At 49.7% G+C, this 60,948-nt stretch overlaps 1 protein-coding gene and 1 non-coding gene across 4 annotated transcripts; one reads left to right on the top strand and one right to left on the bottom strand.

Moving 5' to 3' along the window:
- Positions 1-1,315: 1,315 nt before the first annotated feature.
- Positions 1,316-1,422, top strand: LOC147830542 (U6 spliceosomal RNA). Its single transcript, XR_015439421.1, has one exon. It is a non-coding gene; the product is annotated as a U6 spliceosomal RNA (small nuclear RNA).
- Positions 1,423-9,008: 7,586 nt separating this feature from the next.
- On the bottom strand, positions 9,009-39,988 carry Tipe3 (TNF alpha induced protein 8 like 3). Of its 3 annotated transcripts, none has more exons than XM_087180742.1 (2): positions 39,840-39,988; positions 9,009-10,397 (listed from the first exon to the last, which is right to left on the bottom strand). In XM_087180742.1, the coding sequence occupies exon 2, from the start codon at positions 10,318-10,320 to the stop codon at positions 9,835-9,837; it is 486 nt and encodes a 161-aa protein (XP_087036868.1). In that variant the 5' UTR covers positions 10,321-10,397; positions 39,840-39,988; the 3' UTR covers positions 9,009-9,834. The 3 variants fall into 3 exon arrangements, with proteins under 3 accessions (XP_087036868.1, XP_087036858.1, XP_004835470.1); XM_087180732.1 differs by having other exon boundaries at positions 39,827-39,978; XM_004835413.3 differs by lacking the exon at positions 39,840-39,988 and adding an exon at positions 36,964-37,258.
- Between the last annotated feature and the right edge of the window lie 20,960 nt (positions 39,989-60,948).

The following is a 60,948-nucleotide window of genomic DNA, read 5'->3' as shown; positions in this document are numbered from 1 at the left end:
ATGTGTCATTTCATTGGCTTTCGTACTTTTTCTGCTCCAACATGGTTCTGGCCAATTTTAGAAGTTTCCATTGTAAGTATATGAGTATAATGCAGGAAAAAATGAAAACAGAATAAAAACAGGTCAACTTTCCTGTTTAATCCACAAATATCATTATAGAGTATGAAATTGTTTTCTGGGGGCTGAAGTAAGTAAACCTCTTTTTGGTGCTGATGGGAAGGTGAGGTTGTGGGTGTTGTTGCCAGTCTAGAGAGAAAGGATTCCTATATAAGGAATGGAGCAGGCATCTTTCAAATTGCTTTTTGTGTGGCCAGTGATGTCCATCCTTATAAATTATTTGGTGGTGTCCTAGAATACTAGAGCCAACACATTTATGCTCAGATAAACCTGTCCTGGCACTTGAGTAACAAAAAATGTTATTTTACAACTCTCAATGCCCTCTGAGGCATCTGCTAGTGTGCCATAGAAGAAAATTCTGAAACTGTTGGTTCTCATCTATAGTAGTCACCGGAAGTCCTTCAGGTGAAAATGAACAGTTTGGGTTAGTAAGGGAGTAAGTAGGAAGGTAATGTTTTACTTTGTTTTTGTTTGGCTTGCAGTGCTAGGGATCAAAACTAGGGTCTTGTGTATGATAAGCAAGTGCTTTACCACTTATCAACATCTCCAATTTCCCAGACAAAAACAAAATGTTTTGTGAGCCTGTGGAAACTGCTGTACCACTGAGCTGCGCCCTAGCCAAGGGAGGGATTGTGGAAATGGTTTAGCAGTGATTGCTCTCTCCAGTTGTTGAAACACTGCCTCAGGGATGACCTGTGATTCTCTCATCTTTCCTTGAGACTGGGATCCCCATGCCCCCAGGCTAGTTTCCAGTGACTGGGGACTGCAGGGGGACTGCCCAGGGCCTTTAGTTCCCCTGTGTGGTAGGTTGGGTGGGAGCACATGGATTTCAGCGTGAGGACGCTCAGTGTCCTACTTCCCAGAGACACAGGGAGGGCTCAGCTGCTGCCCGATTGTCCATGTCGTTTTGGTTGCTGAGTGGTAGAGTGGCTGAAAGGGGAGCTGTGTAGGGAGTCTTAGCTGCTCTGACTGCCCCAGTCTTCCTCAAAGGCTCAAAGTGGACTCTTTGATACAACTGTGTCCAGGAATGTGGAGGTGCACACAGGATGAAGAATGTCAGTGTCCGGAAGACCTGGTACTTTCTTCCTGAGACTTTGGTCACTAAAGGAGGACGATTCGCCTTTGGAGAAGTGGTATCTGCCATATAATCTGCTGTGGAAGCCAGCAGCAATAAGAGGAATGAAAAAAATATATAATGGTGCTTGCTTCGGCAGCACATGTACTAAGACTGGAACGATACAGAGAAGATTAGCATGGCCCCTGAGCAAGGATGACACGCAATTTGGGAAAGCGTTCCATATTTTTAATAATATATATGTATATAATGTACCATTTAGTCTAAAAAAAAGAAGTACCATTATCTGACCAGTTTCTCAACATTTATTTTTTAAGTGGTGGGAGCTCCAGGACCTATGACCGATACCTCTGTAAATGCTCCTGTGGGATGGAGTTTGTTCTCTCTTGTTCTGGTTTCAGAGGAAACCCAGCAGCCTTTATAAGGCTCCATTAGCGGACAACACAGTGAGAAGATAGAGTGAGGAATATTCCCAAGAAAATACATTCCACAGCCACTGCAGAGGGAGATACACTAGACAGGCAGGCAGCTTTGGAGTCTGAACACCAGGTACAGTGAGCTTATAGAACACAGGGGAACTCAAGGACCCATCCCTGAGATGAATACCCTCATTCAAATGCCACAGACTCACTGTTGCTCTAAACACAGGGACTTGAGGCCCCACAGTTTTTATGCCAGAGCAAAAGATTTGGGTCAGAAGCAAAGTTTTAAAGACTTTTTATTGAAGAGGTTCAAAGATTCCTTGGCCAGCAGCCAAGTGTGGTCTGATTTGTTCGCATTTCCTCTGGGAACTCACAGGGAAGTGAGGAGTTGGCCGGCACTGATGATGAGGGTCACCCATTCCCCCGTGGGCCTGTGCTCCACCGGCAGCTCTAAGGTGGGGGAGGAGAGCCAGGAGCCCAGGCCTGACAAAGACTGAGCTCAGGGCCTGGCCAAGCTGCAGTTCTCTCCTGGGGGAAGGCGTCCCTCCCAATACACCACCCCGCCCAGCCTGGATTAGTCTGCCTGGGAGCCAGGGTGTGAGAGGCAGCCAGGGAGAGACTGGCAGTGGAGCCTCACTGCTGCTTCCCTCTCTTAGTCACTTTTTTGTTGGTGAGAAACAACACCCAACTCCTGCCACTTAAAGGAGGAGAGGTCTGTTTTGGCTCGTGTTTACAGTCCATGGCCAGCCAGCTCCAAGGCCTGGCAGAGGAGAGCTGCTCATGGCATGGCAGACAGGAAGCTGAGAGCCAAGGGAGGAGCCAGGAGGGCAGACAAACCCTCCAGATCACAACCAGTAACCCGCCTCTTCCTGCCAGACCCCATCTCTCAACAGCAAGTCCGATATAAACCCCCACGATCCAGTCACCTCCTAAAGGTCCTGCTAAAGCGCACGAGGCTTTAGTGGGACCCCCACACAGAAGCCATAACTCCCCACCAGTGATGGTCAAAGGCCCTGCTCCAGGCCCAGAGGCATCAGCCATGTGAGCTAATGGGCCAGTGCGCCATTCAAGTTCTTGGTGATGTTTAGCCAAGAATCTTGTTATCTGCAGTTAATGCAGTTGGGAAATTTATCAACTGGATTTAACTTTTTAAAAGGAAAACAAAAAAAGAAAGTATTTTTGCTCTGGTTTGGGAGTTAGAAAAGAAGGTGTTTGTGCATTCACATACCTGTGCACACAGCATGAAGGTCCCTTCTTTTCTCGGGGGTGGGGGGTGTGGGGGGTGGGTGTCGATGTCCTTGGTAGAAAACCAGACAAAAGCCGAAAAGATATGTGATTGAGGAGTTAGAGACGGAAGGAAATGGGACTCTGGTTTTCCAGAGTTTTCCGGAGGAGTGGGGGTAGAACAGGAAAGCCTTGGCAGGGCAAGGCGACCAGGCGGGCAGGAGCCCCAAGAGTGTGGAGCAGCAGGAAAGAAACACACTCACTTCCCTCGTGAACGGTGGAGGAAGGGGCCTCCGCCACACAAAATGGAGCAGAGTGCTCTGCTGAGCTGTGGACCCTGTGCCTGGGGGGATGGAGCTGTCCTGCTCTCCTGAGCCAGCAGCTGGTCCTCCTCTCCAGAAATGCCTGTGGTCACATGAGATGTGTGAGGTCCAGGACAAGCCCTCACTTTTGCAGGGCCTTTCACGACTCTGGCAGGAGTGGCCCTGTCACCAGCAGCAGTTGTCTCACCCTGTGCTGGGGGCCTTGCAGGGGAGCACCTGGTCCCTGGAGGAGGCCTATGAGCATCCACTGAGCAGCACGATTGGAATCCCCTCCGCCATATTCTTTGTCTCTCCTCTTCATTGGCTGTAAGGTCCCCATCTGAGATGAGGCCCTGGTCTCCCAGTTTAGCAAGAACTTGGGTGGGGACACTGACATGGTTGGGTGGCCCGGATCAACCTGTAGTCGGGAACCAAATGTACTCATGCTGGGCCCTTGTTCCGGTGTCTCTGTGTCCCTGCCTCCTGCTCCCTTCCATCTGGAATCCCATCTGGTGCATCTGAACTAACGTTCAACTTTTTAGATTCTGCTTCTCCACTGGCCTAAGGAAAGGAATGTCACCTTTCTGCCCCCCTTTCTGCCAGGTCCTGGGAGCAATCCTGTTCCAAGGCACGGTTTCCAGATCATTACACGTTGCTTAGGAAGAGACCATGGAAGAACAGGGCTGAAGAGGGGCTGGCAGAAGAGGCCATTGACTCTGTGGGTGCAGACTCTGTCCTTCGTGGGGCCAAATGGGAATGTCCTGGAAATTGTATTTCCTGAGCAACATCCAGCCCTTGGCTTTAGAGGAAAAACTGCAGGCAGTTACTTGAGACAGTAATTGATTGATTGAGAGATGAGAAGTGGGGAAAATGCAGCCAGTGTGAAACTCGCAGCATCGCCAGGACAATCCCAGCCACCTCAACATTGCCCATGGTTCCTGGGGTGGATGGCTCATTGCAGCTGGGGAAGCCCGGGGCTCACTGAGCCCCCGAGGAGGATGGAAACTGGAGGAGCAGTGTGGGCTTGAGCCATGTACCCAGGGGACCGCTTGGACACAGAGGGACAGGCAGACAGACTTCAGAGCCAGAAAAAGCAGGATGTAGAAACAATTCTGGGGGACTTGCATTCTCTGAGAACCACAGAATTTGAGATGCAAAGAATTTCAGTCCTCTGTCCTGGGCTCAGCAAACTTCACTGTTTAAAGCTCACCAGGAGTTTTTAACTGGGCAGATTCCCAAGCTGTACCTCAGAAATCTGATTGGGGTGGGGGATGGGACTGAGGCCTCTGCACTTTCAACAGAACTGTGCCCCCTGCCCAAGAATTCTGATGCAGGTGGTTCGAGGGCCACACTGAGGTCCTCTGCCCTATGCGATGCCCGAATCCCCAGCACCCTCAGCCACTGCTCCTGCCTTGGCGCTGCCTGGTGGGGCTGTGGGAAGGTGAGGCCGGTGCAGCCAGCCCTGGCAGCCGGGCCCACCCTGCAGCAGCCCGTCCTCTGTCTTCTGTGGACTGCTGAGGCTGGACCCGGACACAGCGGCACACTGACTCTTGGTCACTCGGGACCGCGACCTGCGTGCTCCAAATTTCTAGACCATACAGCAAATCCAAGATGAAGAAATTCTCATTTGTACTTTGTTGGGGGAAAAACCAAGTTTATATTGCTGACCAGGTCCGAAGGGTAGGGGGTGGTGGCTAAGGTATCAGGTTCTGAGGTGATGAAAAGGTTGAAAAATTGGTTATGGTTGTACATGCCTATGAATACATCAAAACTACTAAATTCTGTAAAGAGGTGAATTATATGTCACGTGAATCATATCTCAGTAAAGTTACTAAAGACAAAAAGTCTGAGATATCTGTAACAAAGTTCATGTATTGGGAGAATGGCTTCCTTAATATATTTTATTTATTTATTTATTATTTAGGTACCAGGGATTGAATTTAGGACCTTACACTTGTGAGGCAGGTGCCAGAACTACCGAGCTAAATCCCCGGCCCCTATTTATTGGTTTTTTTGAGACAGGATCTTACTGGGCAGTTCAGGCTGACCTTGAACTCATGGTGATCCTCCTGCCTCAGCCTTCAGAGTATTGGGATCACAGGCGTGTGCCACCATGCCCAACTCTCTCTCAATATATTTTTTTAATGGTTCTGATGGTATCCTAAAATAGTGGACCCTCAAGTTACAACTGGCCTGAGATACGAACATCTTGGGTTAGGTGAATGGAAGATTAATCTGCCTCTTGTTATCCATAGTGTTTACTGAGGTGAGCATACAGATCTCAGCTGTATTGATTTACAACCAACTTGAGTTACAACCAGCCCTCGGGAACTGATTGAGTTCGTAAGTCAAGAGTCCACTGTACTTGACTCAAATCAGTCACAACTTACACATGACTTTGCTTAGCATCTGCTCTGCTCTGAGACAGATGCTTGGATCCAGTGTGATCTCAGTTTGAACTGGGTCTCAGAAGAGGGCCCAACACTGGGCCCCTGGGGGCTTCCAGACCCCATCATTTGGTTCTCTGGTCTTCTTGATTTTACTCTGCATTTTTTGCTTTATGGCTTTTCTCCTTTAAAATCCATGAACTTAGCTCTCCATTCAAAGTTTCTGAAGAAGACTATTGAAAAGCCATTTGTCAGCCTTTTTGGAAATGACTGCTTCATTGGCTGATGAATCGGATTCTCTTCTGAAAGTCCACAGTGCAGAAGTGCCCAGCGCGGCTCTCCTTGGTGCTCAGGGCCTGCTGCTCTGAGTGTGGAGGGAGCCAGGATCACTGCCTGAGGATGCCCCACAGCTCTTCCTCCCTGGTGACTTGGAGTGGAGCGAGAAAGCACCCCTTCCCCTGCACAACCTCATTGCTGCGGGGCCTTCACACTTCCTCTGTGCCAGCTCTGGCTTCGACCCAGGCCCTCTGAGCTGAGAGCCAAACCCCAGACTCCCTGTGCTCGGCACAGGTCCAGAAGGCTCAGCAGTCAGCTAAGCGGAGCTCCTGGGTGGGCTGCAGGACCCTCCTCCGCAAGATCTGTGCTGCTCGGCCAGGAGGGCCATAGGACGGGCAAGATTGGAGGGAGGCCGAGCTGTGCTGCTCTGCTGCCCTTCCCTCTCCTGGGATGGGAGGGGTTTGGATGCCAGCACCTCCGAGGGCCATGTGCCTCTCTCCAGGGACAAGCTCCTGGGATTCGGGACCCACACAAGCTCTCCGGAGGCCTGGGCCTTGGCAGCAGAGGAGGCTGCGTTGGCACTGAGCGTGGCAGGCACAGCTGACCTTTCTTTGCAGGTCTCCTCTCTTCCCTTCTGTGGGAGACAGTCCCTGCTCTGTCCAGTGGTGAACACTCTTTGAGATTTAGCCTGAGGACTTCCAGGGCAGGTCGGTCAGTTGTGTGATTTGATTTGTAGCTGGTAGTTTTTCTCAGTCAGTTTTCTTCCAAGGGGCAGATGGAAGATGGAAGCCCATGGGCACAAACAGCAGAGCCCGCTCTGTCCCCTAGGCTCCTGCAGGTGAGTCCCATCGAGGGCTAGGGGACACCCACCCTTCACTCACCGCAGCTGTGCCTCTCGGAACTTAGCAGCCACCGACCCCACGCCCTGACAGCAGACCTGCCAGGGACACCTGGCAGTCACATTGTGACATTCTGTTCTGTCACGTGAGGTGCTCAGTTAGCATGAGTGACATAAACACATAGAGAAACACAGAGCTGAAAACAGATGGCACCACTTGGCTCTAAGGTCATCCCTGCATGATTCAGAACACACTTATGTTGGGTTTAACTTTTAAAAAGTTGTCCAAATGAAACAAAAATTAAAAACTCCTTTAGAACAAAAGGCCTCTGATTGTCTCCCAGCCCCAGAACTATAGGGATCTGAAGATGCTATTTTGAGAAGCAAGAGGCTGAGGCCAGGCCTGGCTTGGGCTGTGGCTGTAGTCACAAGTCAGACTGCACAGGGGAGCCTGCTGACCGCCATGCTTGGTTGGGATGGTCTCAGTGACCCTCTTCCTCAAGGCCACAGCATCCTGGGACATTGTTGGACAGCTCTGGATAACTCGATACCTTCACAGCCCAAGCGGGCTGATCTAGAATTTTCACTGATTGCTTGTGCTCTTGACTTCTGAGATCATACTGAATTTTTAAAAATCCCTGAAGACACTAGGGTAGAGGATACAGAGCCCACATTTTAGTTCCTTTCTTTTTAAATCTAAATGCACTCATGCGCATCGGAGCAGCTGATGAACATACTGATTTGTTCCTGAAAAATATACAGATGAGGGAGAAGGGGGTTTGGAGAAATCTTCTCATTTTGATCTGTCACTGAGAAGAGACCTGGAGTCTCTAAGGGATCAGGACTCATGCAAACATGGAGGGTGAGTGACAGGGACACATGGACAGCTGAAGATGCAATGACATTTCCTGAGGTGCTGCTCCTGCCACGCCCACTCTGAAACAACAAGTGACTGGCTGAGCCATGCACTGCTCTGACCCTACGTGGGACTCCATGAAGCGATCTTGCATTGTTGCTTCTTCTGAAATTGGTTTCCTTTGCCATCATTCTTGCAAAAATGTTAGCCTTTGCCATGGGCAACACCTCAATGCAGATATTCTAACTGTGCTTTGGGGTTCTCAATATTGGAAAATTTTGCAGAGTCCTGAGCACAGACTCTGTGCATGTACAGAGGGAAGACCAGGGTTCTGGAAGTGCCCGTTGGCCTCTTCGGCTGGAGTCCTGGAGACAAACTAGTGTGACTACTGTGAGTCCCTCTTTGGTGCCAAGATTGGTATGTAAATATTGAAATCTGTAGGCCTTTCAGATGCCAGACTACAGTCGGGAGTCACTTGGCTTTAGGCGCCAGTAATGTGTTTGAAATGTGCACACTGGATCCGTTTTGGCCCTGTGCTTTTAGAGGAGTGGGGGTTACTTGTGCCTGGGCAGCCCAGCCCACTCTGGCAGTTGATGACAAGCTTTGGGGTTAGCCCACTGGCTCCCTCAGTTGGGGAGGCCGAGGCAGTCCACACCGCAGGGCTTGCTGAGAGCTGCTGGTGGGAATGCTGGTCTTTCCCTGGGCAGCATCCTCAGAGGCGCGGGCTTCAAAACCCACCTCGGCCTCACTCTGAGTCTGCGGCGTGCAGGCCTGCACAGAGCAGAGGCCTGCACCTTCCCTCGGAGCTCTGCCTCCTGCCCACTCGTCTCCGTGGGCAGAGTACAGCTCCTCCTGTCCTCTCGTGCCTGGGCTCTCTGCACAGTTCTTCCTCATTTCCTGAAGGAGAAACGAGCCCACTCTAGGACTCTGCCTGTGACCATCGGCTGGCGGGCGAGGGGAGGAGGGAGCCCGCTGCCCACAGCTCCCCTGGCGCTGCCCAACAGCCAGGATCGCCCGGGCAGGGGGCGCCGACTTCGTCCAGGCCCTAGCCTGAGGGGACTCGGCCTCGCCTGCCTCGATGGAGAAAGGGGCAGTGCTAAGTCCCGCGATCGATCCGCTTTCTCCTTCCTCCGGGCGCACCTGCGCCCTGGGCTGAAGGCCTGCCCTGCACAAAGCGTCGGCGTGCTGGGGATGTGGGTCCCAGGCGGAAGGCCGCTCAAGGCGGACGCCCTGGCCCCGGGGTTGCGCGCGGGCCGCATGGCGCCCCCGCGTGGTCCTCAGAGACCAGAAGCCGGACTCAGGCACTGGGCTGCGCTGTCAGGGCGGAGCCCGCTGCCCTCCCGGGGTTCGGGCCACGACAGCTGGAAATCTGCCCTGCGCCACGCTCTCCGGCGCCTGCCTGGGTCTGGGTGTGGACCCTTGCTCTCTACTTTCTTCTTCCGGTCAGTACTGTATTCCCAGCACTGAATCTAAGTCCAAGGAATTTTTAAGAATTATGACTCTAAGACCTCTTGTTTGAAGGGTGGTTTTGTTTTATTAACGAACCAGAGAAGACACCACAAAACGACTGTGAAAGGCCAAGAAGGATGAATGGGGACTCAGCTGCCTGCCTGTCCCGAGCTGCTGGGTCGGTGGCCCCGGAGGGGTGCACGGTTCTCCGTGCTTGGGGTGAGGGCCAGCCAGGAAACTGTCCCCACCCCTGTGGAAAGTGTCCCACCCCGGCGTCGTACACCCGCACTCTGAGACCCAAACCCAACTCTTGAACAGCATGTTTCAATTTGCAAGTGTATTTCACACCCTTGATTCCATCTTATTTTGAAGCCACCCGTCCGATTCTGTGGTTCTTTTCTTCCATGCTGTTCATAGTGGAGATCTAGGTTGATCCCTCTAGCAGATAGAAAACATCAAGACCTTCCATGCCAGCTTTCGAAGGAGTGGACAATCACCTCCTTCCATCCTCACAGGGCCCTGTGAGGCAGGCGGCCGCTGTGGGGAGGGGGCCAGGACACAGGGGCAGAGGCGGGACAGGCGCAGCTGTAACTGGGTCACTCTCCTCGGACTCCCTCCAGGCCTCTTTCCACTCTGAGATGCCCCGAGCTCACCTCGAGGAGCAAACAGCTTCTGCTTTGAACAGGCTTTCGAGCATGGTGATTGGAAGCCCAGAACTCCACAGTGGGAGCGGGGTGGACGCACCTGAGCTCAGTTAGGCGTCAGCATCACAGGATGTGTGGGACAGACACGGACATCGACGACAGGGTTCTGCTGTTGTTTTGATTCTCACTTGGACCAGGCTGGAGGACGGGACTTTAAAGAAGCAGAGTTCAGGGGGACGACGACTCAGAGGATCTTCTCATCTAGCAATTTGTTGATGCCTTCACAAATCCTCTTGAGGCTGGGCCTGCAGTCTCCGTCCAGACGATAGAGGGTGGAGAGGAACTCCAGGTTGGCGAAGTGGCTGAAGACGTGGTCGATGCGTCCGTGGGTCCGAGGCGTGAGGTGTCGCCGCACCAGTCCGTGCACCAGGTCCTGGCACTCGTGCAGCAGCGTGGCGAGCACGTTCCTGTCGAAGGTGTACTCCACCTCATAGAAGCTCACCACCGTCATGGCGGTCTGGTTCAGCTTCTTCCGGAACTTCTCCACCAGGGTCACCTCTTCCTGATTGAACTGGTTGTTCCGGTAGAGGATTCCGATTTTTATGGCCACCTTGATCAAGTCCTTCATGATCTTGTGGGCCTCCTTCTTGTTGTGGGTGTACTCTTTGGTGACTTTGTAGAGCTCATCGAAGATCTCGCTGCTGGTGTCATCGATCAGCATGTTGGCCATGGTTTTGCTGGCTATTTTGCTCAGGACCTTCTTCTGAGCTTGCAGGGCAAGGCTCTTTGAACTAAACACATCAGGACCTACAGTGAGGAAGACAGATGTACAGGACCATGAGCGCTGTTAGCTATGTCTCCCCGGATAAAACACATTAAACTGGACTTCATTCTTGCTGCAAAGCCCCATGTCTCTGCATCACGAGATTCCCTAACTAAACCTGCAAGCACGGGGACGCCACTGCCCCATGTGCGGGCCTGCTCACCCTCTGGCTTCTCCTCTTCTGCAGGAAGAGCTCTCTGGGCCCAGGCCAAACCTCACTGTTCTGGACCCCCTTGTACCTATGGCCTTCCTGACTCTACCAGCTCACAGATAGTCCAGGCAGCTGCTGTCACCACAGAAACCAGTTTGGACAGGGATGCAGCCCCAGTGTCAACCCCTTTCCGGGGAGATGAGACATGGGGAATTGATCATGGAAGACTTTTTGACTTGAGTCTCAGAACCCATACTTCACTGTGTCTAAGATGTGGTTTCTGTTTTGGAGACCTGGGAGGTTGGAGCCATGAATCCTGGGCAGCTGTTGTGCTATGGTTGTCATTACCTGTATGCACGTCAGTTTATACATCAGTCTGAGAAACGTGAGAGAAATAGTCTGCCTCACTAATGCTTTTGATGGCAGAGATGGTGGTAACGTGTAGGAAATACAGACATTGAAAACTGAAGGTCAAAAATGCTTCAGACAAGTAGAATTCTTTTTTGTTTTGTTTTGGTCTTTTGAGACAGGGTCTTGCTATGTAGCACACAGTCTTGAACTTTCAGTGTTTCTCCTGCCTCAGCCTCCTGAGTGCTCAGATTACAGGTATGTGACACCACACCTGGCTCCAGACAAGTACTATTCTGAATGTGAAAAGGCTTAGGAAAACCACAGCTAAGTTATTTTGCTGTTATTTTCCCTTTATAAATAATAATGAGAGCAATATATAAATATATATTTTAAAACCCACAACAACTCTGTCTAAATAAGTCTAACAAAGCTATTTCAGAAAATATAGGTAAAAATGATAAATATAACCAGGTCTGTTGTGCACACCTGCAAACCCAGAACTCTGGGAGGGGGAAGCAGGAAGATCCTAAGTTTGAGCCCAGCCTGGCCAACTTAGTGAGACCCTGTCTCAAAGTAAAAAGTGAAAAAGACTGGAAATGTAGCTTAGTGCAAAGGCCCTGGTTATAACCCCAGTATAATAAAATAAAAAAGATATCATTTATAATCTGCCAGCATTTTTTTCTTTTTAAAGAGCACGTGAAAAGCTTTCTTACTATTTTTTTCCCCATTAAGTTTATTGGTACATTTTAGATATAAAATACAGTTACATTCATCATTGGGCTCTTGTACCTTTACATGAGTATCTTGGTTCTTATTTTTTTCCTCTTCCCCTGCCCTCCCTTCACCCCCTCCACCCTTCCCTATTTGCAAAGACTTTGTTTCCATTTTTTTCCTTTTCTCGTATTTTTTCTTTTCCCTTTTTCCCTTTCCCCTACCCCTCCCACTTCCCCTGCTCCTTTAGACCTTTCTACCTATTACACAATATCAATTATACATTTTTAAAATTACAATATCAAGATCTAGGAGACAGTACCACAGATTTTACAGAATTTAAAAGGATATAGAAAGCATATTTCAAAAATCTTTTTTGAAATAAATTTGACAACTTCTAAGAAGTACCTTGGAAGACAAATTAATGAAACTAACTCTGGAGGAAATATGAAATTTGAATAGCACCTATTAAAGTATATTCCTAGCTTGAAAACCTACCTATAAGACAACAGCAGGCTCATATACATTTTAACTGATAAATTATATCAAACAAAGCAGAAAAAAGAAGGAACACTTCTCCCCTCATTTTAGGAACTCAACATTGTGCTAATCCTAAAACTGGATAAAGATAATAGAAGAAAATAGTATGAACATAGATAGAAATTTGTTTAACAAAACAAACTATTGGAAGTCAGATCTGGCAGTATGTAGAAAGTGGTTTTATTATAGGGATGGCAGTGTTGGTTCAGCATTGGAAGATCCACCCCCAAAAGTCATCATTTTAACAGAGGAAAGGAAAAAGCCATATGATCCTGTCACTAGTTGGAGAAAAAGTAGTGGACTAAATTCTACAGCTGTTCATGGTAAAAACTATCAGGAGACTAGAAGTAGAACAGAACCTTCTCAACAGATTAAAGACATGTACTCCATACTTCCAGTGAGAACACCTTATATGAATGGAGAAGATACAATGCTTTCTCCTTAAGGTGGGGAACAAGGGCAGATATGCCTACTCTTCATCTGTCCACTAAACTTTGAAACCTAGGCCCAACCAAAATAGTCTGGCGATAAAATGACACAATTAGGATAGGATTGGTAAGGTAGAAATAAAATCTTTATACGTAGATGAAATGATCATCTACAGAGAAAATACTAAGAAATCTCTAGGAGCCCCTAGAACTTGTATTTGAATTTAAGCTTTCTTACTATTGATAGTCTTAGATTTGATGAAATCCCCTTTGAGATCACCAAGTGGCCAGAGCTGGCATTTAAAATGAAGCCCACTGGCCACCATCACTTGAGTGTGTTTTATCCTGATCCTCCCAGGGAGACTCAAGTGGCCTGAGGACAGAGGCAGGGTCCCCCATAGCACCCAGCTCAGCTCAGGGTGCAGGGATGGATAGGTGTCCACCATCTGCTGAGTAAAACACCAGAGAAAATCAAAGCATTCAGCCACACGTATGCTAAGAGAGACTAATACCCTCTGAGAATGGGTCCTGGCCTGGCAGCCTCTTGGCAGAGAGGATAAATGTCAGGCAGAATGGGAAACAAATGGGGCTCCAGACTCTTCCCCACTCAAGACAGCTCCAGTTTCCTGGTTCATGGTTTCTGGAGTTGGAGACAAATGCTCATCCTGCCTACTGTGGTCCTCCACTGTGTCACCAGACTTTGTGTGAATCACCTTTGCTTTAAAAAAAAAAATTGAATTTGTCCCCCAGAGCCAAATATTTACAGGCACGGAGGATGTTCAAAAGAGTGTGCTGTGTGCTTTGGAGTCATTTCCACAGGAACGTCAAGACTTGAGGGATGGCCTTGTCATGGGAACTTGTGTTTGCTGCCTCGGGCGGTTATGCCAGAGGGACAAGGGGACCATGAGGATCTGCCATGGAATATCATCAGAAGATGAGCCCTGCTTTGTAGTCACAGTTCCTACAGACAGCCTGAACAGGTCTTTTTAAAGGTCTCTAGGGCCGGGGATGTATCTCAGTGTGAAAGCCCCGAGGGCAATCCCCAGTACCTCCCCAACTGCCTCAAATTTCTGAAAAATGATGTATCTCCTTGCATACTTTTAAAACTTGATATGGAGTACATTCCAGTTTAAATAATTAGAAAAGATATAATTTCTAGATATTGTAAATAACTGACATTTTCATATTAACCTGTTAAGGGATTTATTTATTTATTTATTTATTTTTGAACTTGGGTCCTTGCACTTTCGAGGCAGGCGCTGGAACCACTGAGCCAAATCCCCAGCCTGTTAAGGGATTTAAAAAAATGTGCTCAATGTAATTCAAGTGCCATTGTGATATAACACCTGCTGTTGTCCATATAAAAATGGCAGGAGCAGGGTTATCTTAAAAATTGGCAACATTATGTTGCTCTTTTTTCTCCTTGAAATGGTATCTGTATTCGGCTTTACCCACAGAATTTTCACTTCATATATGCTCTTACACTTGAAAACATGTGGTCAGCCCATCATAATTATCTACAACCAGAGGATGCACATAAATAGAAACAAATTAAAATATGATCCTAGTGACCATATATCTCCAAGGACTAAACATTTTCTTCTGGAGTGAGTTATCATTTTAATTACTTTGGTATGACATAAAATATCAAAATTTTAATGAATACTTATCAAACCTAAAAAGCAGAGCTGTATTGGAAATGCCACGCTAGAGGAGGCTGGGAAGAGTGGGTCACAGTGCTCTGATCAGAAGCATGGCTCTTGCTCTGAGTGTCTCTGGTCCCCTTGTTTGACCCAGGAGGTTCAGCACCCAGGGCAACATGGCACATTTCTGTTCTTCAGGCCCAGGACACAGCCCTGAGCCTGGAAGGCAGAGAGTTCCCTGCCCTGACCTCACAAGTCTTCCCAGGGAGTTGTGTAAAGTCCGTGTACAGAGTAGGTGCTGGGCCCAGGAGGGGTCTGCATCTATAAATCAGCTCCCTGCAAACTCCCCTCCTCTGCACATCTTGTAGAACATCTCTGGACTTTCAGAGGAGTGTTCACCAGGTCGAATCCTGCTCTTCATTTTTAAAATTCTTATCAGTATTTGCAGTACATAATGATTCCTGATGTGGAGTTGCTGCATGCACATCACACATCTTCATTCCTTTTGTCATCCTCTTTCCCTCCCCTCCTTCCATCTCTGATCCCCTGTCTATTGGAGAAAGATCTGTCTCCCTACTTCCTATTATCTATGTTTTATTTTGCTCTTTATTTAATTTTGGATTTCTCAGAGGAGAAACCATGTGATATTTAAGCTTATGTGTCTGATCTATTTCATTTAACATTGTGATCTCAAGGTGCATCCATTTACCTATAAATGACTCAAGCTTATCTTCTTCTTTTTTTTTTTTTGTACCGGGGATGGAACTCAGGTCCTTGTACTGCACAGCAGGCTCCGGAACCACTGAACTAAATCCCCGGCCCAAACTTATCTTCTTTACAGTAGAATAGTGCTCCATTGTGTGTAGATAACTACTTGTTCTTTAGCCATTCATCTGCTGATGGACATAGAGGCTGCTGCTAAGATTGAATCCTGCTCTTCTACATCAGTAGCAGCAATCCATGGAATTAAGAAGTTGTTATGGGTTAGATCTACAATGTCACCCAGAGGTTTCATGTGTTCAGAGGTAGGGCTTTTGGAAGGTGATTGAATCATGGGGCACTGTACTCAACAGTGGGCTAATCCATGCATGAGTTTATGGCTGAATGTGCTGTCAGGAGGTGTGGGGCCTGGCTGAAAGAGGTGGGTCACTGGAGGGGGGGGTGTTTGGAGGGTGCATCTCTCTCCCTGGCTCTCCCTTTCTCTCTACTTCCTGGCTGCCATGGTATGAGCAGCCTCCCCTCGCCCCCTAGGCCCTTCCATCCTGCTGTTTCTGCCTTTGAGCCAGCCAACCATGGACTGGATCCCCCAAACTGTGAGCCTGCCTCTTAGAACTTGTGGCTTCTTGTTAGGTGTTGTGTCTCAGCAATGAGAAAGCTGACTAATACATTCCTTGGGAAGAAGAAAAAGGTTCCTTGATTAAACAAGTTTGAAAAACACTGGCTATTAAGCAAAGTGAAATGAATTATTCTCTGTGAGACTTGAAAGACATTTCTATGCTACGATAAGGTGTTTTATTGACACCCAGAGAGGGGTGGGTGTGATAGGCAGAGTATGGGTTCCTCCAAAGATGTCCACATCCGTGTGTTGTGAACATCTGGGCATCTACTGTGTGTGGCCAAAGACGTGTTGTAAATGTGACTGAGTGAAGGCTCTGGGTGGGGGTTATTCTGACTACCCAGGGGGCTGGGCAATCACAGAGCTGTTAGAAGTGAAGGAGGGAGGCAGGAGAGACAGCCAAGGTCAGGGTTTCACAGCTGCTGGCCCTGCAGTTGGAGGAAGAGGAAGGCCGGGGCCTCTGGAAGCTAGAAGAGGTGAGAGAAGGGACTCCCTGACAGGCTCTGGAAAGTTCCTGCTAACACCTTGGCTTTGGCCTTCTAAATCAACCCATTTCAGGTGTCGATCTCCAGAAATATAAGATGGCAAATTAGTGTTTTCATCCACTGAACTGTGGTAAATTGTTACAGCAGCACTAGGAAATGAACTGAGGTGAGCAGAACATCATATAGCATTCCCTAAAGGGAAGACACTTGTAGCATTCTGTTTAGTTCACCACTTCCCTCACTTACTGGATGGACACACACACACACACACACACACACACACACACACACACACACACAGAGGCACACACGGTGCAATCAAAGAACACGAAGTAAATTTTAAAAATTATTATAGTAAAAGAGACATTTCTATTAATTTCCCCCAAATGCCCTCCCTCACTTTGAACACGTTTATCCTCTCTCCTCAGTGCCTTTACTTGCTCTGTCATGGCTGCCTCAATGTCCTGAATTGATTCAGAACATTTTCCTTCCCTGGTCATTTTGACTTTGGGGAAGAGCCAGGAGTCACACGGTGCCAGATCTGGTGACTAAGGTGGATGAGGACACAGTGTCATGCTTTTACGAGCTGCCTTTCTGTTGGATGGCACTGGGCAGCAGCAGTCACTGGATTTATGATCACACCTCATAAAGACACTCAGGAAAGAGGACTCCAGAACTGCTTCAGAAAGTGGCCAGAATGATGGGATGAGTGTGCTAAAAATGAGGGGGAGGGTTTTGAGGGGGATTCATGGCAATGTGTTTTTACTATAAAATTTTTAAAAAATTTAAGCATGCACCATACAAGTATCATGTTGTGCAGTATGCATTATGGGAAATGGTGGGAAGGTTTAAAAGAAGTCAAATCAATACAGTCCGGTCAACAAATCACACTCAGTTCCTAGATGTCTGTGGGGAGCAGTGGGGGAGGGACCTGGCTCCCACCCACACAGTGTCAACAAGTGATTTGAGGGTCTGCTGGCCGTGCCCTGGGGAGCAGTGCCACTCAGATCTTCCCTATGTGGAGGCCTTGGCCTTGCTTCCAACCCTCTGCTGCAGCCTTGTGCAGGACCGTGTCGCTGACCTCTCAGGAAGCGATGCTGCAGGCTGGGAGAGGAGCATGAGCCAAGTTTTGGGAGCTCAGGTTGGGGGAGTGGGTGGTATTTGGGGAGCAAGCCTAACTAGCGGCCACAGCTTGTTGTGGGGGAAACCAGCATGCCCAGAAGGGGCTCAGGGAAACCTCTCTCATGCCCGTATTCCCACTTTGGAGATGCTCTCGTAACCATGTTTGAACAAAACCTCCCATTCTCCAGCCAAGAAAGGTAAGGGGTTACTTATGCTGTCTCAGAATCACTGAGAACAGAGAGAAAACCAGGACCCTGCGGCTTATCCCATAGCTCATCTCGCGGGCACAATGAGGGGAGGCTGCTGAAGCTGCGACCTTCCTTCCTGCAGAAAGCACAGCAGGTTTCCTGAGACCAAATGGAGCAGAGGGAACATGGAGGGGGCGCCCAGGGCATGAGCACCTTTAGGACAGTTAGAAAGAAAGGCAAAGGACCAGAACCAGCCTGGGAGAATGGCAGTGAACCAGTTTGGGGAGAGAAAGCAACAGACTGTCCAAGCGGGCCCTTCACTGTGTGGAAACGTGCGGGCCGGTCTGAGCTACTGCTGTTATACACGAGGTCGAGCCAGAGTGCAAGTGATGTTTTCCTGTCTCTAGGAAACACTCAGCTCTCCCAGATGGTGAAATGCCAGGCTGCTGATGACAAACAGCAGGAAGATCTTACCAAGCTGGGTGAGTGGGCAGAAAAGAGCCAGATGAGCCTGGTAAGAGGAGCATGGTGAGAACAAGGCGATGCATTCGAGGGACATGAAGCAAAGGCTTATTGTAATGGCACAGGCCCTGAGCGCCAGCATCACCCAGGAAGGGGGTGGGGAGGGGACAGCCACCCTCTCTTCGCACTCCCAGGACTTTGCGGCATCTCAGGGAGTGCATAGGAAGCCCGACCACGAGCACAGAGAGCTGCATCAGAATAATACACGTGGGAATGGCTTGTAGCAGCACATCACAGTTTGTCACTTCACTTCCAGAGACACCTTAAGATGACAGTGGCAAAAAGCTCGAAAGTATTAAGCAGGAGTTGAAAGGGGCCGTAGCATCCAGACAAAAACAATCTGCAGTGCTTTGTGAGCATCATCTATTAAGGGAGGGGACACAGGGTACAAGGGAAGGCCAAGGCCAGGGGCGGCGAGAGCCCAGGTGGGGACACTCATGGCTCTGCACGTGTTTGGCACCCACATTTCACTGGGTGGGCTGGGGCCTTCGGGCCTGAGACCAAGCAGCTCACAGGCTGTGGACGAGAAGCTTCATGAGGAGTAACCGGCCTTCTGCTCAGCCGCTCACGTATGCAGAGAAGACGCCTGGGCTGGCCTCCTCCCTCAAGGTCTGATGACTGAGCAGGCCAGGGCCAGGACGCAGTGATGGCCTCTGCCCTCCCTTCCCACTTCCTTCTCTCTTCTCCGAGTGACTGGCAGGGAAGAGGCTCTGGAGGGAAGCCAACCAAGACAGTGAGGAGACACCACCTCCTCTACTACTTAGTTCCTGATTGCCCGGAAGTAGCTGTAGGGACTGATGACTAAGAACCTTAAGTAGTGTTTAGAAAGTAATCCTAATAGTTGCGGCTTCCAGAAAGACTGAGTTATTGCATCTTCGGTGAAGTCAAACTAGGAAACATTTTCCTTCCCTGGTGAAAAAAAAATTTTTTTTTCATACTCCTGGAATATTAGAGAAGGGAGCTGGAGGAAGTAGAATGACATGAAGTTGTCCCTTCAAATCAGGAACGAGCAAAACCCTGGATCTTCCCTTCCCCTTGGAGAAGTTATCAAAGCATAGAAGCTTCTGGAAGATGACTTTTGTTGATCCAACTCCTTCACACCTGTGTTGGATGGCATTTTTGAGGGTGAAGAAAGACATTTAGCGTTACCATAAAGGGTGCTCACAGTAAAACTGGGATGACCCAGGAGGGTCAGGGAGCGGATGGAGTTTTCTGACTGAGCGTTAAGCTGACACAGCCTTGAGTCTGTCTTTGAGTCTGGCCTTTCCCTACCATTGCAAAGGAGCTGGATCCTCTGGGGGGAATGAGGAAAGTCTTTTAGAAAGATCCCCATGCAAGAAGCAAGCTTTTTGTCCCATGAGGGGGGTCAGTGTGATTTAAAGGACAGCAGCCTCTACCAGGCAGCACTGGAGGAATGCACAAAATCAAAATATTAGAACCTCTCTTTAGCTTCCTTTTCTGTAATGAGCTAATTTAAACTTTACTAATTTCCAGCACACAGCCCGACCTTGGTCCCCATGTTGGTGGCAGGGCCCCTGAGGGCAGGAAGGGGCTCAGTGTACCCTTGCTGGCTGCTCCTTCAGTTCTCATTTATTCTGGGATATGTTCATATGCACTTGGTTAAACAGATTCACCAATTACAGTACTTAGTTCTAACTAAACTAGTGCTTGCAAAGAATACATGATTTCCAAAGATTTCTGCAAGAAACAAAGCCGAGGACTGAAGCCAATGCACTAATCGCACAGACACCTGCAGGGCTGACAACTGTGCTCCCCAGAAAGAGCTTCTCCTCAGCCAGGCTGTGAGCTCAAAGAACTGACCCAACCAGATGGATCTGATCACAAGGGGTCATGAACATTTTGAAAGTTTTAGGAAGATGGTTTAAATTGTGCATTTCCACCCCTTTTCTTGTTGCTCGAGGTGGACATTCCCCCAGGGTGGTGGGAGGTCAGGCAGTTGAACACACGGTGGCTTTGGTCTTCAGCTGGTCCCTGGGTGGCTGGAGAGTAACGACAAGAGCGCCAGTGGCTGTCCAGGGAGAGGGATGAGCAAGAAGCACGCTTAGGGCTTCTGTTAGCTCAGAGACCAGGCAGGCGCGGACCTGAAACCGCCACCCCCTGAGAGTGTGCTGGAGGAGAGGCCGGTGTGGGGAAGATGAGTCAGTCCTGAGCTCTTGGTGCCCGGCCTGCCTTTCGGGACATCTCCTCCCTCCCTTATCTGACCAGGGCTTCCGTTCTCCCATGCCAACCCTGTCCCTTTCCAGTAAGAACAGAGATAAGATGGGCTTCCTGAAGCAATTAATGGATTAGGGACTCCGAAGGAGAACCAGGCTCTCCCTTCAAAATGCAGTTACCTCCTCTGCCACTCAACGAGGATTCTCTGTTCGCTTTTGAGTCACACTGAGTCCTTCCTGAGATTCTCTATTCCCTTTCTCCCTCCCCACTAAGAGAATGAATGGTATAAAAATTAGGGTAGAAAGCAGGGCATAGTGGAGCACATCCATAATCCCGGACTCTGGGAGGCCGAGGCAGGGGGATTGCAGGTTGGAATCTAGCCTGGGCAACTTAGTGACTTAGCGAGACAGGGTCTCGCAATAAAAAATAAAAAGAGCTGGGGATGCAGCTCAGTGTGAGGGCTCTAAGTTCAAACCCCAGCAGCGCACATGGTAGGACGGTGAAGGCAGGTTGCGGTACAGGGGGGAAGAAGGGAGAACATTACCGCAGACACCTCATCTCAGGCAGGGGTGTGCATGAGCCAGTCCTCACCGGCTTTGCCCATGACGGCTCCTTGCTCCGGGTGCCCCTGAAGCCCTGCTTTGGCTCAGGCCTGTAGCATCCAGGGTTTGGCTTTGCCCATGGTGGCTGCTCAGTCCCGGGGCAGGAGGGGGGGACCCTTGTGATTTTCAGGACCAGGCTTGGTGGAGTTTCAGCTGTGTTGGACATTTAGGTGCCAAGCATTTTTTAGGGGGAATTGTATCTATTCCATCAAATACAGTATTGATTTCATTTTTCCTACTGACTTTACAGCCAGCTTGGACAAGTGAATGAGTGTTTGGTAAATGGTGCTGACCAGAGCTGAGTGAGGCACAGACTTGTGAGGTCCCCGGTGGTAGGGGTGGGGGTGACTGATTTCCAAGCCAACAGGTTGATTTTGGAGACCGAGAGGTATTTTTGTCTCACTGCTGCAGAAGACCAACCCTGACTAAAGACAGGGTCTACTTGCACAATTCCCTTAAACAAGGACCCACGCCTTGCAGCTCACGAATAACCAGTGTCTCCCCGACTGCTAAATCAAACTCAGGAGTAACAATAACAAGCCCCTCACTGAGGTGCTCCGCGCGCAGTGAGCACTAATGTTCAGGGGTGGGGAGCCAGATCCTGCAGCCGGCCCCACAGTCCCGCGCTTCACCCGTCACAGAACTGCTGTGCCCATACGTGGTGACAAACTTCTTGAATTACTGCCCATTTTAAAAATGGAGGTGGAACCAGTTTTGTTTCCCTCAGAAGAATCTGTGTGTTAAAAACCACCAAGCATCTCAAACATATAGACAAAACAGAAGATGCCGTAATATAACGCACACCAGCCACTGCCCAGAAGGAACTGTTCTTAATATTTTGCTCACGAGGACAGAGGGAGGGAAAACTCTCTGTTTTCAACTCCCTCTCTTCTGCTCCTGCCCCTTCAGATTGAGTCGCTCTCTGGAAGATGCTGTCTGTTCATCCCGTCCCTGTTTTCACTCGTATGCTTCAGTGGATGAGGACAAATGCACCAACATTAAATGCTAAGACTTTAAGCACCTAGCAGGTGTCAGCCACTCTGCACAAACCCTTCTGCGAGTCTTTATCCAACACTACTCTCCTGATGACCTGTTTCTGTGGATGCATCTTATTCCGCATTTCCTGGGGAGGGGCACTGAAGTTCCTCCCACTCTGCGCGCGCGCGCGCGCGCGCACACACACACACACACACACACACACACACACCCCCCAGCCTCCCAGACTCCGCACCTGGAATCCGCCACCTGCAGCAGGGGCTGCCAAGGGCTGGCGGGAGACTGCGCTCATTTTCACTCCCAGCAGCAGCAGCAAATGGGCTCCCAGGGCTCCCCTTCTTCACCCACACTTCAGAGAGCCCCACTGTTAATTTTTGCCAACTGGATAGGTACAAAGCAGTGTCTGGCTTTAAGGAGCAATCCCTCGGCTGCTAGTGTGATTCAATATGTTCTCTGCTGGGTGCTGAGGTTTTCTCTTCTGTGAGTTGTGCCTTCATATAATGTAGTTATCTTCCCAATCAGCTTCTATATCTTTTCCTTGCTAACTGGTAGGGATTTTTATATATTATGGGTTCTCATCCTCTGCTGATCCCATAAGTACTGGCTATCTCCTCCCCCAATAAGTAGCAGCACTTTCCCCCCTCCCTATTTTTAATTTTTTTTTGAGACAGGGTTTCATTATGTAGTTCAGGCTGGCCTTGAACTCACAGCAATCCTCCTGCCTCAGCCTCTGGAGTAGCATCACCTTTTAAATTTATTATGGCATCTTTAGTCACACAGAAGGTTTAAATGTTAACATAGTCACATTTATCAATCTTTCCCTTGATGGCTGGGAGTTTCTTTCTCATTTTAAAAATTCTTTTCCTGGGGGCTGGGGATTTAGCTCAGTGGTTCCATCACCTGCCTCGAAAGCGCAAGGTTCAGTTGGATCCCTGGTACCAAAAAAAAAAAAAAATTCCTTTCCTGCCATAAGGTAATAAGAGAGTCTCACATATTTTCCAGAAGTTTTAAGGTTTTACTTTTCACATGTAGGTCTTTAATCCATCTGGAAGGTATTTGTACACATTGTATAAGGTTGAAAATCTTTCTCCTCAGTTTATCCTTTTTATTGAACAGTTTATCCTTTTGCTACTGCTGTTAGTCATTCCCCCCTTATTCATATCAAGTTCCCATATTTCATGGGTCTGTTTCTGAGTTTTTATTTCATTCTACTGGTCTATTGGTCTACTCAGTACCAAAACCATATAGCCATAGATACCAATACTTAGAAGTCATGAGGGACCAAAGGGAAGCTCCCTCCCTTTATTCTGCTTAGAATTTGCCATGACTACTTATTCTTGCCATTCCTGTTTCACATTAGAGTCACTTTATCAAATGCCATCAATACCCTATGTTAATCTGAGGTAAACGTATGTGGATATGGAACCTTCATAGCCATAACATGACATCGTCTCTCCATCTAGCCCGATCTTCTTCCATGAAACTCTTGCATATTTCCCACCAGATTTCCTTTAAGGTACCTTGTAGTTTTGGTTGCTATGGCTGGCATAATTTTCTATTCCAGTTACTAAATGGCTCTTCATGATGCACAGAAACCCAACTGGTTCCTGCTATTGAGAAATTGTGCTGAGCTCTGCTGGGAGTCCTACTAGATTAAATGAGGCATCATTTGGATTTTTTTACGTACACAACCCAAAAATGGCTGTACAAAATGACTTTTCTCCTGTTTCTTTTTCTCTCTTTATGACAATGTTGGACAGTGACAGTGCTATTTGATACCCCAGTCTTGTTCCTAACTTTAATAGGACTGCTCTAAAATTTCCCCACCAAGTATGATGCCTGCAATGGGCCTTTGATGGCTACCATTTATTAAGTTAAAGAATTCTGTTCCTACTTTGCTAAGTTCCTTCGCTTTTAAGTCCACTCTCGGTAGACTTCAAGCTGTTTCCAGCTTATGCCGCGGAGAGACTGGTGGTGGAGAGCCCAGCTCCACACACCTATGTGGGGAGGGTGTCAGGCTTCCCTCCTCATCCCCCTCCCAAAGCACGCAGTGGCAGGGGACCGAGACAGGATCCCAGACTCACACTCCCTGGCTCTGTCCACCCCACCCAAGTCCCCACCAGAGCGTGCTTGTCCAGAGTCTATCAGGGGACATGTTGAAACTGGAAGCCAAAATGTGGCTCAGCTCTCTCCAAGGCTGGCCGAAGAAAGTCACAGGTGAGAGCCACACAGTCAGAAGCTGCCAGCCTGGAACTGAGGCCAGCCCAGGCAGAGGTGGCACCGAAGACAGAAGCCAGTTGCAGCCAGGGCCCCTCCTGCTGTGAGCTTGGCCAACCTCCCCCTTCTCCCCAGGGCAGGGGTCATCTTCTTCCTCACCACACTGTCTTGGCTGAGGCTTGGCACCCGGGGCTGAGTTATGGGGATGCTATCTGCTCTGGAGCCACACTGGGCGGAGGCGTGTTACTCACCACGGGCAGACTGGATCCGATAGCTCAGCGGCCCTCCAATTCCCTCCATGCTGCCTGCCTGGCCCTGGAATGGCAGCAGCACCTGGGAGCCAGATGCATCACCCCCTGCACCCCAGGCTTCCACTCCATGGCAGCAGGGCTCAGCCCTCCCCATCCGCACCCCTTGGCACCCTCAGCTATCTTAACTCCATCTCTCCGGGTGACTCTCTCTGCTGGCAGCTGCAAGCTGTCCTCTGCTACCGCAGGCACCCAGCAACCCAGGTTCAGGCTGCCAGTCTGCTGACAAGTTCTCTGGTAGGACGCCATGCTCAGAGCCATGGTGCCAACAGGATAATATTTGAAATTAGTAAACAGACCAATGCAATAAAAATGCCAGTCTTTGGGATACTTCAACTGTGGGAATAAAGATACAGAATCTAATGTTAAAAAGCAGTCTATAAAATGGATCAACTCCAGCCTCCACTGGAAAATAAATAAATAAAATGTGGCCTAAGGCAATAGGGACTTAGGCCTAAAGGAGTCTCTTGAAGAAGCTGTATTAGATTAATCATCGTTAGCATAAATCATCAGCTTACTAAACAGAAAAGGGAAAAAGAAAAGAAAAGACAGCTGTTATCTGTACTAGGGAGGTCGGAACACATGAGGAGGAAGAAACCAGAAGGTACTTCCGGATGGCCTGGGGTTTTGCAGACGGTGCTACATTTTGCTCAGTGTTCTACTTAATTTTTAAAAATGAAACATGAATTTTGTACAATGACATTTTGAGATTTCAGTCAGATTGAATATGGAACAGCAGGAAGGGGCACAGGTTGTGCCTCGCTTCTGAGATCCCTTACATATCTGCTGTGGTAAGATTGCTTTCCTCCGCGGATTTGAGTCAGGCCACGTATTGGGAACCTGCTGGTGTCACAGTCGACATCTGGGCTGCGGACTGACAGTGTAGACAGTGCAGATGGAGGTGGCAGGCGGGATGCCCAGTGAGGTCCTGAGCTCCTCAGGGACTCCTACTCAACAGACGCCAGTGGTAGAGGTCACCCAGGAGAAAAGGCCAACTAGCTGGGTCGGCCTGGCCTTCAGAGCTCACTCAGAAATGCGGCTTTCTTGGAAGCCTTCCTTTGTAACTAAATTCTCCTGAACTTGTGTCTATGGCAGTAAAGGGTCAGAATAAGCTGCTTTTACCTCATGGTAATATGAGCAACACACCAAAAGGTTTCTCGGCTTTCTGGCCAGGTCACCAGGTGCGGCCACACAGACAGCCCCTGCAAAGTCGGGATGCCAGGATGCAGCTGTGGATGCAGAAAAGTGGGTCCTGACTCCAGCCACCGAACCAGCAGCAGGGAGTGAGGGAGACATCAGGCTCCAATCCCATGCGTGTCCTCAGTGTGCTCTCTGCACCTGGCTCCCCTGGCAGTCCCAGGAGACCCGATGCCCTGCCCACTTGGTACTGCTGATGTGGGACAGGGACTCAGCAATAAACTGAAACCTCGAGAAGGAAACGCTCACTGGTTGGCACAGGAAGTGGCTGCTTGTCCTTCCCTGGCTTCCATGCCCGACTTGATGGGAACTCCTGTCACCAATACCACACAGGATCTGTACTTCTTATTTGATCGTTTAATACATTTTACTGTATAGTTCACTATTTTGGGTTTCATTTTATTTTGGATTAACAGGTAGATTGTACACATTAATGGGGTTCAGTGTGATATCTCAATACACACATGCAGCAGGCACTGATCAAATCCAGCTCCTTCATAGCCCTCCATAACCTCTAGTGATCATTATTCTACATTCAGGTCAACTTTTTAAAATTTCCATGTTTGAGAGAGGACATGTGCTGCATGTCTCTGTGTCTGGCCGATTTCACATAGCACAGTGCCCCTCAGCCCCACACATATCGCTGCAAATGACAGGGATTCGTTCTTGATGGCCAACACTCCATTGAGTATATATTTTCTTCATCTTTTCCTTTCCCGATGGGCACCTGGGATGGATGATTCCATATCTTGACCATTGTGAACAGTGGTGCAATAAACATAGATGTGCAGCTGTCTCTTTTGTATGTTTATTTCATTTCTCTTAGAAATAGATGGGATGGCTGGATTATATTGCAGTTCTAGCTTTTTGAGGAGCTGCTAAATGTTCTCTCCATAGTGGGTGTACTAATTTTCATTCCTACCAAGATGAAGAGTTCCTTCTGCTCTTCATCCTTGCTGGCATTTGTTATTTCTGTTGTTTTTGTAATAGCCATTCTAACTGGGATGATATGGTATCTCACGGTAGTTTTGATTTGCATTTCCTGGATGGGTGAGCACTTGTCATATATTTGTTGTATTTGTCAGCCAACCAAATGGTCTTTTAGTTGTCCCCGTGGAGTGTTTGGAAACACAGGAAGGCATTTTCAGTTGTCACAGTGTGAGTGGGGGGCTCTGCAGGCTGTTGGTAGGTCTGGAGGGAAAATACACAACTCAGAACAAAGACCACCAACAGCACCCCTGTGAGACACACACCTGTAGTCCTGGGCTGAGCTGGTCTCCAGTAGCATGAGCCTGTATAGTTTAGGTCAAGAATGTCCCCCAAAGCCTCATGTGTTCAGAAGTGGCTTTTTAAGGTGACTGGATCCTGGGGACACTGTACTCACCAGTGGATTCACCTATTGATGAGTCTGTAGCTAAATGTGCTGTTAGGAGGTGGGCCTTTGGACACTGTAGGGTGTCTCTCCCTCCACAGCACCTTCCTTCCCTCTCTGCTTCATGGCTGCCATGAGACAAGCAGCTGTCCCCTGCCAGGCTCTTCTGCCATACTGTTTCTTCCCTGGAGCCAGTTGACCATGGGCCGAACTCACTGGAAACTGTGAGCCAAAATCAACCTCTCCTCCTTCAGGTTGCAGGGCTGGGCATTTTGTCCTAGTGGCAGGAAGTAACTCCTTCAGTCTCTGCTTTCCTTGCTCCAGCTCTTCTCTGGCACCTTCTCTGCAAGTGGCAGATACCACCCCCTCCCCACATGCTGGTCCCTTCTCAGCATGCGCCTGCCCCTGACTGCTTGTCTGACCTCTTCAGCAGGAGCCCCACACCCCTCACCCCCCACATGTCCCCAACTCCACTGGTCGTTTCCCGCCCCGTGAAGGCCTCTCCTGGCCTCACACCCACACAGGAACCTGGGGCCACCCTCGTCTTCTTCCTCTCCTTTGCCTCCCACATCTAATGGGCATCAGACTGTCCGTTAGCTCCCTAACTATCTTCCAAGGCATCTGCCTGCCTCTGCCTCACACGGGTGCCATTTCCCACCTGAATGCTGTCCTCCCTTTGCCACACCAAGCGCAGGTTCTCTAGTAGGAATCTCACCAGCTTCTGGGAGCCTTCAGACAAAGCCAGGGCTAGAGTGTGGCACAGGCCAGGCCACGGAGCTGAGCCCTCGCCCGCTCCATCTCTGAGCTCTCGGCCTCCAGCTGAGGCTGTCCTCTGTCCTGCTCCCTTCTGTAGCTCTGCACACTCCGGCCCCTCCCAGCCCAATTCCAGCTCAGGCTTCCTAAGCCACCTGAAGGGCTTTTTGCTTTGTTTTTGTTTTTTTCAGACGGAGTCTCCTTATGTAGCCCAGGCTGACCTCCAACATACAGGAATCCTCCTGCCTCAGCCTCCCATTCCTGGGATTACCATGCCCGGCCCAGAGGACTGGTGACCACTGAGCAATTTCCCCCTGTGATCCTGGGCCCTCCAACATACTCTGGCCACAAGTCCTGGAGGGCAGGAGTCAGCATTCATTCATTCATTCATTCATTCGTGACAGTGATGACAATCTGCTTCCTCCAGTTGGGGCCTTGAGGCCCCATCCTGTGCTCCTTTCCCAGGGACAGGGACAGGTTGCCAAACAGGCTGAGCAGCCACTTTTCAGGGGGATTTTGGGAAGTAATACGGGCACATTATTTTAAAAGTCAAATCGCTGTACAAGGCTTATGACAAAACACAGAGCAGAGCCTGGCTGTGCCGGTACAAAATATGTGAAGCCGTTTGCGCTGTTTCAATGAGTAATCTCCTCCCTATACTTAAGCCACACGCTCATCCCATCAGCTCTTGATTTTATGCACTTTCCTTTCTGACTATGGAGGTGAGGCGATCTAGCGTGTCTCACAGTGAGCGTATCTACTTGTGCACTGGCTAGGTGCTCTGACGGGCCTCGACTCCACATCAGAATCAGGCACCATCAGGAGGCACTGGCCAGCAGGTTGGGTCTCCTCCCTGAACTGCTAGAGAACCAGAACACTGGCCACCGACTTAGTCCCTCTTTGACCTTGGCCAGTCTCATGGAGTTATGACAATTTGACAGAGACATTTCGTTTGTTTGTTTTTTGCAGGATGGTGGATCGAATCCAGGGCCTTCACAGACATGCCCAGCCCCTTCCTTTTTAGACAGGGTCTCACTAAGTCGCTAAGTTGCCCAGGCTGGACTCGAACTTGGGATCCTCCTGCCTCAGCCCCCAGAGCGCTGGGATTGCATGTGTGTGCCCCATTCCCCACTAGAGATATTTTCATGTAGAGCTTTTTCCCTTTTCTCTTTGAGGTACTGATGCTTGAGCCCAGGGCTTCTTGCGTGCCAGGCAATTGGTGTCCACCAGGCCTCATCCCCAGCCTGGTGGACGTCTGGAAACAGACTCGTAGCTGGCCCCGGGCCTTGGCCCACTGGGGTCCTGGGGGAGCAGCCCAGGCACTGGCTGCACTTGTTGGCCATGGGACCTGCTGTTTGCCACCTTTAGCACAACGTCTACTTTCTCCAACGCGCACTCCGATAAGGAGCTAAGGAGGGAACTGCTTTTCACTTGGGAACTGAGGGATTTTTATTAAGGGCTTTTAAAAGTGAGGGGAGGAGTTTTCTGGAAGGGTAAATATGTATAGCCTATTATAATTTTATATATGCAAAGGGATAATGAAATGAATGATTTTCTAATTTTATTCGTATTTCTTTAAAATTTTTTAGGAGTCCATGTTTGCTGTATATAATGATTACATTCATCATGGGGAGTGGGTGCATGTACTTAGGATTCAACATAAGCCAAAAATGTAAAAATAAATGAAATCCTGGCTGATGGGAACACCTATCACCAAGGGTGACTGAGGATAATTTAACATGGGTTAAAAATCCTGAGAAATATGTCTCCGTCGGGGGTACTTCTTTTCCTATCCTCTGTAGGCAGGCACTGGGGTTCAGTGGGGAGACAGGAACACTGATTCCCAGCTCCAAAATGTACAAGAAATCTTCGAGTAATCTCTGCTTAATTCCTCCAGAAATGGGTAGACATTATACTTAAAATCACACAAGTCCTCAATAAAGAATTATTATTTTTAAATTTCTAAATTTTTTTTTTTGGTACGGGGGATTGAACTCAGGACCTTGTGCTTGCAAGGCAGGTGCACTGCCACTGAGCTAATTCCCCAGCCCAATAAAGAATTATTATTATTATTATTATGTTTTGGTACCAGGGATCGAACTCTGGTCCTTGTGCTTGCGAGGCAGACCGCAGAACCACTGAGCTAAATCCCCGGCCCTAAAGAATTATTTCTGGAATGATGGATGAATGTTGGAGGTAGAGGACCTAAAAGCTGCTAATTGTGTTTTAACAAACTTTTTAATGTTCTTATTTTTTTCCTCATATTTTTACGCCAAATTTTACTCTTTATTTTTTTCCTTCCTTTTTTATGTTTGTGATACACAGTAACTAGAATCACTGTGGGGAGTGAGTACATGTACAACTAATTTAAAAAGCAGCACAAAGTCGAAGGATGTATAGGAAAATGAGAATGAAAGGTGCTCAGGTACAGGAGGGGAGTCCAGGATGGAGGAGGGCTGTGCATGCATTTACACACACACACACACACACACACACACACACGTGCGCGCGCAGGTTGAGGGCAGAGACCAGGTGTCCTGCCAGGGGCCCATGAGGCTCCAGTGCCCCGGGCCAGCCTGGCCTCCAGCCTGTGGCTTCTCTGCCCCTGCTATCTACGCTTCTCGATGTTCATGGGCCCAGAGCAAGGGGACCCCAAGTGCTGAGCAGGAAGAAGCCCTGTGAGGGCGGGGGCGAGGAACTGGGTGCTGCTGGGGGGAGGCAGGCATCTGGGAGAGACTTCTGCAGAGGCTGCTGGGCCACGTCCTGGTGTTCCTCTTACTTCACAGTGCTGGGGACAGAATCCAGCGCACATAGTGCGGAGCCACTGAGCTGCACCACCAGCCCCTCTGAGCCGCTTTTAAAAGAACATTTCTTTCTTTTCTTCCTACTTTCCCTTTCCTTCTCTTCCTTCCTATTTTTTCTTTTTTTTTTGAGACAAGGTCTCACTATGTAATTCGGGCTGGCCTCAAACTCACAGTGATCCTCCTGCCTCAGTCCCTTAGTGGTAGGATTACAGGCATGCGTCACCAAGCCCAGCCTTAAAAGAAAATTTCCTGCTGAAAGTTATATGCATTTATGGAGGAAAAATCTAGAACAGTACAAAGGAAGAAATTAAATCTACCAGTAAGCTCACCAAGTAGGATAGTTTATTTTGTTTGAGCATCAGAGAAAAAAATCTTAAGTGGGCATGAGAGGGAGATTTCTCATCCACTTCATATACAAAGGGGTGGGTGTACAAGAGAGTGTGTGTGTGTGTGTACACATACATTTATACATACACATACACCCTAAACCAAAACTGCGATCGAAGATTACTAAGCCTTCTTTGAAAGCATCATTGTGTAAACATTTCCGTATATCATGAAATGCTGTTCAAATTAATTTTTCTTAACAGCTGAATAACACAGTAATACTGTGGTTCAGGAACACTTGTGTTTTCAAACAATTCAGTTCGCGAACAGTCGTTAGGCAAAATTTTGCATCCACTCATGAACTCCACATTTAGTGAAGAACTTGGCCCCAGGGAAACATCTTCCTGGGAACCATGGAACAAATCAGGTCAGGAACCGGGATAACGCTGTATTCCATTGTGCGAAAATGTCCTTCTGCATTTAATCTTCCAGAAATGGTCAGCTAAATGTTGAGGTTATTTATTTCGGTTGGATATTGAGTTTTTCTCTCTCTTCCCACCAGTACCCTGTGGTGCAGTTTTAAACAGTGAAAATGTGCTGCTCACTGCAACTGGGATAACTGAATCTTCTGGAATTTGTTTCTTCATTGTAAATGGGATCCACAACACCTGCTTCATCATGTCTCATCCTGCCATGAGCTCGTGTGTGAAGGATATTTCGTTGTTCTTAGGAGTTCACTTCAAGTGATCTGGTGGCTGTCCAGCAGGGCTGGGAGAAGGCAGGGCCTGGATGTGGGTGTGCAGGGTCCCTGGACAGGACTGGGAGAGGCCCAGGCCCGGTGGACTAGGCACCCATGGGGCCCGTGGAGATCTCTAGCTTTGTGCTGTGAGAATGAGTGGCCTTTTCCAAAAGGAAGTGCTTTGTCAGAAAAGAGCCAGGCCCGGGGCTCCACCCTGGGGCACACAGGAAGGAGTAAGGTGTTAATGAGGGACACAGGAATAGCAGCTGAGGAAGGGGACAAGGGAATCAGGAGTCTATACAGGCAGAGAAGTCGGATGTTTTTAAGAAGGAGGGCTAAGGAAATCCAGGTTGTTTCCCCATACACTCCTCTGGATTCTCTAAAAGGATAATCTCAGCTCTGCCTGCCTCATTCCATGATGCTGAGAATCATTATCATGATTGGGAATTACAAAGTTAAATCATAAAGATAGAGAGGCCTTACACTGATGAGCTGATTTCCCAGTTTCCTTACAATAAAAACAAAATCAATCTGAAGAAAAATAAAACATAATTGGAGAACTGAGGGCATAAATTATTTCTGGGTGCTAGGATCTATTAAGAGCTCAGAGTAAATTAACCTTTGCTGTCGTCAGTGGGCACCGTAAAGCCTGCTGGATGCCCCTGGAGTTTTGTTAAAACTCAAGGTCTGAGGGCCCCTGGCCTGGCCCTGGGGCAGGGAAGGCTGCTGGGCCCAGGCGGGCGAGGCTGTGGCCAAGGTGCCCAGGATGGAGGAACCAAAAGAGGAAAGGAGAGGAGGGGGCAGAGGGCCAAGAACACAGCAGAAGGTGCAGCCTGAAAACAAGCAGGGACCTTTTGACATCTCAGTACCTGGAATAACTGATTTTTTTTTTTTTTAGCTTAAGTATTTTACTTGTTTGCAACTGAGCTTGTTAACACTATATAATGAAAATGTACAAAGAATAATGTTGCCGTTTTGGGTTAGATTTAAGTAGAAAACACTCATTAATAAGGAATCTTCGAATGTGAATATTCCAGAAATTTCTCTAAGCCATTTGATCAGAATATTTTGTCTGTATTACCTTAGTTTGAAAGGTATTGGCAGACATTTGAATTTAACTCAGAATCTTTTGAAATAAGCCATAATTTAAAAACTATTCTATATTCAAACTGAAACAATTTTAATAGAACTTTCCTTGGAATAACTGATTTTCAACCAGTTACATCTGTTTTGGGAAAAGGCTGGAGGAGAACAGATCCAGCCCCTCTTCTGGTTCTGACACTGTCTGGCAGTGTGGACGGATGCTTTAGCACCCTGGGGTCAGCATTTCAGACGAGGGACCCCTGTCTCCTTGCAGCGTCTCTCTCCTCGAGTGAACCCTCCTATCTTTTCAGTCGCCCAGGACGCTTCCCTCTGGAGAACCCCTCTGTGCTCCGATTAGTCCAGTCTCCTTTGGCTCCTGTTTTCAGGGTCCCGCACGTTATTTCCGGCAGTCAGAAATAACGTTCCTAAGAGCAGCAACCGAGTCAGTGCTGGAAACCCACGCCCAGTCCCCTGGCTCTGCACCTAGAGCCAAACCCCCTTCTTCCTGCTCGCTGTGGGCAGATGCAGTTGGCCCCTCCCAAGCTCTTCTGAACCTCAGTTGCAATGTAGCGGTCTTGGGGGGTCCCTTAGGAGGCGGGGGGTCGTGGGACACCCTAATGCACCCTCCCAGTACTGGAGGAATGCCACGTGAGCGGGTGGGTATGCGTGGGCTGCCCCTCCTGCTCGTCTCTCCCCCACACGGCTGCCTGCGCTTCCACGCCACCACAGAGCCCCAGATGTTGGCCTTCCCAGCCTCTAGAACTGTGCCCCAAAGAAACACCTTTGTTTTATAAATAAACCAGTTTCAGGTATTCGGCGACAGCAACAGGGAATGGACTAAGATACTTCCACACCATCTTCAGAGGCCCGTTCTGGGCCCAGGCCACCCAGCAGCAGTTTTTCAGCCCCCACTGGGTCCCCTCGGAGCTCCAAAGCCCTAAGTAACCGAGGTGGGCCAGTGGGTGGCGCTTTGGCACAGACGTGGGGAGCAGGGGCCGGGCGAGGGTGCAAAGCCACTGGTGGCGTGCGCGGATCTATAAGGGGGATCCCTGGGCGAGCACCCGCCGCGTGCCACTGGCAAGCCTTGCGGCCCTGAGTCGGTCTCTGAACCCCCGTGCCTCTGTTTTCTGCTCCGGAAAATGGGGCTCTTTATAGACATAGCCCAGAGCTGGCGTCGAGGGTTAAACACCACAGAAGTAGTTAAGTGAGCCCCTAAGACACTGCACATGTAAACATGTGAAACGTCACTGCGATTTTACATTTGGTACCAGCTCTCTGGGGTGGGACTCTGGCCGGCAAAAGTCACCCCCATGGTTTCTCTTCTTGTTTGCCACAATTCTTAAAATCCGTTTCTCTTGTTCTTCACCTGATCCCAGCCTTTCTCCCTCACTTCCTCAATCTTATCCCAGGAAACCAAGGAAATAGCTGCTGCAGATGGACCCATCAGCTTCCCTCCTCTTTTTGTTTTGTTTTGAGACAAGGCTTGATATGTAGTCCAGGCTCACCAACTTGCTATGTAGCCCAGGCTGGCCCCAAACTCAGGATCCTCCTGGCTCAGCCTCTGGAGTGCTGGGATTACAGATGTGTGCCACCACGCCTGGTTATCTCCCTCCTCCATTCTGTTCTTCTTTGTTTACCTCACCAGCAGAGCCCAAGGGCCCCAAATCAGGAACATGGGACATACGTGTTCACCAGCATCAGCACTTTTCAGCATTTCCTGCCTGCTTCTACTATAAAAATATAAACTGGAGCCACACATGGTAGTGCAGATCTGTAATTCCAGCACACTGGGAGGCTGAGGCTGGAGAGCTGCAATTTAGAGTGCAACTTAGCAAGATCCTGTCTCAAAATAAAAATAAGGGGGGCCGGGGATTTAGCTCAGTGGTTTCATTGCCTGCTGCGCAAGCGTAAGGACTGGAGTTTGATCCCTGGTACCAAAAAAAAAAAAAAAAAAGGGTAGGGATATAGCCTCAATATAAAGGCCCTGGGTTCAAACCCCAATACTCAAGTAAAAAAAATAAATAAATACAAGGGGGCCTCCGCATACCTAAATATTGCTAAATGCTTCCTGTCAGAACAACAGCCATTCACAGAAAGCGTATTTTACTTCTGAAACAGAACCTAGCAGCCAGGGCTGTCCTGTGGTTTCTCCACAGTTTACAGCAGTATTGGACACCATCAAAGTGTCTCCTTTTCCCCTGGAGTACTAAATTACAGAATCCTGGTTTCTATTAGGGTGTGTCCAGTACTCTCCGTGCTGCCAAGCCTTCCAGTTTTATAGTCTGCATACTGGTGAATTTTCCGTGCACAGGCTCAGCTCAAATTTATCCCCAGGAAATGGTGCTTGGGAAACCCAATATGAACGTGAAGATTGTTCTAAAGTAGCACAGAATGTGTGCCATGCAGTTGCCCAAAAAGAACATTTCTAATGTGAAAAAAATGCATTTTTATGCCTTAATATGGGGGTAGGGGAGGGTATTCACTCCGCTTACTTTTTTTGAGGGAGTTGTTAGAGGAAAGTTATTTTATAAATTGTACTTCTCTATCCTTTTCTTTCTTTCCTTCTTTTCTTTTCCCTCCCTCCCTCCTTTCTTTCTTGTGTCTGGTGCTGAGGGGCTTGAACCCAGGGCCTCATACATGCCTGGCAAGTGCTCTACCACTGAGCTGTACCTCCAGCCCTATCTTTTTATTTCTACACTTACAGACTATAGCCCAAACACCCACCTACACAGGCATTTTGCATAAAGATTTGGAAGCCGAAAGACTGAAAAACAAAACAAAATTATTTATGTAGTGTCTTTATAGAGATTTACAAGTGGATTCGAATGGGAGCCAATGGCAACCGGCGGGAAAGGAACCCGTTAGAGAAAAGTGTTAACAGAAAGTGTGACTACAGTTTGGCTGACAAATGAAAGCACAGGGTTTTTTTTGTTTTTAAAGAAAAAGAACATGGGGAAGACAACTTCATATGTACCTGCTCACACACACTGTCTCCTTCTGAAGGCTTCGCCCGAGAACTGCAAGCCACCTCACACTGCTACTGCCGCGCTGCCCGATCTTACAGATTCAGTTCGGGTGGGAGTTTTCCTCTCCCCAACATGGCTACAAACACCTAAATCCATTTCTACTGAGTGCCTTTCTGGACGCAGGTCAACTGTTGTCCCCTTATCTGTTGGGATGGAGTCTTTGGTCAAGAAAGGCTTCTTTAACCTGGCAGTCTCCACTTTCCCATTTAAAATTCTTTAGCTACCCTCTGCGCTCTGCCAGGAGGCAGACATGGTTGCTGTCCCTGTGTAGGCCCTTTGTGGTGGCTGCTACCACATGGCTTCGGGAAGGAAGGAAGGGCTTCCTCCAGGGGCGAGCAGCCACTCATCTGAGGCCTGCGCCAGCAGCTGCTTGCTCACCATGCCCTCGCTGTACTTGGAGCATCCGAAGGGGCACACCCATTCTGAGTGCCCCGTGGGCTTGGCCAGGCGGTGGCTGGGTCGCCCTGCAGCTCAGCTTCTCCTTCTGCCTGGTGCAGTGCCTTTGTGTCCCTCTCCTTCCTTGGGTACTGGTCCAAGAGAAGTCCTAAGCAAACCTTGTGGGCGCTGACTGCCACCTCAGAGTCTGCCTCCAGGGGACCCAACCTGTGACAGCACCTACTACGCAGTGGAGTGAGCCTGCCTCAGCCCCCCTGGGCCTGCCCTTGGGGACGGGGGTGACACAGACTGGAGAGACCCAGACTGGCCCTCAGGGAGATGACAACAGCCCAGCCCTGGAATAACCATCCAATACAAGTGGTAATGTCCGTGCCAAGGGAGAATGTGTGGAGAGGGACCACCCAGGCTGGAAGTGTAGCAGGGAGGTCAGCTCCTGCTGCCGTGACCGAGGGTCCGTGCCCTTCCTCCCCCACAATGTAGAGCCTGGAGGACAGAATGGGCTGCGTTCTCGCCTCTCTTTCCATTTCCACAATTCCTGACCATGCCTAGGGCAGTGGGAGAAATCCTCAAATGCAATGTGCTGCGGAAGGAAAGCTTTGGCGGTTCAGCTCTAGAGGGGGAGTTTCCGGCTGCCAAGCTTCGGTGCCAAGGGCTCCCGGGGCCCCTCCAGGTGTGCGCTCATCCCCCACGCCCAGGAAAACCTTGGAGAAGCACCAGACGCGCTCCGGGCTGTCAACACCGCTGCGGTGTGGCGTGGCTGAGGCAGACAGTGCACGTGTCAACAACAGGAACCAGAAGTGGGAAGGTGACTTCTAGCCAGGTGGCGCCTCACCCCCAGGCAGGCTCCGCCCTCGCCCGGGCCGTCCACCAGCATCAATCTGTCTGCAAGGATTACTCAACAGCCCATCCCTGGGAACCAGCAGCCCTAACTCACAACCCCTCAAAGCCCGCGCACCCGCAGCCCACTAAGAGGAAAAGACCCTGAACCAGAACATCGCTGCCAAGGACGCTCCTGAGGGCCAGCACTGTGTGGCCTCTCTCCTCGGCCTCCTGGGCATCTTCCCTCGGCCGCACTCACCCAACTCCACATGCCGCTGTCTCCTTCCGCTCTCCTTCTCCTCCCCTTGCTTTCTGCAATCTGCCACCAGCTTCTGGTGTTGATTTCTCTGAAATGCCATTCGTACCTTCCCTCTTCTGCCTCAGCGCTACCACCCTCTGGGGTCCCCGGCATGCTCCATCGCTGCCTGGGGAAGCATCAGAAAACCTAGTGCTCCCCTGGGTGTGTCCATCCTGCACAACCATCCTGGGGGCTCCCCAAGTTTTTAAGACCTTCTTGACCTTGGCTCCCCTACACTCACCGTGTTCTGTTTCCCAGGACACCCCCACCCCCCCCACCCCCGTGCCTTTGCCCAACCCAGGTCTGATTCTGAACTCACCCTCCTCGTGACCACTTATTGACTCTACCCGCTTCTCGTCCCTTTGTCTACACGGGGAGCCGAGGACTCGGGACAGGAAGGGCAGAGTTAGAGGTCTGCCACCTCTCCAGTTCTGCTCTCCTGGGGTCCCCTGGCACACACAGACCATGGGGTGGAAATCCTGTTCTGCGGCCCCTCCCCAGGCTCAGCTCCGGGATGCCCATCATCTCAACTACCCGACCCTCGCCCTGCCAGACGCTTGCTTGCCCTCAGCTGGGGAGGCTGTGCTGGGTGTCCCAAGCCAGGAGGCAAATGCTGACATCGTTCGCTCTCCTGTTGCTCCTTAGGACAGGCCCTCAATCACTCTCGAGTTAAAATGCCAAGCTCCAGGATTTCTGGGAGATGGATGGATCGAGGGTTTGCCAAAGGGAAGCTTCCCAAGTTGGGTCTCTGGAATGAGTCCAGGGTTCCACAAGCCCCGCCTCTTAGCTAATCGAAGAGAGAACCAGAAGATGATGGAGAGACCAGGGGGCTGCAGGAAGGAGTCACAGAAGCCTCACCCCGTGCTTCCTAGAACACAAAACCATGCACATCGGCCCAGACCCCATCACTAGCTGCTGCCCCGCAGCCCTCCTCTACTGCAGGGTTCTGTGAGATATGCGCTTTGCGGAGGGGAGATCTCAGGATGAAGGAGGTGCGGTAAGAAGTGAGCGGTCCGTGAGAGGGCCCCGCCTTCTGCAGAGAGCTGACAGGGCAGAAGGGCAAAGGAGGAAGGCAGCCCCTCTGGGAGGAGGAACCTGTCCCAGGTGCAGGTGGGCAGGAGGGGAGTAAGGTATTCTGGGCTCTATACTGTTCTCCTGCGGCCCCACCCTTCCCCGAGGCCGGAAAACGAGAAAGGTGTGGAAACTCCTCGCCATACACAGCGCACTCCACTCCCACTGAGGAGAAGATTAAAAACAGGTCCCTGCGGGAATCACGAAGGTGCTAACAATGGCAGTGACACTGTCTCACACAGGCTCAGCGCTTCCTATTTGACAAAGCCCTGGGTCTGTTATTTAGTATTCTCACAAATAATCTGAGCTAATGATAGCTAAAACAACAATTCCCATGTATTGAATTTTGACTAAATTCACTTTTCACGTGCTATTTCACCCTCATAAGCCCCCGTAGTACTACCTCCACCCCGTTTTACAGGGAAACTGAGGTTGGGGATGTTAATTCCCTTGTCCATCAGGTGGAGACTGAAGCTAAGGTCTTTCCAATCCCAGAGTTCGGTCTCTTAAAATAGAAAGGCCCAACTCCTGGCTTTTGCTTAGCTTTAGAGACAGCGGATCTGGCATCGCAGCTTCCCACCAGGTAGGGGCGTGCAGCACACATGTGTTCACAATCACTCTGGGCCTGCCCCAGTCACAGACCTGTTCACCTGAGAGATACAGAGGCCAGGTTCCTGCAGGGACACAGGTCAACCCCTCCGCTAACACACCTGTCACTTGATCTGCACCTGAATGACCAAGAGATTCCATTTGACAGGAGGCCAGAAGCCCGGTGGAGACGGGCAGGGCAGCCCGTTCTGCAGAACAGGACTAACACACCAGGCGAGACCAAATTCCTCCAGCAGAGCAGCAGGACATTCGCTAGAATAACTGCTCCATTCGCAGGATTCAAGCACGGAAGAAGCAGAGGCTGTAGGTGCAAAGCAACGTGAGTGCTCGGGAGGGCGGGCTGCCCGCCGCTGTTGGGGCGCGGTGGTCTCCGCTCCCCACCCGAGGGGTTCTCGGGGTTCCCTGGCAGGCTGATGGGGAGAAGACGCCCCTTTCCTGCCGGCGGCGGCAGGGAGACTGAGGGTGGGGTGGAGAAGCAGGGCAGGGGAGCAGCTTGGTCCCGCCTTAGGGGACCATGAACCCTGGCCAGTGGGCTCCGAGTCTGAATACACAGACGCCCCTCAGATGCTAGGCCCCGAACTCCGGGTCTCGGCCACCTGCGCGGCAAACCCACTCCACGCAGGTCCCAGGCTGGAGGCGGGGAGGCTGGGCCCCTCGCACCTACGCCCACGCGCGGCGAGTGGCCCGGCTCGGCGGAGCCCCGCACTGTGGCCCTTGCCGCCCCAGCCCTGCTCTCCCCACGCGGAGCGGGGGACACGCAGGGCTCCCCCGCCCGGTGCCCCAGGCCCCTGGACTCGGTGCCGCTGTCCCGCGGTCCCGGGTGCGCGACCCGAACCCGAATGCAGGTGGCGGCGACGGGCCAAGGCCACCCGCGGGTGGGGTGGGGGTGGGTGGCATCCTCGGTGGACAGCGGCCGCCGGGGCAGGAGGGTGCCCTCTCCTCCAGCTCCCGGGACGATCGCGCCCGCAGAGCCGCCAGGGCCTCTGCGCCCCGGATCCCCGCTCCCGCGCGGAAAGTTCTCCCGGGGCGGACAGCGCCGCGGTCTGCAGCAGCGAGGCCTCCCCGCCCCCACGCCCGCGCCCGGCAGCCCGAGCCGCGCGCCGTCCTGCCTCGGCCTCCCCCCCCCCCCCCGAGCTCCCCGTACCCGCGGCGCTCACGGGCTCGCCCTCGCTCTGCTCCCCGGAGTCCGAGTCCATGCTGCGCCGCCCGCCGTCCGTGCCTGCGCGCCGGCTTGGGCAGTGCGCGGGCCGGGCAACCGGGCGGGCGGCGGCGGCGGCCGGCGCCAGGGGGCGGCTCGCGCGGCGGGGAAGGAGGGAGGAGGAAGGAGGCAGGCGCCGGGGGTTAAGTACCGGGCGGCGCCGCTCCCGCCCCCCTGCGCTCTGCCCCGCCCGGAGGTTGTGCGGCCCCCGGGCCGCCCGGGCCCTGCGCGGCGGCGTGGCCAAGTTCTCTGGACTTCGGTGCAAGGGGAGGTCCTGAGAGTGCAGAGTTCTGGGCGCCCGGTAGAGTCCCGGGCGCCCTGAGCGTGCGTCCTCTCGGGGTACCGGGGTCGAGGGGCGGGGAAAGCCTTGACCCCACGCAGAGTCGCGGGAGCAAACAGGTCCTGCGGGGTGGGGGTGGGGGTGGCGCCTGGCCGGGAGCCAGGAAGGGCGCGCTGCTTCGGCCTCCTGGAGGCACGGGCGGGGCGGGTTCCAACCGGGGATCCCGCCCGGGCTCGCCCTGTTGATCAGGCTCGACTGGCAGGAATTACTTTTATTCTTATTGTTGTTTATTCTTCTTGTTATTATTCGGTGCTGGGGGTTGAATGGGGGTCTTCACACTGAGCTCCATCCCCAGCCCTTAGTTTTTATCTTGAGATGCGGTCTAAGTCACTAAATTGCCCAGGCGGTATGACCCTCCTGCCTCATCCTTCCAGGATGCTGGGATTAAGGTGTGCCCGCCTAGCAGTTGCTTTTGAAACCTTTCGTGGTGCTAAGCATCCTCAGTAGGCCCCTCCCACTTTTTAATTTCGTTCTTTCTTTTGACCTTTTTGTGAGACAGGGTCTCATTATGTTGCCCAGGCTGGGCTCAAACTCACCGCGCGATTCTCCTACCTCGGCCTCCCTAGCTCTGGGATTGCAGGCGTGTGCCTCAAACAAACTCCAGCGTTTGTAAGTGTATTTACCAATTGCTTTATATTTGCTAATTAAGAGACCAAACAGCTGGGGTGGAGAGGATGAGTGGGCAGTCTTTGTTCAATCTCTGTCCTCAGAGCGCAGGTTTTGTCTCCCTGGGTGACAGGCAGCAAGCAGAGATTTCAAACTACTGACCTGAGCAAGAGCAAGAAGAAATCAGGAAGAGAAATCACAGAAAGGCTTCAGTTTCACCCCAGTGCTTCCTGTCTCTACTGTACACTGGGTACAACCATGAATGAGTGATGAATTTAGGTGGAACCATTTGAAAACGCTTTGTGGAAGTCAAAAATGGTTGACTGGTGACAGTTTTGTAGAATCCGACCCGCTGGGAGGCCCATTTCATGGATGTGAGCCTCGGAGAGTCGGTAGCTGCCCTGACCTCAGGGCCAGGCTGGCCTCAGGGTTGTGACTGGTGGGTCCAGCTTCAGGACTGAGTCTCAGCTTCCCATCTCCCCTCGTTAGAGGAGGTGTGGGCTTGAGGGGTGCACGTGCAACCCCATTGTGTGTTTTCAGTTTCTGGATGGCCACATTCAGGGACGTCAGTGACAGAAGTTGGAGTGGGATGCAAGGCCCCAACAGCCCTGCCCGGTGTGTGCCGTGGGTGGCAGTGTCTTCACAGGGTGCCCGAGAAGGAGGAGTTGAAGTGAGGAAGCCTGGAAACTATTACTTCATGCCTGGCACACAGTTGATCTTTGATAACCAGAAAAAACATGCATTCTTTGATCTGAAGGATCCTGTGTAGAAAAACAAAGTACGTTAACATTGCTTTTTAAATGAAAAGAAAAAATAATGGCAGAAATTGGATACAAGTTCATACTCAGAAAACAAATAGCTGGGATCACATTAAAAGTTCACTGAAGGGCCAGGGATTTAGCTCAGTGGTGCTGCCGCCTGCCCCCAAAAGTGCAAGGACCTGAGTTCGAACCCCGGTACCAAAAAAAAAGTTCACTGCAGTTGCTTTGCTGATCTACTGAAGAACAAGGACAATCATCTCACGGCCCATTGTGCTGGTTGGAAAAGCTTCCCCTAAAGTTTCAGGAGCAGGAACGTGACACCTTCTCCGTGGTCTCCGGCCTCCTTCCCTTGCCCTTGGTGGGAGCCTTTTTTATTTTTATTTTATTTTGGGTAGTGTTCAGTGGGCAGGTGGTCTGGGTTGTGCGTGTGGGGTTTACAGACACATTTACCTGCAGCCATTACACAGGGCAGCGCTTGTACATGGAAAGTGGTCAGCAGCAAGCATCAGGCCTGGGAAGTGTGTTCAGGATGCCTGTTGGCCGTCAGGCTGGGGACTGTACTGAACTCCAAGTTATTTTGGTCCCTGGGTCAGCGCTTGTGGGGTGAGGAGGAGGAAGAACTGATCAGAATGCCCCGAAATGTCTGCACATTTTTGGGTAAGATGTTCCTGTGTTCACACTCATGCTATATTTCTGCAAAAAGAGGCGGACGCAGAAATGAAAGATTGGATGTGGAATTAAACAATGGAGAGGAGCGATCCAAACTAAATGTCTCCATTCCAATTTCCCTTGATGTACAATCTGTTGTCGTGGGACAACAAGACAAAAGGAAACAGCTGCTGGCAGGCATGCCTGTTTCATGAGAGTGTTGGCGGAGCACACCGTGTGGAAAATTCTTTGGGAGAGAAGGAAGTCCTTATAGCAGTGCCCCAGTGGCCCTTACCCCAGAGCAGAGTGAACCTGGCAGCACAAAGCCCCTTTGCAAGCCCATGCTGCTATTTTTCTTGGGGGAGGAAAAAAAAGCTCTTAGAAAAGTAAGAGGGGAATGGGCCTGTGGAGTTCCTCTGGGTATTTTTAGGAGAATGGCATCACTTTGCAGACTTGAATCTGGAGTCTGAGGCTGATCGGCCACCTTCTTCAATGTTTCCACTACATCTTTTCAGCCTGGCAGCTCTTCAAACTCACAGGTTTCTAACGCTCATTGGTCATTTCCTAACTTCAGCAAACAGAATCATTGGCTTTTTAAGGAAATCGCTTTTCTGGTGGGAAATGCATATCTATTTGTAAGGTGTCAAGAAACAGATAATAAAATAGATCCATTTCTGCTAACACAATCAGGCCACTTTAATCTGAGCTGGTGTGATGACTCATCTGCCTGTCTCCTCTTGCGGGCTGGAAAGGGAGCCGTCTGCAAACCTTCAGCTGCAGCCCAGAAAGGGAGACAGGGCTGCCTCACATGAGAGGGCTACAGCAGCTGGGAGAGCCCTCGGTTCTGCAGCTTTCCTTTCCTTCCGTGGCTGCAGTGGCCCACAGCCCCGGGGAGGAGAGGCTGGCCAGCCTGGCCTGCCTTTTGATAGCTTATCTCAAGGAGACTGTGGTCCCAGGCAGCTTCAGCCCATAGCCTAGGTAGTCTTCACGGGGCTGCAGGCTTCAGGCTGCCTTCAACCCACTCGTGGGAGCAGCCTCGAGTAAAGGGTTTTTCCTATTTCTTGCTCACTAACAAAAAGAGCCGTTTATTATTCCCCACTTTATTTCAAAAGCAATGTGATTTCTGTAGGAAAATTGGAAAATACATATAAGCAAAAAAGAGGAAAGTAAAAAATCAGTTCATAGTTCCACCAGTTGTAATTGTTGTCCACAGAGTTTTGGAAAATTTCCCTCATTGTGTGGACAGCATGCTGCTTCTGTAACTTGCTTTCTTTTTCTTACCATTGTGCCATGAATGTCATTCCATCTACCCTTTGACAGCGGGATTTAAAAAGATGCATGCTTGTCTATTGGATGGGTGGGCCATACGGTATTTAAGCCATCTGTTGTTGGGCCTTTGGGTTGTTTCCACTTTTCTGCTGTAATAGCATCAGCAAATGTCCTCATGCCTAAATCATTGTACGCATCATTAGTCAATGTCTGTGAACCATCAGCAGCCTCCTTCATCACCTTGGGAGAGAGAAGGGAAAAAATTTCAGGTAACAAAATGATTGCTGTGTACTTTGAGGTTGTTCAGAATTTCCACGGAGAGGATCCTGTCTGGGCAGAGGCCGGGTGGTTGGAATTCACTTTTATTATGCACTGAGTGGGAAGTGTCCTTGCACACTGCCTTTGTGGACCTGTCCTCTGTGCAGTCCCACTGAGTCCGCATGTCTCCCAGGAGGCAGAGGGTGGGTGAGGCTGGTACTGGGTTCTCCTGGGTTCTTAACTAATGCACTGCCTTCAGAACTTAGTAGCTAATGCAGTTAGAGTGACTCTAAAGCACTGATTCCAGGGAGGAGGGAAACCAAGGAAGAAGGAAAGAGAAGAAAACACCATGGGCCCAGCTTCCTGGGGATCTTTGTGGGCTAGAGCAGCACAGCACCAGGATCAGGGCTGAGCCCTGCTCTGGGAGTCTCTCTGGTGGTGGGCAGCGATCCCTGTGGGAGCTGCACGGGGTGGCCACGCAGCCAGTTCGGACTTGCTGTTCCATGAGCCCGCAAAGCTCCTTTGTGGGCACCTGGCATGACTGTTTTAGCTGTGCCCACTGCCGGTCCATCTCCCTGGATCCTCAAGTAGCTCTGTGGCATGGGAGGTCAATATTGTTCCCATGGAGAGAGGACAGGAAGACAGGGCAGGGCTAGGGGCAATGGTGACTCAGTTTTCAAATGGAAGAAAGGTATGGATTCCAGAAATAACCAATTGCTAGCATTTTGTCGCTCTCCAGCAAAAGTCTGGGATAAAGAGTTTCATCAACTTTTAAAAAAGAAAACAGTCATCACTGGCAACCAACAGGGGTTTGTTACCATGTTCTGCTAAATAACCATGTTACTTTTCTTTAAACAGGTTGTTCTAGATCAGAATAATTCTGCTCAACTTCAGTGGAGCAAGTGTTAGCTGAGAGCCCTCCACCCTTCTGGTGCAGAGGGAAGGCGACACATAGGCCCTCTGTGTTGTGGTTGAAATAAAGGATTTAACGAAGTCTTGCACAATTCCCTGCTGCAAGGTGGACCTGGAGCTGGCTGAGCGGTCTCACCATGACTTCCGGTCCCAAGTGCATAGCAGGAGGTCTGCAGTGGAGTGGGATGGAGCTCTGCCCCGGCTGTAGTCTATTCTACCCCTTCCCCTCAACACAAACCCAGCAGTGATTTAGTAGAAGAAAATCAGATAGTTCCGCTTAGCAGTTACATAGCTCACCTTGCTAGGGTGGTTTAGAGAAGACTCAGAAAGTTGTGGAAAAGTTGCATGGGTCCTAGACAACCATGAGACTCACAAGAATTAACAGCTGTGAGAGGCAGGAATGGTCCTGCTGGGTTGGAGGTGGAAGCATGGACACTCAGGGTCTTGGGAACACCATGTGTGGTATTCGAAGGCAGCACACGGGGAGCTCCCAGACGGGACAGCCAGGGGATGGAAGAGATCTGGAAACCATTCTGAATGCAGAAGTCATAACATCAGGCTGGGGAAGGAAAAGCAAGGGTGACTGGATGAATATTCTCAGATGCATGCAGACTGAGGTTCCTCGCTGCTTCAGGACTAATGCGCAGAGGATGGGTATCTCGAGGCATCCCAGCCTGTCAGTCCTCAGGTTAATGACCCTAGAGGCTGTGTTTGCCTGGCTCCAGTGCCAGCTGCTTTCTGGCTGGATCCAGCCAATCAGAGGCACTGGCTGAAGCCTTGGGGGCCGAGGAAGGAACAGCAACCCTTCCCAGGTCCTCTACGCCTGAATTTTGCACCTCTGTGAGGAGCTGTGTGTCCTCCGTGGCTCTGTCTCCCATCCAGTGGCTGCGGCCCTGGGCTCCGGTAGAGAACATCTCCTCTTTTCTGTCCCTCCAGCCCAGAGTGGCAGTGGTTTCCTGCTGTTGCTGACGTTCAGGTCGCCTTACTGACTTGTTCAGCTTCTCTGCTCCCCGAGGACCTGTGTAGCCAGTCCCCTGCATGGCACCCCCTCCTTTGAAACAGATACCAGAAAGCTTTCCTGCTTGCACTGCATGTACAGAGACAAAGGGAAAAGAAAGAGTTTTTCGTGATTACAGCTGGGTGGTCATGGGCAGGGATATTGTATGAAGCTGGAGTTCAGGATCTTTAGGATTCCTTTGGAAGTTGGGGCACAGAAAGGGAAATGATGTATTCAAGTCCTGGAAGTGGCAGAGCTGGAACTAGAACTTAAGGTTCGTGATCTCCAGAGCAGCACTTTTTTTTTTTGTACCAGGGATTGAGCTTGGGACCTCGAGCTTTCGAGGCAGGCACGGGAACCACTGAGCTAAATCCCCAGCCCTTTTTCTCCTTTTAACTGGTGCATATTAGTGATACAGAATAGAAAGACTCATTTTGATCTCTTATTACAGGTGTAGAGCATATTTTGATTATTTTTCTTTATTACTCTACTCTCCCCTTTCTTCCCTTCTCCCTGGCCTCCTTTTCTGACCCTAAAAGTCTACCTCCCAGGCCAGTGCTCTCTTCACTTCACATTGGCTCTTTCCTCCTGCATTTATCTGTTTTCTGTTTTCCTTTTTGGTGGTGGGGATAGGACCCAGGGCCTTGCACACGCTTGGCAAGCGCTCCGCACTGAGCTACACCCCAGTCCTTTTTAAATTTTATTTTTAATTTTGAGACAGGGTCTTGCAAAGTTGCCCAGGCTGGTTTCAAATTTGTGGTCCTTCTGCCCCAGCCCTCTGAGTAGCTGGGATTACAGGTGTGTGACACTAGGCCTGGCTTCCTGCGGATGTCTTTATTAAACATCCTCCCATGGGTTATGTTAATCATCCTGCTGATCTCTGAAAAGAAAACCAAGTCTCCTAAAATTTTTTTCTTTTGATCTCTTATAATTATATGACAACCCAGTTCAATAATGCTTACTTGCTAATTATTTTACAGAGCAAATATTGCTCGCCAAGTGTTGAGTGGAACCTTTTATTCTTCCCTTCAAAACATTTTCTACTTAGAAAAGCTAAATACATGTTCCAATCTGGAAAGTTCCATTTATGCAAGCCTCTGATTTCATAACGTCTGTGTTGAATGGAGGGCTGGCAAAGGGAGAAGGTATGTTCAAGGTCATCTAGTTTAACCCCATCACTTTTGATAGGAAGAAACGGATACAGGAAGGAGGAATGGCTTTTTCAAAGTTTGGGGCAAACGGGGACTAGAACCCAGGTGTCCACCCAGGTTTAGCTAGCCCATTGCATCCCGTTCTCTTTGGTGGCTCTTCTCTCCTGCCTTACATCCTTTTCATTTGAATTCTGCATATTCTATCTCTCCAGTACTGATCTTTTCCCTCTTTCATGCTAGTGAAAACCTCTACCTGGAATGAATTATCAGCAGCAAGACCTCTTTGCAATTTTTCCACCTCATCAATGATCAGTCCCCTCCCCAGTCCACGCCTCTCCTCCCCTCCCTTTCCTGTCTTTCCTGGGTTTCCAAACTTTCCATTCCTCTCTCCTGTCTAGCCAACACTTTCATTCCTACGTCTTCCCTGGCATTGTTCTTTAATCCCTCCCTCCCTTCTGGGTGAAAGCCAGTCTTCCTGGTTGAAGCCATCAACACTTCTAAGGGTGGGATCTTCCTAGCCCTGGATCCGACTGCTGCTTGCCATAAACTTTAGATCACTCTCTGAGGAAAGGCAAAAGTTAATGTCATCTCTTAGCAGGACCCTTGGGCCTATGTCTATTATTTCCTGGCCTCTAGAGTGTGGAGGTGAGCATGTTAACACCTCAAGCTCTGCTTCGGAGATGGGAAACCCTCCCATGGTTTCCCATCAAATTTATTTTAATTAAAGCCATTAACACACATCATCCAGTGGGAGTTTCCAGAGTTTCAACAACTTTCTCTTGGGCTGTTGGTATCAATTTTAGCTGGCTTGTAGATCTTGCCAAATTTGAGTTATCTAGGCATTCACAAGTGGTTAGATTTATTGAAGCTTTTTCAAAATAACATCATTTCAATGTAATATTTGAGTCACGGTGACCTTGTTCCAGTGAACTCACCCTCCCCCCAACAGACATGTCGACACCATATTTCCAGTTGGCTCAATAGTTCTCTTCTGTCCTTCCAAATTCTGCTAACTTTCTTCCAGGGTGGATTTTGTCTCAGGCACATAATTGTCAAGAGCCCAAGAACTCAGTTCTTCCTTCACATTCCTTTAATTTCTCTTGGTGAAGCTCAGTACCAGGATCAAATGCTGAGGTTCTGTCTCAGAAAACAAGTGTGTGGGACACCTGCAGTCTTCCCCAGTGACAGTGCTTCAGGAGTTACAGGTGGGAGAGAGGGCCAGGAAAGAGGGCAGCCGCAGAAGCCAGGGACGCACCAGTTCCTTAGTCTTCCTCTCCTCTCACGGAGCTGGGGGTGCTCAGCACAACGTAGACTCTGAGCTTCAAACAATCCATCTTCTGAAGTCTCCATTGTCACCCGACAAACCTCCGGTTTCCTAGGCTCATAGTGTTTAAATCAGGTCCCTTATTTTTATCTTATTTCTACATTGGTATCCAAAATTCTATCAAATTCTAATGCTGTTTCTTCCATTAGTCTCTTAATTTTACCCTTTCCTTTTCATATCCACAGCCTGCCTCCTCCTAGCTCTTTATCTGTGTGTGTATGTGTGTGTGTGTGTATGTGTATAACTAGTTGTGTGGGGGTCTCACCATGCTAGTTTTAAACTCCTGGGCTCAAGTGATCCTCCCGTCTCAGCCTCCTGCGTAACAGGGACCACAGGTGCCTGCTGTGGTATCTGGCTTTTATCTGAGTCTTGGTAACTATGACATCATCCTTTCTGGTTCTCTCCACTTTTGCAGTCTTGCCCGAATCCAGGGACACCAAACCGAGCTCGGGCTTCTGCAGCTGTTACCCTTTTTGATCCGTGAGCCTTTCTGTACTGTCCTGCTTTGCTCCCACCAGAACAAGGGCTCTGCCTAGATGCAGTGGTGGGTGTGCCATGAACTAACCCTGTCCCACATCCACACTGTTTCCTCTCTCTCTGCTCCCCAGCCTGTCCTGGCCTACACTTAGTTTCTCAGGGCCTCTGCTTGCTGTGGCCTGTCCTGGGTGTGCTCTCCTCACACTACCTCCTCCCAACTTGGGGCTGTCTCCTCCCTGCCAGCCAGGATGCCCTGCTGGGGTGGCTGCAGGTCTGGACTCTGGCTTGGCCTTGGGCCCCTCTGATTCCCGTGGAACTTCTGGCCAGCTTGCTCCTGTGGCCTGGACCTATCTGCCCGCTTGGCTCTGTCTCTGGAACACTAAGTGTTGGGCAATTTCCGCCATGTCAGAGTGGAGACACCTGGGGTTTTGTTCTGGCTGTTGGTGATTTGATGTAAGTCAAGGCTGCCTGTGGAGCTCTGAGGGGCCCCTCCGTGTCCACCCCAAGCCTTCCCTGCCAGCTCCCGAGCCAGTGACAGACTGTGGGACTTCTCCACTTCCCCCCGGGGGATGAGGAATAGATGGGTCTTTTCTGCCACCCGACACCCTGCATGTCCAGGGTCCCTTTTGGTGCCCCAAAGACCCACCATGCCAGTGGGCTGGGATTTTGCCTCAGTTTCCCTATTTGCACTCAGGTGTCTCTCTTGAAACAGAAACGCTAGTCTACACACAAACTTTCTCTGGAATCTGTCCATGTGTCATTACTTGAAGTAACAGGAACAAGTCCTGTTCTCTCCAGAGAGTTGATCTAACACAATCTGCCATTTTGTGTACTCTTCCTCTGTTTCAAAAATTAATCTGATTGGATCTTTTGATCCCCTCTCCAGTTTTCAAGAATTTAGTCAAGAACCAGAGAGAAATCAGAAAGCAAAAAGCCCCTGAACTATTTGAAAATGTTCTCATTGCCTGGCTTTCTTGCTTTAAGGGCAGAGGGGCGGGTGATGCCCTGGAGCCAGTGTAGGGGCTCTGTCCACAACTACCCAGCCTTGGACCCACCTTCCCCTGATCCTCAGGGCTCCCTTACTACCGCAAACCCCACAGGTTCTGACAGTGCCAGGGAGCTGAAGAGCAGCCCGCAGAGGAGGAAGGGCAAGATTTGGAGATCGAGCTGTGTCCCTGCCCCTTTCATGGGACAGCTCTGACAGAGGTCGTCGGCAGCCGCTCATGATGCACCCGGATGGGCTGTCCCCTCTTCTTGTCTCTCTACAACCCCCTGGACCTCCCGGGCCACCTCCCAGGCACAGCGCTTGCTCTGGAATCTTGTCTCTGGGTCTGCTTCTCACAAACCTATCTTAATACCTGTGGCAGAAACAAAAAGCCTGGGAGGAGAGAAAAGAAGAACTCTGAAACCGCAGAGATGGGAACGAACAGGTTTTAGGGCCCTGGAGTGTGTTTCCAGGGACCACTGAGACATGAGGGTCATGCCAAGGTTTCTGTACACACTGAGGCTACGAGAGCCACCTGGGTGCAGCATGCTCTTGCTAAGAGGCCTGGGGAATAAGTTCACATTTTAGAGAGTTTTCTACTTGAAAGAGTGAAGACAGATTGTGAGGCTTCAAGGAATACTTCTGTAGCTCTCTTGGAACCTGAGCTTCCTGAATGCCCCTTTCCCTGATAGCAAGGATTTACAGTGGAGCCAAACTCATTGCTTTCAAGCTTCAAAGCTCCTGGTTCCAAAGGAGTTTGGTTTTTTGAGATTCTTGTTCTTCCTAGTCTTTGATTTCCTGCCTTCCTATTCCCTGTTTGCATAATGGAGTTCTTTTTTTAAAGTCTGCCTTCCCATGAGAGCCTGCTTCCCCTCCCCGGGCATCTCAATGATCCTTCTGCACCATCACCTCATTCCCGGGGTGGGGGAGCAGCTCTGCACTCAGAATCCCAAGGACCAGTACACTGAGAGTTCCACTTCTGTTTTGTTTCCTATCCAAATTGATTATTTTTTTCAGTTTTCATCCAGATGTTTGATAGCATGTAAACACAGCTTGAAAGTGTTCCTGAACTGCTTACAGATGTATGCCAGTACCACTCTCTCCAAATTATATATAATGATGCTCTGAATCTATTTATATCTGGTTCAGTCTCTGGCTTGAATTTAGCTGTAAGACTAAGATGGAAAGAAAGTGAAAACTTCACATGTATGGGCCATTTGTCTACTTGATTGAAGACTGTGGATATTTGGAAATTCTCAGGGATTGACGCCATTTTTACTGAATGCTGGTGTCTGTAACCATGGTGTTATAGCTGGATATTTATGTGATGATATTAAAAATGGGATCTTAGGAAGTAATTAGGGTGGGATAATGTTATGAGAGTAGGGTTCTTTGTTCTTTTTTTTTTTTTTTTTTTTAGATGAGGTCTCACTATGTTGCCTAGCCTAGTTTCAAACTCCTGGGCTCAAGCAATCTCCTGCTTCAGCCTCCCGAGTGGCTGGGAATTATAGTCTTGTGCCACCACACTTGGCTCTTATGATGCCCCCTATAAGAACAGACACACAAGAGCCTCTTTCTCTCCTCTCTCTCTCTCTGCACTAAGAAAAGATCAGGTCAGGTCAGGTCAGTGAGAAGGTGGTCATCTGCTTCAAAACTGACCTCCTGAGTTTGGACTTCTAGCCTTCAGAATGCGAGAAAATCAATTTCTGTTGCCTAGGTCACCAGTCGCTGGTATTTGTTATGGCAGCCCGAGCAGACTGGTACACGTGAGGCCCCAGACTAGATCCACTGAGCTTACTGTCACTGTGCCTTTCGAAGCTGCTGTGTACCCATTTAAACCAAGCCAAGAACTCTTCACCTCATGTTTGGCACCAGGAAGACACCCTGTAAGCCCCTTATATTTGCTAAGTTTTTATCAAAAGTTTGGTTGCATGATACTTTTATGGGGGTTGTATAAAGGTTGTTGTTGCAGATCGTCTTTCCCAAGATGGCCGCAGCAGTATGGCCGGTCCATGTGTGTCTCTACAGTGTGAACTTGACATGCCTCCCAGAGAGAGGAGGAGCCATGTCCTTGCTCCTTGAATCTGGGGAGGCTGTGACTTGCTGAAAAGAATTTCATGTATCTCCTGAGGTTGGGCCAGGAAAGGCTGAGGAGCTTCTGTCTGGCCCTCTGGGATGCTCAGCTTTGGCGACCTGATCCATTGTGTAGGAATTCTGACCACTCTGAGCCACCATGAGGTGAGACTGCTGCGGCCCTGTGTGAGGGCTCGGGTCTCAGCCAACTGCACAGCCACCACAGACACGTGCATGGAGAAGCCTCGGGATTCCCACTCTCACACTTCCCCTGGGTGAGCCCTGTACCACCTCTGTCATCCAAACTCCTAGCCCACTAAATGGTAAGCAAAATGAAATAGTTTTAAGCTACTAGTTTTTGGGGTAATTTGTTATTCACTTATGATAATAATTGGAACAAATATACATTCCTCCTGTGAATAAATCTCACCCTGATCAAAGAGACAAGCAGAATTCCACCTTGCTTGGATCTTTTTTAAGCAACCCTTAGGTGTGGCATACTGGTTTGCAGTAACAGATAGAGATCTTGCCGAAAAGTCTGGACAAAGTACAGGAAAAATGGTTTCTGTGAAGGAATCCATACCTTGCAAGCACTGTGATTTTTATTTTCTGGTACTAGAGATTGAACACAAGGCTTTCTCACTGAACTGTATCCTTAGCGTTTTCTATTTATTATTTTGAGACAGGGTCAGGCTGGACTTGAATTTCCAATCCTCTTGCCTCAGCCTCCCAGAGTGCTGGGATCATAGGCGTGCTCCACCAGGTACAGCTAAGCACTATAAATTTTGTCATTGTCAGCTTTCCCTCTTTGCTTTGGCTTTCAGGAAACTTGGGACCAATTTGTGACAAACTGGCAGTAATATCTTATCCCTTTGTATCTGGCTATATTTATTTTTGTAAGGCTCCTCAAATGGTTTTGAAGCAAGGTGGGATATAAATGAGTTGATAGGGAAATTGATGTGTCTTAAATCACTAATGTTTGAGAATAGTATTAGACTGAGCTATTCCAACATATAGCTTTGTTATAACTAAAACCCAAACAGCCCTTATATCTTTTAAAACAAAAATGTAAGAAGCTAAGAGGGGCAGTCTAGATTGGAAGTTAAATGAAATGGTAAGGACTATGAGTGAGATAATATAATATTGTTTAGTAAGCAAAACAGTGAGGCACTTAGGAAAAGTAAAATTTACTGGGCACATGCTATCTCCTGAGCATAGATTTTCAAGGTCCCTTATGTACACAATTTCAGTAAATTTCATCTAATCCTGGTGAAACAATTCCAGGGCCTTGTTATGGTGTTTGCTGGAGGCACAGGCCACATGGCATTCATGTGAATCCCTCAGGTGCACCTCCCTTCTGGGGATGGGGATCTGAGGTACCGGCCACTGCCCAGGAGAGATTCTGTGTCCCGAGCTGCATCGGCACAGAAGGTGCAGCCCCAGGAGAGGGACAGGGACTATCCTGCCAGGGTCAGCCCCTGCGATTGCCATGGTGCCCCATTTTCCCCTAGAAATCCTTGATCCCATTAGGGACTCCCTGGAGAACCTCCCAGCTCCGAGGAGGCTTCTGTCACTCTGCAGGCTGAGAGCCCGCTTGTTTCTGGGCATTTCAGTGGGACCAAAGGGTCATTGATACTGGGCACAGAGAGGCACCTGCCAGCCCCCCTGCCCCCCATGGATGGGAACTGGAGAATGTGTTCTTCATATGGAAATGATTCCTCTTGGTGGATTCAGGCATGAACAGATCAGCCAAGTCCTGTGACCATGGGCTTTGGGGTGGGACGTGGACATTGTCCAATTTTGTGTCATGAATCCTTCTCTGTAGTGACGCCCTGCTTACTGGATCTTGGGAGAGGAAGGGATCTTAAGCACCAGAGAGGAGAAATCCCAACTGGTGGGCAACAACTCCATTCAAAGCCCATCCACAAGACAGCATTTATCTGTGCTAGGAGTCTCAAGTCTCTCTAACCAGCGAATCTGTATCAATGACCCTTTGGTTCCCATTGAAATTAGCCTTATATGTAGGTATGAAGCTACTCAAGGCTGGGGTTTGGGTGAGCTGAATGGCTCAACACCCCTGCCCCCAGCCCTGGCGCCTGAAGTTCCGGGGTCAGTAGTTCACCCCAGCGTACCCAAGTCCCCTGATGAAAACACACCAGCTTGGTCGCTGGAAGCAGGTATGGGAGCCCGAGGGTGAGCTTCTGCTTGCTCTCAACTCAGTTCCCAGCCACTCATCTGTACGACCTTTGAGAGGGCCTGGCTCAGGCCTGGCAAATTCTGGACCCATGTAGGATGTTACTGTCCAGAGCCTACTGACAGATGGGCTTTGACAGCTCATGTGCTCATTCCTTTATTCATTGACCTATCAGCTATTGATTGGATGGATGACTCTGTGCCAGGTGCCAGGTGCCAGGTGTTGGGCCAGCCTCTGCCTTCAGGAGGTGTGTGTTGTAGGGAGGAAGCAGAGAGTGATGAACTCACGGATAACGTACAGCAGGCGCCATGGTGACAAGTACTGCAAAGAAAATAATGGGGCTGCACAGTGATGGGTGGGGGAAGACTCATGTGACAGGGACATGCTGTTGGCCGAGGTGAAAACTGCACAGAGAGCTATAAGCTGTGTGGGGCTGCATGGGCCTGGAGAGGGAACAGCCGGGGCAGGGGGAGTCTGCCTGGAGTGTAGGGGCACGCAGGACTCCGGCTGGGTATGGGATGGCGGCGTGGCAGGAAGTCCAAGGGGCAGAGCAGGTAAGAGCAGGTCCTCCCAGTGCCCCAGTGGAGTAAGCCCCAGTACATGGGGGCTTGCCCCACTGCAGCCTTGCTCCCCAGGGCGAGGGTAGCTCCTTCAGGGGGTGCAGGCACTTGGAGGAGGACTGGCAGCCACTGCCAACTCCCTTACGACCCAAAGCCCTTGCTGCCTTGCTGCTCACAGGCAGCATCCCTGCACTGCTCATGTATCCTTCTGCTGTTCCCACCCCCCTTCTTCCAAACCCAGGTGACAGCAGGAACCTTACGGATGGCTTCCCTCAGCCCAGCCCTTCCCTGAACCAGCTTCCGAGGCGCCCTCTTCCCCAGCCATCCTCCCACCCATTCCCAAGCTTGGGCCTGTTTGAGTGGACTTGCCAAAGGAGCTGAGAGAGGACAAACACCTCCTCCCCACCCTGGGTAATCTCGCCTGCCCTTCAGAAGCCCTTCGAGTGCTTATATGTGCCAGGCACTGTGCTTTACATGGATCAAGATGTCATTGAATCTTCCCATCTCCCAGCAAGATAGGTACTACTGCATTTTGCCCCTATTTTGCAGATGAGAACATGGAATCAGAAAAAGCTGTCTCTGACCCTGTCATTTGCCCAAGATCACAGAGCTGGTAAGAAGTCTTGGTTGAAATGCAAATGTGTCTTTCTCCTGAGTGCCTCTGTCTGCAAAAGAGGTGCTGAACTGAGAACTGTGACAAGGACAGCTCTGGGGCTCCAGGTAGCAACAGGGAATCAATCTGCATCTCACTTGGCTTGTGTCCCCAGCAGGAACGAAGATCTCAGATTGCTCTCACCATGCCTGGAGGGTACTGCTCCTCGCTCTCCTGGAGGAGCCCGATCCCAGTGAGAAGAGAGCCTGCACTATAGTGTGTCCCCCTGTGTCCCGATGTCCCCTCTCCTGGCCTTAATCCCTGGCCTCACTCCCTGGCCTCTTACATCAAACATTCACTGAGTTCCTACTGGGTACTGAGGACTGGGGACACAGAGCTAATTATGTACAGGGTGATGCAAGACAAGTACCCTCAAGACTGCTGGCAGGCAGAACACAGGCCTGTTCTTGCTTAGCTATGTGATAAGCAAAGTGAAAGTAAGCAGTCAATGTTATTTCAACAAGATGAGCCTGCAACGAAAATGGAAGTGATTTAAAAATTTTTCATGTAACATTCAAGCAATGAATTATTTTTCAGTAAATTACTGTTTGAAAAATTTTCCACATTTACTTCAAGAGATTTCCAGTAGATCCGGAAGCTCTTGTGCACTTCTTGTGGTTCAGTGTCCCTCCTTCTCCAGATGTAAACTCAGAGGGAAAGTGAATGCCCATTTCCAGAAGTAATGACAGAAACAGAGAACTGTATACAATTTCCTTGGCTTCAGAAAGCATAATTTGCTTTCTGCCGCTGTTTTGCCTGGGGCTCCCCATGTCCTCAGCGAAGGCTGGCGAGACTGGTGACAGGCCGGGTCAGGCAGGGCCCACTAGATGTTGCCGGGGTTCATTCCCTCCAGTGGCACCTGGGGGAACCAGTGAGAGGTGGCAGATAGGGTGACTTGGAAGGTGCCCAAATGCCCTCCCAGCCTCCACCAACCCCAATAGCCTGCCATGGTGCCTAAAATTCTACCACCCGGACTCTGCTGATGCTTTCAGTTTTTGGGGGGATGATAATAATGCATTGGATCTGTTTCTGCAAATGTCCTCTTGTACCAAAGCCCCAGAGGTGTTTATGCAGTTCAGGTGTGAATTGGGGCTCCCCTCTCCTTATGCTCTAGGTGCAGTCCTCTGGACACTCACAGCCTGAGGAAGCCCTGGGGTATGACAGCTTTGTGGTCCCCTCGGCGTCTGGTTACCTAATCCCACTTCCTCTCACAGCCACCCTGATGCAGGGCTCAGCAACAGCCTGGTTTCCGCTGGGCGCCACCATTCCAAGTGTTTGGGAGCTGTGCAGACTCTCTGCAGATTTTGTGGGATGTCAGGTGGTGCACTTGCCTCTCACTCAGACTCACTCTTTGCCTTCTGACTTCTCACACTGACTCTCCCAGGGCTCCCAACTCTTCCCCCTCGCTTGCTTCATGTGCCTGGAGCTGCCTGGTCTCAGTGAATCCATTTTCCTCCTCCCTCAGCACCTGCTGCTCATCTGTAGCTGGGACCTGTCATCCTTGATTCCTCTTCCCTTTCTGTGTCCCATGTCTAGATGCCAAGTTTTGTCTATCCCGAATACCGCATTTCTCCAGCTGGATAAAGAATTTCAACATGGGGGCTCAGGGAGTATTCTGGTGGTGGAAGGGGCTCAGGCTTACTTCCCAGCAGGCGCATAGCCAATGCATTGTTCTAAGTTTCACGTTGTTTATTTGGGGTGACTTTTGGAGCCAAATTGATGGAGACATGGGAACCAGTGAACATTCCCCACCTCCTCCACCACCACGTCACCTCTCTCAGTCCCCATGGCCCCTGTGGCAGCCTCTCCCAGGGAAGTGCCATGACTGTGTGGCCTTCCACTTGGACCCCTGGCCTTTCTAGTCATTTCTGAAAGTAGAATCCAATCATGCTATTCCTCAGCCTCAGTGGTTCTTGTCCACCAGATGGAGACCCACATCTTTTACATGGCAGGAGAGCCCACACAGTCAGGCCCTGCATCACGTGCATTGCTGCTGCCTCCTGTCCATCAGCTGCATAGACCTGTGTTCGATGCCTTGGTCACCCATAGTGTTCACATAGGCTGTTCCCTCTGCCTGCAGTGTTCCACGTCCCCCTTGTGTGGTGAAACCCTTGCATCTCAGCCTATCTGCCCAGCTAGCTGTTACCTCCTCTGGGCTCTGTCCCTGATGTCCCAGGCTACCTTATAGGGTACTGCTGTGAGATTACTTTACTGTAGCTGATAATAGCCCCAGATTGAGGGCATCCCTTCCTCCCAGTATGGGCGGCCCTGGTGACTTGAAGGCCATTTTGCCCACTGCTGTGTCCTCCATATATGGCATGAGGCTGGCACATCATAGGTGCTCAGTAAACATGTGCGGAATGAATGAGTGAATGAGCAAGATGTTGTATCCAGGGATGTATCCATGTGGAAACAGACATTGGGGTGTCTCATCTGGAAAAGAGGTGACAGGTGAGGGTGGGGAGGCTGTGCATGGTCCTTACCTCTAGTTGCTATGAGGGATCGTTGGGAGATTAGAAAAGAGGTGGGTAAAGCACTGAAGAGCACTTCTCAACCCTGTCCTTTCTGTATCCATCTCCCTCTCTTCTCCCCCTAGCATCTGGCTTGAGTTAGAGGTGGCAGGGTTCAGAGACTGGGTTTCTGTCCCTGGGGTGGAGACCTTGCTGACAGTGTTCTGAAATGGCAGGGGACCCTTGTGACAGTGACAGCCCTTAGTCACACAATGCTGAAAGGGTACCATGCACCAGAAGGGGTAGGCGGGGATGGATACCAGATGTCCTTCAGATTTCCTTCCCTCCCCAAGAAGCTCTGATTTTGTCATCTTTTTAAAAAATTTTCTTTTGTTGCCTTGATTTAAAATAGGTATAGAAATGCTGCACATTCAAATATGAGAGGAATCTTAGGAAAATTACGTTACTAGGAAACCAAAATGGTTTGGCATTCTGTCAAGAGGAATTTCTATTCTGCCACCATATACTGTTCCTGAGATCCTGCCAAACCGCATTTGTTATCCATGGCTGTCTTCTTTGAGCTGGATTCTCTCCAAAAACGATCAAGGCACAACATCTCTGAACACCAAAAACTACTTGTTGGCCATTGTCTTCCCTGCGGGTATTGAGGTATCAGAGTATTCGAGTTAATAAACATGTTTCTTATTCTAAGCAAGAATGCGGACTTATTCTGAACATTTTGGGCTCTGTCAATAAAATGCACACAATGTCCAGGTCCAAGTTTCTCAGCCTTGGCACTGTGAGACTATGGGCTGATGGTTCTTTGTTGTGGGGGGCCGCCCTGAGCTCTGTGGATGCTTTAGAAGCGCCTTTGGCCGCTGTCCGCTAGATCCCAGTAGCTCCTCCCCAGTTGTAACAGCCAAAAATTTCTCTAGATATTGCCAGATAGTCACAGCGGAGCAAAAGCAACCCTGTAGAGAACTATTGGTCTACAGAAAAAGACTGGAAGTAAGGGAGTCATCTAGATTTTCTGTGTCTAAGTAACCAACCAAATTGCACCTGAAACCCAGTTTTCTGACCTCATCCCTGGATTTAGGAGGCAGGACTTGGATGTGATTAAGATCAAGACCAGGGAGCCAAGTGAGCAGCTCAAGTCCTGGGCCTCCTGTCCACAAGTTATTTGGCTCTGTAAGCTTTGGTTTCTCCACCTGTAAAATGTAATACTGTGCTGGGTGGCCAAAAGGATTAAGTGAGATAATTTTTTTTTTTTTGGTACCAGGGATCAAACTCGGGACCTTGCGCTTGCGAGGCAGACAGCAGCACAACTGAGCTAAATCCCTGGCCCTAGATAATGTTTTTAAAGTGCTCATCCTTGTATCCAACCAATAGGTAAAATCTATGTGATCTATGTGACCTATTGTTATTTATGACAAAAATTCTCCAGGCTGAAAAAGATATTTTATTCTTTGGCAAATAACTTAAAAACTTTCAGCCTTAGTGTGTTACACTATGGAAACCAGTATGGAGATTTCTCAAAAAAAATTAAAAATAGAAATTCCATTTGACCCAGCTATTCCCCTTTTAGGTGTCTTCCTAAAAGAGTAAAAATCATCATATTACAGTAATATGTTATTGTTCATATTTATAGTAGAACAATTCACATTAGTTAAATTATGGAATTTATAATGGGCCTATATGCCCATCAACAGATGAGTGGATCAAGAAAATGTGGTACATACACATAATGGAGTACTACTCAATCATAGAGAAGAATAAATTTGAGACATTTGTAGGGACATGGATGGATCTTGAGACCATAATACTAAGTGAAATATATCAGACACAGAAGGGTAAATATCACATGGCTTCTCTCATATGAGAGATTCAAAATATAAATAACTTAAAAAGCAAAATAAAAAAGAGATGGTTGGAAACAGGAAAGTAGACTCTGTGGAGACGGGAAGGGAAACTGGGGAGGGAAAGAGAAGTGTTGAGAGGGAATAAAAATGATTGAGATATGTGTATGCACCAATTCTACAAGATGAATGTAATTACTATGTATTGCAAATATATACTAAAATGATAGAAAATTATTTAAAAATATAGGCTACACTGCTGTAACCAACAGTTCTGAAGTTTAAGGGGTTGAATGCAAAAACCGTTATTTTCCACTCCACAGTGGTCAAGCCCAGGTGTTCCGAGCAGGGGTGTTCTGGGTCCTTCAGCTCCAAGCAAGGACTTGGGGACCCAGACTCCTTCCATCTTGTGGCTCTGCCCACTCTAGGATCTTTCCTAAAGCATGGCTGTTTTGCAAAAATTGAGAGAATTCCAAGGTCAAATCAATGTGATGAACTGTACATTTACACATTCTGTCCTGGAGAGTCGAGTGTGATTGGCCTCTGACTGATGAGTGTCTGCAGTAAAGAAACCTGTTAGGCTTTGAGTAAGCCAGCGTCTGTCAATGGTTGAACTTCTGTGGACTCCTTAACAATGCTGCCCTAGCAGCTATGACCATCTCACAGGACAAGCGTCCCATGGGAAATGTGAATGTTGGGTTTGGGCAAAGGAATGACATGGTCATGCTCATGTTTCAGGAAGTGAGACTATGGCTGTGTAGTTTGTAAAGCTGAGGGATTGTACTGAGGTGACTTCTGTCATAATCTAAGCAAGCGGAAGGAGCAGGGGCAGTCAGGAAGGAGACAAGGGATTTGACCATAAATTATACAATTTCTATTTGTTGATTATACTTCAATAAAGCTGGATCAAAAAATCCAACCAACCAAGAAGAAAAAACAAACAAACAAACAAAAGCATTTCCAGGCTAGGGCTGTAGGATGGAGGTAGAGCGCTTGCCTGGCATGTGTGAGGCCCTGGGTTTGGTCCCCAGCACAGAGGAAAAAAAAAGTGGCATTTTAGGGAAGAGTTACTTGGTCTTAGCAGGCAAATGGCCAAGGAAGTGAAATTGCCAGCGTTGTCCATCTGGCATGACAGAAAACACTAGATGCTAAGCGGAAAGAGGAAACTTGATGGTTTGGAGGGAGGCTGTGGAGTCCAGGTAGGTGACCTCACAGAGAGTGAGGGTATGAAGAGGAGGCAAGGGCCCAGCTAGGGTCTCAAGAACAGCACTGAGGAAGGCAGGGAGGTGTGCCAAGGAGCGGGGCCAGGGCATGGGGTGCGCAAGAAGGCCAGGCGATGCCAGGTGCTGCGGGGTCTTCCAGGAAACAAAGGAGAAGCACAATAGGTATTCCAGGGCAGGCAGTGAGGCCCAGCCTCTCTGGGAGCTGTGCTGGGAGAGACCTGTCTGCAGGGGAGAAGCTGGGAGGAGGGAGACAGAGACCTGGGCAAAGGGCTGGGAAAGGGGAAGGGGCCCTGTGGGCGGAAGGAGTGCAGCAGGTGTTGGTGAGAAGCAAG

Source organism: Heterocephalus glaber, unplaced genomic scaffold (genome assembly GCF_053883595.1).
Source record: "Heterocephalus glaber isolate CG9 unplaced genomic scaffold, H.glaber_assembly_v1.0 deba00000122, whole genome shotgun sequence".
Taxonomy (NCBI): Eukaryota; Metazoa; Chordata; class Mammalia; order Rodentia; family Bathyergidae; genus Heterocephalus; species Heterocephalus glaber.
This window is presented reverse-complemented; position numbering and strand designations above follow the sequence as displayed.

Excerpts from the sequence above, each read along its gene's own strand:
- Tipe3 (XM_004835413.3), bottom strand. The coding sequence starts at position 37,063 with ATGGCATTTCAGAGAAATCAACACCAGAAGCTGGTGGCAGATTGCAGA. Across the intron at positions 10,398-36,963 it reads ACAGCGGCATGTGGAGTTGG|GTCCTGATGTGTTTAGTTCA; the intron begins GTGAGTGCGGCC and ends TCCTCACTGTAG.